This window comes from Astatotilapia calliptera, chromosome 7 (genome assembly GCF_900246225.1).
Source record: "Astatotilapia calliptera chromosome 7, fAstCal1.2, whole genome shotgun sequence".
Lineage (NCBI taxonomy): Eukaryota > Metazoa > Chordata > Actinopteri > Cichliformes > Cichlidae > Astatotilapia > Astatotilapia calliptera.
The window spans coordinates 18,813,168-18,877,411 of record NC_039308.1 but is presented as its reverse complement, the minus strand read 5'-3'; the positions used below and the strand labels follow the sequence as shown (position 1 = coordinate 18,877,411).

The 64,244-nt window shown below is 40.2% G+C and overlaps 5 protein-coding genes across 5 annotated transcripts; 2 read left to right on the top strand and 3 right to left on the bottom strand.

Moving 5' to 3' along the window:
* Positions 1 to 13,363: 13,363 nt before the first annotated feature.
* On the bottom strand, positions 13,364 to 28,912 carry LOC113025634 (dymeclin). The gene is made up of 8 exons (XM_026173590.1): positions 28,514 to 28,912; positions 27,291 to 27,497; positions 22,746 to 22,798; positions 22,422 to 22,515; positions 20,681 to 20,817; positions 19,849 to 19,915; positions 16,698 to 16,823; positions 13,364 to 13,602 (listed from the first exon to the last, which is right to left on the bottom strand). Exons 2-8 carry the CDS (start codon positions 27,428 to 27,430, stop codon positions 13,434 to 13,436), a joined length of 786 nt encoding a protein of 261 aa, XP_026029375.1. The 5' UTR covers positions 27,431 to 27,497; positions 28,514 to 28,912; the 3' UTR covers positions 13,364 to 13,433.
* A 602-nt stretch (positions 28,913 to 29,514) lies between these two features.
* Positions 29,515 to 31,166, bottom strand: c21h18orf32 (chromosome 21 C18orf32 homolog). The gene is made up of 3 exons (XM_026173592.1): positions 31,082 to 31,166; positions 30,078 to 30,278; positions 29,515 to 29,856 (listed from the first exon to the last, which is right to left on the bottom strand). The coding sequence occupies exons 2-3, from the start codon at positions 30,255 to 30,257 to the stop codon at positions 29,791 to 29,793; spliced, it is 246 nt and encodes an 81-aa protein (XP_026029377.1). The 5' UTR covers positions 30,258 to 30,278; positions 31,082 to 31,166; the 3' UTR covers positions 29,515 to 29,790.
* A 63-nt stretch (positions 31,167 to 31,229) lies between these two features.
* On the top strand, positions 31,230 to 35,356 carry rad1 (RAD1 homolog (S. pombe)). The gene is made up of 7 exons (XM_026173589.1): positions 31,230 to 31,292; positions 31,719 to 31,956; positions 32,070 to 32,178; positions 32,271 to 32,428; positions 32,646 to 32,746; positions 33,696 to 33,794; positions 35,045 to 35,356. The coding sequence occupies exons 2-7, from the start codon at positions 31,762 to 31,764 to the stop codon at positions 35,220 to 35,222; spliced, it is 840 nt and encodes a 279-aa protein (XP_026029374.1). The 5' UTR covers positions 31,230 to 31,292; positions 31,719 to 31,761; the 3' UTR covers positions 35,223 to 35,356.
* A 466-nt stretch (positions 35,357 to 35,822) lies between these two features.
* Positions 35,823 to 40,061, bottom strand: bxdc2 (brix domain containing 2). The gene is made up of 10 exons (XM_026173588.1): positions 39,857 to 40,061; positions 38,562 to 38,673; positions 38,425 to 38,468; positions 38,271 to 38,341; positions 38,131 to 38,180; positions 37,967 to 38,040; positions 36,946 to 36,996; positions 36,644 to 36,745; positions 36,413 to 36,541; positions 35,823 to 36,319 (listed from the first exon to the last, which is right to left on the bottom strand). The coding sequence occupies exons 1-10, from the start codon at positions 40,004 to 40,006 to the stop codon at positions 36,074 to 36,076; spliced, it is 1,029 nt and encodes a 342-aa protein (XP_026029373.1). The 5' UTR covers positions 40,007 to 40,061; the 3' UTR covers positions 35,823 to 36,073.
* A 7,902-nt stretch (positions 40,062 to 47,963) lies between these two features.
* On the top strand, positions 47,964 to 60,788 carry dnajc21 (DnaJ heat shock protein family (Hsp40) member C21). The gene is made up of 12 exons (XM_026173587.1): positions 47,964 to 48,364; positions 48,832 to 48,925; positions 49,056 to 49,179; positions 50,735 to 50,866; positions 51,015 to 51,319; positions 51,406 to 51,557; positions 55,359 to 55,452; positions 55,616 to 55,771; positions 56,094 to 56,142; positions 56,242 to 56,375; positions 59,283 to 59,367; positions 60,214 to 60,788. The coding sequence occupies exons 1-12, from the start codon at positions 48,268 to 48,270 to the stop codon at positions 60,373 to 60,375; spliced, it is 1,584 nt and encodes a 527-aa protein (XP_026029372.1). The 5' UTR covers positions 47,964 to 48,267; the 3' UTR covers positions 60,376 to 60,788.
* Positions 60,789 to 64,244: the final 3,456 nt, after the last annotated feature.

Here is a 64,244-nt window from a genome sequence, read left to right as displayed (position 1 = left end):
AACAGGAAGTCCGCCATTTGGAAGAGGAAGGTGACATTTTGGCTCTAATTTTGCCATTTCCATGCCTCGAACTTTTGCGAACTCCTCCTTGGGTTTCATTTCATAACCTTCAAATTTGGACAGTGTCAACTACACCCTTGTGCCATGTTAAATTGCGGAGCTTTTGAGTTTTCACAATACTATGAGGCCGTGGCGCCATGGGAATTTCGATGACTCGCCATGAAAATCTTATTGCCTCTCATTTTGTCAATCTCTCGGTGGGTTTGCGTCAATGGCCCACAGACTTTTTTGTTCGTCTTGGCATGATACACATGTGTGCCAAATTTTATACATGTAGCTCAAACGATGTGGTCGTAGGGCTGCATTTAACAAGGCATAGGTGGCGCTGTAGAGCCATTTCCCAGTGCTCATATGTAAAACCATTAAAATACAAAATTTTTCACCAGACCTGGCATGTGTGCAAAATTTCATGAGTTTTTGAGCATGTTTAGGCCCTCAAAAAGGCCCTTGTTTGGGGTGAATAATAATAATAATAATAATAATAATAATAATAATAAGAAACGGAGCAGATACAATAGGGCCTTCGCACTCTCGGTGCTCGGGCCCTAATAATAATTAAAGCTGCAAGCAGCGTTATGAGGGCCCTCGCACCCCCGGCACGTCGAGCCACTGCCAACACCTCAAACCGGCACGTCCGATGTGATGTCACATTGATGGATTTCATGCTTTTAATCACCAGCTAACATTTCATCTTATTCAACCAGGATTATAGTCATGCCACTAGGTGGCGCTCTAACCATTATTGACAAATAGCATAACAAACATTTCCAAGCTCGAGTCTCATCACACCTGCGACCTTTGGGAGAGATTGGACATTGTGTTTTTTAGTGACAGCAGATTACTGCTTTTTGCGAGTGATTGAAACTCTACGTGCCGCCATGACCACCCCGTTTCCCTGAACGGAAAAAGCTTCGCAATTTAACATCACAAAGGTCTTTAGATTCTACACACTGAAGAATGCTTCAATATGATGAAATCCCTTGGAGGAGTTCGTCAAAGTATGAGGCCTGAAAAGAGGGGAAAATGTCATCAAAATTGCACATTAATTTTAAAATGGCTGACTTCCTGTTGGATTTGGGATATTGCTCCAAGAGACTTTTTTGTACATCTTGATATCTTACACAAGCTTACCAAGTGTCAGACTCATAGATGAAACACAGAGCAGGGGCTGATGTTTTGAAATATTGTAGGGGGCGCTGTGGAGCCATTTTGCGCTATTCAAGGAAAATGGTTACATAACAACAATGCCTTCATCCATTTAGAGGTGTGTGCCAAATTTCAAGCCTCTATAAACTTTCCAAGCCCCTCAAAAGCCACTTCATCTTTCATGATGAACCGCGTTGCCACCAGGGTGCGCCGTTCAGTTTAAAGTCACAATTTTTGCACTGAAGCATCACGAGGGACTGATGGTGATATTCACCGCTTTTGAGGTGGCCACGATCAACCTGTGAAAATCAGTACAACAAAGTTAAAGCCATGACATTTCCTGTTGCCACTAGGTGGCGCTGTCCGTATTTCCGACAATGGGCACATCAATCTGTTCAGGGCGGGTCTGACATCATGCCTGTAAAGTCTGGTACTGATCAGACTGGATTTCATTGAGTTATACTAATTTGTTTCTTCATGGCGTGACATCAAAGTTCGCCATGCTGCTGGGGTCACACCCTTTCGTGAAAAGTCACAGTTTTCACTGTAACCCAAGACCAACTCCTTAAGGCTTTCCTGGAGAAATTTGAGGCTGCAGATGTCACCCATCACAATACTGTACCCCAAAGTGTAAAACATGACATTTCCTGTTCCCACTAGGTGGCGCTGTCCCTGGTGTCAAATATGGCAGTTGAAATATGTTCAGGGGTGGAGCCTTATCATATGTGTTCACTTTGGTCAAGGTCAGAAAATGTATGACAAAATGAGAGGCAATAAGATTTTCATGGCGAGTCATCGAAATTCGCCATGGCGCCACGGCCTCATAGTATTGTGAAAACTCAAAAGCTCCGCAATTTAACATGGCACAAGGGTGTAGTTGACACTGTCCAAATTTGAAGGTTATGAAATGAAACCCCAAGGAGGAGTTCGCAAAAGTTCGAGGCATGGAAATGGCAAAATTAGAGCCAAAATGTCACCTTCTCTTCCAAATGGCGGACTTCCTGTTGGGTTTGCGTCAATGGGCCCACAGACTTTTTTGTTCGTCTTGGCATGATACATATGTGTGCCAAATTTCATACATGTAGCTCAAACCATGTGGTCGTAGGGCTGCATTTAACAAGGCATAGGTGGCGCTCTAGAGCCATTTCCCAGTGCTCATATGTAAAACCATTAAAATACAAAATTTTTCACCAGACCTGGCATGTGTGCAAAATTTCATGAGTTTTTGAGCATGTTTAGGCCCTCAAAAAGGCCCTTGTTTCGCCTGAATAATAATAATAATAATAATAATAATAATAATAATAATAATTAAAGCTGCAAGCAGCGTTATGAGGGCCCTCGCACCCCCGGCACGTCGAGCCACTGCCAACACCTCAAACCGGCACGTCCGATGTGATGTCACATTGATGGATTTCATGCTTTTAATCACCAGCTAACATTTCATCTTATTCAACCAGGATTATAGTCATGCCACTAGGTGGCGCTCTAACCATTATTGACAAATAGCATAACAAACATTTCCAAGCTCGAGTCTCATCACACCTGCGACCTTTGGGAGAGATTGGACATTGTGTTTTTTAGTGACAGCAGATTACTGCTTTTTGCGAGTGATTGAAACTCTACGTGCCGCCATGACCACCCCGTTTCCCTGAACGGAAAAAGCTTCGCAATTTAACATCACAAAGGTCTTTAGATTCTACACACTGAAGAATGCTTCAATATGATGAAATCCCTTGGAGGAGTTCGTCAAAGTATGAGGCCTGAAAAGGGGGGAAAATGTCATCAAAATTACACATTAATTTTAAAATGGCTGACTTCCTGTTGGATTTGGGATATTGCTCCAAGAGACTTTTTTGTACATCTTGATATCTTACACAAGCTTACCAAGTGTCAGACTCATAGATGAAACACAGAGCAGGGGCTGATGTTTTGAAATATTGTAGGGGGCGCTGTGGAGCCATTTTGCGCTATTCAAGGAAAATGGTTACATAACAACAATGCCTTCATCCATTTGGAGGTGTGTGCCAAATTTCAAGCCTCTATAAACTTTCCAAGCCCCTCAAAAGCCACTTCATCTTTCATGATGAACCGCGTTGCCACCAGGGTGCGCCGTTCAGTTTAAAGTCACAATTTTTGCACTGAAGCATCACGAGGGACTGATGGTGATATTCACCGCTTTTGAGGTGGCCACGATGAACCTGTGAAAATCAGTACAACAAAGTTAAAGCCATGACATTTCCTGTTGCCACTAGGTGGCGCTGTCCGTATTTCCGACAATGGGCACATCAATCTGTTCAGGGCGGGTCTGACATCATGCCTGTAAAGTCTGGTACTGATCAGACTGGATTTCATTGAGTTATACTAATTTGTTTCTTCATGGCGTGACATCAAAGTTCGCCATGCTGCTGGGGTCACACCCTTTCGCGAAAAGTCACAGTTTTCACTGTAACCCAAGACCAACTCCTTAAGGCTTTCCTGGAGAAATTTGAGGCTGCAGATGTCACCCATCACTATACTGTACCCCAAAGTGTAAAACATGACATTTCCTGTTCCCACTAGGTGGCGCTGTCCTTGATGTCAAATATGGCAGTTGAAATATGTTCAGGGGTGGAGCCTTATCATATGTGTTCACTTTGGTCAAGGTCAGAAAATGTATGACAAAATGAGAGGCAATAAGATTTTCATGGCGAGTCATCGAAATTCGCCATGGCGCCACGGCCTCATAGTATTGTGAAAACTCAAAAGCTCCGCAATTTAACATGGCACAAGGGTGTAGTTGACACTGTCCAAATTTGAAGGTTATGAAATGAAACCCCAAGGAGGAGTTCGCAAAAGTTCGAGGCATGGAAATGGCAAAATTACAGCCAAAATGTCACCTTCTCTTCCAAATGGCGGACTTCCTGTTGGGTTTGCGTCAATGGGCCCACAGACTTTTTTGTTCGTCTTGGCATGATACACATGTGTGCCAAATTTCATACATGTAGCTCAAACGATGTGGTCGTAGGGCTGCATTTAACAAGGCATAGGTGGCGCTCTAGAGCCGTTTCCCAGTGCTCATATGTAAAACCATTAAAATACAAAATTTTTCACCAGACCTGGCATGTGTGCAAAATTTCATGAGTTTTTGAGCATGTTTAGGCCCTCAAAAAGGCCCTTGTTTGGGGTGAATAATAATAATAATAATAATAATAATAATAATAAGAAACGGAGCAGATACAATAGGGCCTTCGCACTCTCGGTGCTCGGGCCCTAATTAAAGCTGCAAGCAGCGTTATGAGGGCCCTCGCACCCCCGGCGCGTCGAGCCACGCCCAACACCTAAAACCAGCACGTCCGATCGATGTCACATTGATGGAATTCATGCATTTAACCACCAGCTAACATTTCAACTCATTCATTCATGATTAGCTAGTCGTTCCACTAGGTGGCACTCTAACCATTATGTACAAATGGCATAACAAACATTTCCGAACTCGAGTCTCATTATGCCTGCGACCTTTGGGTGAGATTGGACATTGTGTTTTTGAGTAACAGCAGATTACTGCGTTTTGGCGAGTGATTGAGAGTCTACGTGCCGCCATAACCACCCCGTTTCCCTGAACGTAAAAAGCTTCGCAATTTAACAACACAAAGGTCTTTGGATTCCACACACTGAAGAATAGTGCAATCTGATGAAATCCCTTGGAGGAGTTCGGCAAAGAACGATGCCTGAAAAGAGGGGAAAATGTTGCCAAAATTGCACATTAATTTTAAAATGGCTGACTTCCTGTTGGATTTGGGATATTGCTCCAAGAGACTTTTTTGTACATCTTGATATCTCCTATAAGCTTACCAGGTTTCAGACTCATACATAAAACACAGAGCAGGGGCTGTGGTTTTGAAATTTTGTAGGGGGCGCTGTGGAGCCATTTTGGGATATTCAATGAAAATGATCACATAACAACAAAGCCTTATCCACATTGGAGGTGTGCGCCAAATTTCAAGCCTCTATAAACTTTCCAAGCCCCTCAAAAGCCACTTCATCTTTCATGATGAACCGCGTTGCCACCAGGGTGCGCCGTTCAGTTTAAAGTCACAATTTTTGCACTGAAGCATCACGAGGGACTGATGTTGATATTCACCGCTTTTGAGGTGGCCACGATGAACCTGTGAAAATCAGTACAACAAAATTAAAGCCATGACATTTCCTGTTGCCACTAGGTGGCGCTGTCCGTATTCCCGACAATGGGCACATCAATCTGTTCAGGGCGGGTCTGACATCATGCCTGTAAAGTCTGGTACTGATCAGACTGGATTTCATTGAGTTATACTAATTTGTTTCTTCATGGCGTGACATCAAAGTTCGCCATGCCGCTGGGGTCACACCCTTTTGCGAAAAGTCACAGTTTTCACTGTAACCCAAGACCAACTCCTTAAGGCTTTCCTGGAGAAATTTGAGGCTGCAGATGTCACCCATCACTATACTGTACCCCAAAGTGTAAAACATGACATTTCCTGTTCCCACTAGGTGGCGCTGTCCTTGATGTCAAATATGGCAGTTGAAATATGTTCAGGGGTGGAGCCTTATCATATGTGTTCACTTTGGTCAAGGTCAGAAAATGTATGACAAAATGAGAGGCAATAAGATTTTCATGGCGAGTCATCGAAATTCGCCATGGCGCCACGGCCTCATAGTATTGTGAAAACTCAAAAGCTCCGCAATTTAACATGGCACAAGGGTGTAGTTGACACTGTCCAAATTTGAAGGTTATGAAATGAAACCCCAAGGAGGAGTTCGCAAAAGTTCGAGGCATGGAAATGGCAAAATTAGAGCCAAAATGTCACCTTCTCTTCCAAATGGCGGACTTCCTGTTGGGTTTGCGTCAATGGGCCCACAGACTTTTTTGTTCGTCTTGGCATGATACACATGTGTGCCAAATTTCATACATGTAGCTCAAACGATGTGGTCGTAGGGCTGCATTTAACAAGGCATAGGTGGCGCTGTAGAGCCATTTCCCAGTGCTCATATGTAAAACCATTAAAATACAAAATTTTTCACCAGACCTGGCATGTGTGCAAAATTTCATGAGTTTTTGAGCATGTTTAGGCCCTCAAAAAGGCCCTTGTTTCGCCTGAATAATAATAATAATAATAATTAAAGCTGCAAGCAGCGTTATGAGGGCCCTCGCACCCCCGGCACGTCGAGCCACTGCCAACACCTCAAACCGGCACGTCCGATGTGATGTCACATTGATGGATTTCATGCTTTTAATCACCAGCTAACATTTCATCTTATTCAACCAGGATTATAGTCATGCCACTAGGTGGCGCTCTAACCATTATTGACAAATAGCATAACAAACATTTCCAAGCTCGAGTCTCATCACACCTGCGACCTTTGGGAGAGATTGGACATTGTGTTTTTTAGTGACAGCAGATTACTGCTTTTTGCGAGTGATTGAAACTCTACGTGCCGCCATGACCACCCCGTTTCCCTGAACGGAAAAAGCTTCGCAATTTAACATCACAAAGGTCTTTAGATTCTACACACTGAAGAATGCTTCAATATGATGAAATCCCTTGGAGGAGTTCGTCAAAGTATGAAGCCTGAAAAGAGGGGAAAATGTCATCAAAATTACACATTAATTTTAAAATGGCTGACTTCCTGTTGGATTTGGGATATTGCTCCAAGAGACTTTTTTGTACATCTTGATATCTTACACAAGCTTACCAAGTGTCAGACTCATAGATGAAACACAGAGCAGGGGCTGATGTTTTGAAATATTGTAGGGGGCGCTGTGGAGCCATTTTGCGCTATTCAAGGAAAATGGTTACATAACAACAATGCTTTCATCCATTTGGAGGTGTGTGCCAAATTTCAAGCCTCTATAAACTTTCCAAGCCCCTCAAAAGCCACTTCATCTTTCATGTTGAACAGCGTTGCCACCAGGGTGCGCCGTTCAGTTTAAAGTCACAATTTTTGCACTGAAGCATCACGAGGGACTGATGGTGATATTCACCGCTTTTGAGGTGGCCACGATCAACCTGTGAAAATCAGTACAACAAAGTTAAAGCCATGACATTTCCTGTTGCCACTAGGTGGCGCTGTCCGTATTTCCGACAATGGGCACATCAATTTGTTCACGGCGGGTCTGACATCATGCCTGTAAAGTCTGGTACTGATCAGACTGGATTTCATTGAGTTATACTAATTTGTTTCTTCATGGCGTGACATCAAAGTTCGCCATGCTGCTGGGGTCACACCCTTTCGTGAAAAGTCACAGTTTTCACTGTAACCCAAGACCAACTCCTTAAGGCTTTCCTGGAGAAATTTGAGGCTGCAGATGTCACCCATCACAATACTGTACCCCAAAGTGTAAAACATGACATTTCCTGTTCCCACTAGGTGGCGCTGTCCCTGGTGTCAAATATGGCAGTTGAAATATGTTCAGGGGTGGAGCCTTATCATATGTGTTCACTTTGGTCAAGGTCAGAAAATGTATGACAAAATGAGAGGCAATAAGATTTTCATGGCGAGTCATCGAAATTCGCCATGGCGCCACGGCCTCACCGTATTGTGAAAACTCAAAAGCTCCGCAATTTAACATGGCACAAGGGTGTAGTTGACACTGACCAAATTTGAAGCTTATACGACCAAATCCCAAGGAGGAGTTCGTTAAAGTTCGAGGCATGGAAATGGCAAAATTAGAGCCAAAATGTCACCTTCTCTTCCAAATGGCGGACTTCCTGTTGGGTTTGCGTCAATGGGCCCACTGACTTTTTTGTTCGTCTTGGCATGATACACATGTGTGCCAAATTTCATACATGTAGCTCAAACGATGTGGTCGTAGGGCTGCATTTAACAAGGCATAGGTGGCGCTGTAGAGCCATTTCCCAGTGCTCATATGTAAAACCATTAAAATACAAAATTTTTCACCAGACCTGGCATGTGTGCAAAATTTCATGAGTTTTTGAGCATGTTTAGGCCCTCAAAAAGGCCCTTGTTTCGCCTGAATAATAATAATAATAATAATAATAATAATAATAATAAGAAACGGAGCAGATACAATAGGGCCTTCGCACTCTCAGTGCTCGGGCCCTAATAATAATAATAAGAAACGGAGCAGATACAATAGGGCCTTCGCACTCTCAGTGCTCGGGCCCTAATAATAAGAAACGGAGCAGATACAATAGGGCCTTCGCACTCTCAGTGCTCGGGCCCTAATAAACAGAGCAATTACAATAGGGCCTTCGCACTGTCAGTGCTCGGGCCCTAATAAACAGAGCAATTACAATAGGGCCTTCGCACTGTCAGTGCTCGGGCCCTAATAATAATAAGAAACGGAGCAGATACAATAGGGCCTTCGCACTCTCGGTGCTCGGGCCCTAATAATAATAATAATAATAATAATAAGAAACGGAGCAGATACAATAGGGCCTTCGCACTCTCGGTGCTCGGGCCCTAAAAATGCAGAAGACGGAATGTGGAAGTAGAAGTACACTCCATGATTCAGTAGCTTGTAGAGGCACCTTTAGCAACAATAACTTGTATGATAAAGTGTATGACTTTATCAGTCTCGTACATGAATGTGGGGGGTTTCGAGACACTCTTCTTTACAGTGCTACTTCAGTTCAGTTGAGGTCTGCGGGCATTCATTTTTGCACAGCTATCTTAAGGTCTCACCACAGCACTTCAATCAGGTTGAAGTCTGGACTTTGACTGGGCCACTGAAACATGTTTACTGTCTTCTTTTTCAGCCATTCTGCTGTAGCTTTGCTGCTGTGCTATATTGTTGCATGACCCAATTTGGGCCAAGCTTCAAAGATAGCTTCACATTTGAATCTAGAATAGTTTGGTACGCAGAGGAGTTTATGGTTGACTCAATGCCTGCAAGGTACAAAACAAGCCCAAATCATCACGCCCCCACCACCGTGCCTTACAGTTGGTGTGAGGTGTTTGTGTTGATATGCTGGATGTTTGACCAAACATGGTGCTGTGCATTATAGCCAAACATTTCCATTTTGATTTGTCTGTCCAGGGGAATTTGTTACAGAAGTCTTGTGGTTTGTTCAGATGCAACTTTGCAAACCTAAGCTCTGCTGATATGACTGTTCTTATGACAGTCCTGAAGTCTTCTTCTAGTTGGACTGTTATGAACTTGCTAAGTCCTGAAGAGTCTGAGATGTAGTTGTTTTTTTGTTTTTTTTAATATTTCTCTGCCCTTGCACAGTCTGACCTCAGGGTACATTTGCTGGGACATCCACTCTTAGGAAGTTTGGCAACTGTCTTAACAGTTTTCCACTTGTGAAAAATCCAGTTATTCTGAAACAGTTTTATAACCCTTCCCTGATTGAAGGGCAAAGACAATTGCTTCTCTTAGATCATTGCTGAATTCATTCCTCCTTGGTCCAGATGAGCAAGCGGATAGATCTCTTCCTTTTATAGAGGTGGTCACACTTGCAGCTGATCAGTTAAACAAATGCCTTTGATTATCAGCACCTGGAGGCTAATTACCAATTGAATTCCTATGGAAGCAGAGGGAGGGGAGTGAAGAGGAGGGGAGGAAAAGCTCCTGAGTTGCCAGTCTGGGTGATAATCCCCCCTGCAGACGCTTGCTCAGACTGAGACAGCAGAGTGTGTGACAGACATCCTACCCCTTAGACATTAAAATGCCAAAGAAACTCAAGAACTGCTTTGCTTTGCCAAGGTCAGTGTCTGGTTCTTGGAAAAAATCTGTCCACGATTCAAGTGTTTAGGCATGGCAAGTATAAAAAAACAAAACAGGTAGTGTCATAACGCGTTACTGTAATCTGATTACTTTTTTCAAGTAACGAGTAAAGTAAGGGATTACTATTGCAAAAACGGTAATTAGATTACCGTTACTTTCCCGTAGGAACGCTGCGTTACTGCGTTACTAAAACCGTGATTTTTTGCGAGAATGTCTCATGACAGTGACAGTGACATAAGTTAGTGACAACAGCTGTGTGCAGATCAACAATGGATCACATATCGATTGTGGGAGAGAGTATGAGTGTGCAGCGTTTAAAGCGTGGAAGTACTGACCTTACTTTGAGTTTGATTCCATAAAATGTGACAAAAACATTAGCGTCCATCGTGCATGGGAAGAAAACTTATTTTTACAGCGGAAAAAACCCCTAAACTTCCAAGCAAGCACGGAGTGCAAAATGACGTAATGGGAAACTCACAGAGAAACTCGCGGATTCTTCCACTGACCGCGGCACACCTGCACCAGGGTAAACCTCCGCCTACCGCAGTCCTGCTTTACAGGTGAAAATAGAGCAACGGGACAGCTGAGTCTTTGACTTTATTTATTTTCTGCTGTGTTTTACTTGCATCTATTTGAAAGAGTGAGTGTAAACACAAAAAATATTTTATTTTATGTGCTGGAATGTGCAGAAAATAGGTTTAAATGTTAAACTAATTTATTCAAGTCAGAGAATGTTGCATATAATTAAATTTTTGCTTGATGCATAAAGTTAAAAGATTAAAACTGATAAAACAAGTTAAAAAAAAGAGACTTTTCCATTTGATTACATTTTGTATGATGGATTATGCAGAAAAAGTAGAATTGGGCTGAAAGATCTATCGCTTTATCACCTCTTCAGGTTGTAAATCGTGTTTTTAAAAAGTAACTAACTAACTAAGTAATTAATTACTTTTGAAAATAAGTAATCAGTAAAGTAACGGATTACTTTTTTGGGGAAGTAATCAGTAATTAGTTACTGATTACTTTTTTCAAGTAACTTGACCAACACTGGTCATAACTAGTCCAGACCAAACTGTGTGTGTGTTTAGGGGTTACATCTCTAAATGAACTCCTCACACATTCTTTCCTTTCTTTAAGAAATAAAACAACTGTGAATAGCATAACCACTGTGTGGAAAAACTGCACAGAAACAGTTTGTGCGTTTGCTGATATTTGTTGAGCTATTAGAAATATTGCCTTCCACTTCAAAAATGTTTCTCCACATTTGTAGTGCTAGCTATTTGCTGAAATACCATTACCACAATTTACACACATCTGCGCCAAAAACGCCATTTTGGATCGTTCGCAGTCACTTTAACCCCCTGAGTGATCTCTTCCTTTACAATAACCCTCAGTGATGGATACATCAATAAGATTGTGTTATTGTTTCCTTTATTAGGTTCCAACTGGTTTATTGTTGGAAACGCACTCATTCACAGGAAACAATAACTCTCCTCAAATGTCTTAAACCTAAAGTAATGAGCACGTTTCAAAAATGCAAGGAGTAGAAAGTACAGATGTAACAAATAAAAGTAAAATGTGGTCAGAAAGCTAAACGCTCCAGTAAAGCGCAGATAGACGAAGATTCTACTCAAGTACAGGAACAAAGCATGTGTATCCTTCTCACCCATGAAATCTTTCTGTGACATCCTTTAGTACACGGCCACATTAATACAGATGAATAATACTGCTCTTTGCCTCAGCTGTATTTTGTCCTCTGTGCTACTTAGTTCAGTAGACTGAGATGATAAAATGAAATCGGCTCAACATAAATGCCATCATTCAACTCAGAGCACTATTTTGCATAAATATAGCTTTGCATGGCTCAACAGTTGTAGTCTAGTTTAATATCATCAGTTATTTTCGACTGATGACTTTATATAATCGTTTTCGCAAGCTGAGCAATCCCAACCACGAGGGGCAAACTGCCCTTCAGTTGTGAAACTGGTCTAATTCTCCTAACTAGCCAAACGTTTGCTAGTATAACGAAGTTCAAGAAAGTCATCTGATAGTTACTGTTTTCAGAATAACACCCACTTGTATATTCTGTCAGTGCCAAATGCCTCCATGCATACGAGACACAGAGACAGAGAAAGAAAACAAGTGTTGTTTCTGAGCTCTGAGTATAAGAGGGCTTGTGTCTTTGTTGGTCTGCGTGTGTGTGTATAAGGGAGGCGGCTGCAGACAGACAGGCTCTAGAGGATTACAGAACAGGACAGGGCACCATAACTCATCGAGCTGATCACTGGCCACAGACAGACAGGCTGGCTTGAATGGTGATGGCTCACTGATAGGAATCTGCCACCAACAACCGACAAAGACCGTTTATCCGTGGGGGAAACCCGGCCCTGTTCTCACACTGAAACAGGCACACACAGTGCACATTACCAGCTAAAAATGCACACAACAAAAATCCGCTCATTTTTTTGTCATTCATTTCAGCAGCGTTGCTCTCACTTTTATTTCTCAGATGCGTCAGGTCAGTTTATATTTTATAAAATCCCCCACACCCCAACATAACTGTAATGTATAAATCTTACGGCGTGTGGATGTGTTAATCCAACAGTTTGATTTTGATGTGTTGCTAGTGGCAACATCACTAGAACAAAAGACAAAAATGGGTGAGGAACACAAGGAGTCGTTATGGAGACAGAAAAGTAGGCACCCAGTTAAATTCACACAGGAAAACCCCAACCAGCCAGTGAATTCAATTTGGCATGTTATTGAGAAATTATTATATTTGAATTTTTTTGCAGTGTGTGTATGTGTGAGAAACAATATGAGACGGGGAAAAATATGAGTCTTTGGATGTGACTAGACACATCGGTGCTTCATTTTAGGCAACAATTTGGAAGGAAAAAACAGGTGACTGCATCTGAAAAGCTCACCACAGTCCCCTAATGCAATAATACAGTAATCTAAGGGCGTTTTCACACCTGCAGTGTGTCCGTTTAAATCAAAGTAATTAGTTTTCCCCTCTTGGTGGGGTTCATTTGTGTAGGTGTGAACACAGTAGAGCTAAAAAACCTCTCATAGCCTCGTATCCTTTGTATTCTCAGTGTGGGAAGGTACCATAGATGTGCAAAGGTCTGTGCAGGCTAGCAACTAGCCATGAACTGAACATAAATTCTCTGAGTTCTCCAGTAGTCCAGAACACAGCACTCCACCACAGATACATGCGGCCAGTGAGCAGACTGAACATTGTCACGTAGTTTTCAGTGACACATTTTGATTCATCTGAAAACAAATCAGACCACGGGGAAAAGCTACAAGTAAACAAACTAAAGGTGTGAAAATGACCAAAGTTCCAAAGTTTTACAGAAATGTACAAAGTAAACTGTTTAAATATTCACACTTTGACTACGAATTAAAAATAAAGATATTTCAATAAAAACATAAACACACAAAAAGTGGGATCTGCCTTCTTATCTGGGTAGCAATCTGATTAGTAAATACAATAATAATTAAGCTTTCCCTTTTTTTATCGTGTGTTGATGAGTGTGCTCGTACTTGCCACCCCTGACGCCAGACCATAAAGCAAGCCGCCCTCAGCTTTTGGTTCGAAAATGTGGGTTGAAGGAGGAGGACACTTCTCTTGCCTTATGAAGTTGTAGAGCAGGGTCTTCACCAGTCGACTGGTTAAACACATGCTGTGGAAAAGGGATGATAACGGTTTTAAAAAGACAAAACTGGACATTCGGACTCAATGTGAGACATAAATGCACATTTATACCTCAGCGCATATGAAAAGTCAAAGGAAATTGGGCTTGTTATTTTATTTGACTTTATCCTCCCTTTTTTCTTGCATCACAAAGAGTATGGAGTAGTAGCTGCATTCGTACTGGGTTCATCATTTGTCTCTATATTCACTGCTTAGATTAGGCCTTAAAAGTAAAGCACACATAAAGAATAAAGCCCTACAGTTGTGGTCTTAGCTTTATTTCAATTCTTTAAAATTAGATCATGTGTGAATAATTGAAGGGCTGAACAATAAAGGTTTTGAATAATATAAGGAGGCACGGAGACAATCACTCTCATCTTTAGCACTTTAGTTTTCTTTATTAGATATATAATAAGTGAAGCCTTCCGCAAAAGTTCTGAGAATAAAAGCACTGGGGTTATTTGGTCATGTTTAAAAGTGTTCCTTACCTGCTAAAGACAAGAAATGCTAATTTTAGAAACAGAATAGGAACAGATTGTGAGGATTTTCTCCAGAGAGAGAGGAAAAAAAATCAGCTCTTTTGCAAAGTCAGCCTTAGCACCTTCCTAGTCGCTGATCACGCCATATTCTTCACAGTGCAGCAGAAAGCAAAACGCACATATGTGCATGCAGGTGCGTGTCTACAGCCACGTCTAACAACCCGCTCTCCATTTACACGTGTCTATGTTGGGCATCAATCTTAGTCAGTTTTCCCTTCTTTACACGTAAGCTGTAATTTCTTGTGGATCTAATATCACTGTTTGTGCTTTACTTTCTGGAAACACTAAATCTTATTAGATGGCCTTCAAAGCTGTTTTGTCACTTGAAAACCTTTCATCACTTCAATCCACTGAGCCAAAGTGCTCGCTTTGGTTGTGTTAGTCTAAACTGCAACTATTGGACTCAAACAAAATGCATCAAAATACAGCAGTTATCTAAATTTAATAACATTCAAGAAAACCATTTCCATGTACAGGCTTGCATTAACATTTATTATAATAAACAGGCTAATGTTTCGCTCTCACACTGCTGTGGCTGTGATTGGCTAAATTAGTTTTGTTTTCTTCTTTTGGTATCAGTTAAATGGGACAAGGACAACCAACAGGTTAATTTTATGTGAGTAGATTATTTGACTGAAAAACAAAAATATTATGGGGCTGTATTTATAAAAAATACAAAAAGCCCTATTATATTTATTTACAGGTTCAGACATTTTAGCTCCCCTCCCAAAAAATGCAATCTATTGATCAGCTGATTTGGCATAAACATTAGTTATGGACTGCAACTTATAGTATGGCACAGCAGCCTGAGGGCTCTTGGCTAACACCTTGTGAATCCTGCAGAAGTCAAGCCGTTAACCACCGCATAAATATTTCAATGCAACTATTTTTCCCCTGTCACAATTACATGTATTATAACCATTTATTCCTCTGCCCAAACAGGATCTTCAAGCTTCAATGATACAATACAATAAGTTCCCCATAGCTCTGGACAGTGACAAGCATCAATGCTAGTGGAACGATATTAGCCATGCTGCATGCAAACACCCTGTTGTTCTGTGGAATTATCATCAAAAACAAAAATAAATCACTGAGTCTCGTTTTCTCAGATGTGCCTGAAGACTTGTGCAGGTCTGCAGCCAACAACAGAACATTTGGTGTTTTTGCTCATTGCTTAGACGTTTTAGAGTCAGACAAGCCACTCTAGCAAGTGAACAAAAATGGCAGACTGTGAAGCAGCAGCTCATTGTTTATTTTAAGGTTTGCCAAACTGGCTGCTTTGTAGGCGTTCTGCACATGCACTGCGCAGTCATGTAGATACACTCAGTGACTATTTTAATAGATATACCTATTCAGCTGCTTATTAATTAAAAATATTCAATTTAATTTGCATATAGCCACAAATCACAGTCACCGCAAGGGATGTTTTATAATGAGGTAACGACTCTACAATATTAGAGAGAAAAAAAAACAAAAAACAGATGCAAGCACTAGGTGACAGTGGGAAGGAAAAACTCTCTTTTCACAGGAAGAAACCCCTGGCAGAACCAAGCTCAGGGAGGGGCAGTCATCTGCTGCCACTGGCTGGAGGTGAAGGGAGGAAGACAGACATATATACTATGTCCTGAAACCAGCCAATGATGTGACAGTAACTCATTTAGGCATGTTTAAATCAACCTGCTATCTCAAGGGTTTACAGAAGATGGTATAAAAAGAGAGCAAATATGCAGTTGGCAGCAGTTCACAGGGTCAAAAGGCCTTAAGGCAGGGTGTCCAACTCCAGGCCTCAAGGGCCGGTGCCTGCAGGTTTTATCACACTGGAACAACACACCTGAATCAAATAATGAGTTCATTACCAGCCTCTGGAGAACTTCAAGACATGTTGAGGAGGTCATTTAGCCTTTTAAATCAGCTGTCTCAAACCTGCAGGCAACCGGCCCTTGGGGCTTGGAGTTGGACACCCCTACCTTAAGGGGAATGGTCAAATTGCTTTAAGAAGGCAACAGTAACTCAAATTGCAACATTTTGTGGAAGAGCATCTCTGAACATGCAACCTGCTGAACCTTGAAGCAGGTGGGGCAGCAGAAGAGCACACCGGGGGTCACTCCTGTCAGGTTATGTTGCATGGACTTCGCAAAATTGTTGGATAACAGAAGAAAAACTTTGCAGCATTCAGATGGTAGGGTCAGAATTTGGTATAAACACCATGAAAGGATGGATCCATCCTGCCTTGCATCATCAGTTCAAGGTACTGATGGTGCAATGCTGTTGGGGAGATTTTCTAGAGACACTGCGACTACCTGAGGATTGTTGCTGACCATGTCCATCCTTTTATGACCACAGGGTACCCAGATTTAATTTGTGCCACTAAGAATTCAAGCAGGTCAAGCAAGCCAAAAGGGGGACCAGTTTGATATAACTAATAAAGTGGCTTGTGAGCACATAATCACGTACAAAACACTTCCATTTCTACCTTTTCTGTTAATATGGGCACTTCAAGTTAAGTGTAGTCTTCAGTGGAGTGTGAGCGAGTGTGTTTCCTCACCATCGTCCCTTCATGATGTGCTGGTATATAATTCCATCTCTGAGGATGTCTTTGTAGAAGAGCTGATAGGAGAAGAATACCAGCAGCACGGTCACTGCCTCAAACAGGATGCTATAGGTGATGTCACTAAAGAAAACAATGTAACACAAAGAGTTCATGTAAATAAACAAACTCAATTTTATAGCTAAACATCTGCATAAAATAATATCTATAAGCATTTCATGCATGCTTTCAAACAGAATAGATTGATATGCTCTCTTGGCTGCATTGATGTCAACATCTCTTCATAAAAGGATGACAGAGCACTGCAGTTAGCTGAAGGTGGCAGCACTACATATCATGCCTTGATGGTTCTTTTCAGACCTGTTTTATGACTAAAAACATCTTTTTTGTAAACAGTTTATCCATTTATATCAAAAAATCCAGACTCTACAGTACATTTCCTACCTTGCTAAAATGCCAATTCTTAGCACACTACAGGTCACGGAGTTATAAAATGATGTTCATATGTACGCGCCCTTAGTTCAGTTTTCAGCCTTCTTCCTATTAATCAGTGACGAAAAATGATTTTTTTAGTTTGTCTGTTAGATTTCTGCCAATAAACTCCATTGTTTATTGGCTGAAAACGGACAAAACTTTTAACTTGGAAACTATGATTTTACTAGTGTGGCATATATTGTCAACATATAGAAATAGCTGTATCAAGATTATCATGTCACATTTGACCTCTGATCTCTCCTTCACTATCAATAGATTGATCTGAAGGTGATAATAATGCTACATAGAGCCATCTAAAACTATGTTTCTTATTGCCATTGTTTGTATCGATAACCTATAACTATCACATTACATTGTACCTCTGACCTTTTCATCAGGGTCGAATAAGGTCAACTTTTCATTTGAAGCTTTATCTTTAAAATTGTCTGTTTGTATTGGCAACATTTGGGAAATGATACTGGTATATGGGGATTGTAAATATCACATTACAGTTTGCATCCAAATATCACGTCACATTTGACCTCTGATCAAACGTTTACATTTCACATCTGCCTTTATTTTACGTTGACCCCAAGATTTGCTGTATCTTTAAAGAAAGTATTGGCAAAAGAAAGAAAATGAGCTGCTTAGTTAGTTAGAAACACAGGGTGGGCCATTTATATGGATACATCGTAATAACATGTGAATGGTTGGTGATATTAAAGTCCTGTTTGTGGCGCATTAGTATATGTGAGGGGGCAAACTCCTCAAGATGGGTGGTGACCATGGTGGCCATTTAGAAGTCGGCCATCTTGGATACAACTTTTGGTTTTTCAATAGGAAGAGGACCATGTGACACATCGAACTTATTGGTAATGTCACAAGAAAAACAATGGTGTGCTTGGTTTCAGCGTAACTTTATTCTTTCATGAGTTATTTACAAGTTTCTCTTTGTTCACAGCCATTGACATGTCGAAGAGGTAAACACGTGAGGAGCGGATCGAAATCGTGTTGATATCTGGTGAACGCACGTCACATGGCCCTCTTCCTATTGAAAAAACAAAAGTTGTATCCAAGATGGCCGACTTCTAAATGGCCACCATGGTCACCACCCATCTTGAGGAGTTTGCCCCCTCACATATACTAATGTGCCACAAACAGGACTTTAATATCACCAACCACTCCCATGTTATTATGGTGTATCCATATAAATGGCCCACCCTGTATACTACAGTGTATATACTGTAGTGTAATATTATACAAGAAGCTCAGGTTGTTCCTGTTCAGCCATTTAAAAATCAGAACCTACAATCCGTGACCTACTCTTACATAATATTTCTGTAATTAATTTAAGTAAACATTTGTCATACTACTAATATCCAATTCAGGGCTGAGGGGAGCTGGAGCCTATGTCACCCGGACAGATCAGCTCTCACAGTTTGCATAGAAACAGTGCATTGTGCATGATAAAGGCCCAGTCATGTCAAAACATTGTCTTTTGAATCCAGTACATACTTAGAAGCTCTGTGTGAAGTCTGCACATGCACACTGCACTCTTTAAGCCAGTTTTACGGGCTACTTAAATTTCTGTTTTGAAATTAATTCCATTACTGCGTGCTGTTTTTTAGCTTTGCAAAGTACTTTGTCACCAATCAGCTACTGTTTTAGTTGGATACCTGTGAATGGAAAAATAACCACTCTCGTACTCGTGAGACAAAGCCACAAAAAAGGCACAGGAGTCTGCTTGGGACTTGGGGGAAGCTAACTAAAAGAATGGTGGGTTTCCCATCCAAGCCAGGAGCACGTAGAGGGGAAATGGGCTAACAGCCACAAAGTGGTGAAGGGAAGAAAAACAGAGAGCGATTTTAAGCTTGGAACAATGAATAATGTTGGAATGTTGAATGCATTTACACAGGAGCCACAGTTTGATGTTTGGAGACAAGAGAAGAAAAGGAGAGCGAAAGGTGAAGAGGTGCAGAGAAAATAGAGGCAGACAGTGAGAGAAGGTATCCGGAACGACGCACAGAACAAGTGGAAGATGCTGTGACAAGAAGACGTCAATCATGATTCGACAAATTTATTTTGAAAAGCTCGAGGAGATTGCTTTTCTAAACATATTGCGTGTACTTTTTAAAAAATCATTCACTTATTGATAAGTAAACACAGAGGATGTTTGTGTTCACACCGCCCAGCGGGACTAAAGCCTGATACAATTTTTCAAACATTATGTTCCCTCCACTCCCACTCCCTGGAAATGCTCCTAAACTTTCATTCCAAGCTTTTTCTCTTCCCCCAAACAACCAACACTTTCGCTCTTTCGGATCGCCGTGTTGCCAACATCAGAGTTCCAGCATGTCAGTATGCCGTGTTCCTTAATGGATTTCATCTTCTCTTGGTTAGTGACTCAAGACAAGAATAAGCAAGCGCAGCACGCAAACAGAACAACACATACAAACTGCTTTTCATTAGCTCCTAAGTCACTAACATGCTACTCATATTAACAGGGGGAAACAAGTGATCACGGACTATTACAAGTCCAATCACTCAGGCAATGTTTTCAAACATTTAGGCTGTAAGCATCTTTCTCACCGTTTCAGAATAGCTCTGACATGCCCGACCTTTTTAGAGTGTTTAATTCACCTTTTTCCTCACGCAAAAGACGGGAGAGACTTACAGCAGCGGCACTTCAACGATCAGGTGAACAAGGTTGGACAGCAGCTCCTCAAGAAGGTCTTCACTTCCTGTTTCTCCACAAGGGATTGATAAAGTAAATATATGAAAAACACTGAATATAAGACAGTATCAGGTTAGTTGTCGCAACTCTGCTCGACTAATCTGCCACTAATCCAATCCTTAGTTCCCACAGGTCGCTCTGTGTTTTCATGTCCATTAAACAGAGGAAATAACACAGTACTATTTAATAAGGATATCACACAGAATCCATTTCATACTTTCGTCATGATTATAATTGCAAAAGATGAACAAATGATGACAAACCGGTAGAACAACAAAGTCTAAAACTGTTTAATGTTAAATCATATTTTCCAGCAGTTTAGCACGATAATTCCTAATGACATAATTAATTATATTAGTGTGTCCTGAACTCACATAAGCAGCAAGAAACTGATGGAAGGATAAACCATTTTGCAAAGACCAATTAATTCAACTTCATTCAATTTAAGAGACATTCAGAATTGGCTTAAGTATGAAAGGAAGTCTCGTACATTTGACAGTTATTATATGAGACATCTAAAACTAGGCCATAACCTCTGTTACTCACTTCCAAGAACTCACTTGGAAACCAAAAACGTAAAGAATGCTGAAGATTTCCTAACAGATAACGTGACGTTTTGCGTAAGGTGCACTCAAGTGCAAAAAACTCAAGAAATTTTCAACATTGCTACTGATTCTAAGAGAGCACCTTTTTTTTTTTTAGCAAAATCTTTTCAAGCTGACTCTTTTGTGTAGTCTGTGGCCCTGCCTGTGAAAAAGATACTGGAGCTCACCTCCGCAGGATCCTGGTGCCCTCTCCTGGTAGGAGAACTGCTGGTGCAGCTCAGCTTCACTCATCTCCCTGATGAAGACCTTGAGCAGACAGCGAATCATGAACAGTGCATTGTGGGCCTGCCAGATAAAAAGCTGGCTGTGGAAGAGAAAAACAAAACCAAGACATCTCATGGGCATGCTTCTGGGTGGTTAAAAGATGGATTTGCATTTCATTTAACAAAAAATTACTAGTGGCAGCTTTTCAGCTAAAAATCAGGGCTCTCAGATGACTGAGAGTGAGCCAATAGCAAGTCTTTGCACAGCCTATGGGTGTAACAATAAAAGTATGTATGGCTGAATATTATGCTCATCTGCTACTAGTAAAAGTGATAAATAAGCTCTAAATTGGCATAAAAACTTTGCGAACTCGTAATCTAAGCGTTTCTTGATTAACTCTAACTCCAGCAATGTCGATGAAGCTCAGTCTTTGACACAGTTTTGTCTTTTATACAGCTTTAAACACACTGAACATTTTAAAAGTGTTTCATGTGTATGAGGGCTTTTATTTTTGAAAACTAATCTTTCGCTTCCTGCTTTCCTCAGGTGCCTTGTAGAGCTTGTAGTGGCTTCTGTAAGAACAGACCTGGCACTACTTTAACATCTGTGGAGCGCAGTGACTCTTCTGGGCTGATTCTGAAACATCTGGTAAAAATCCATTGATTGTATCCAAACTTAAATGCAAAGTAGCTCTGACTGAAGTATTATCACTGTGACACGACCACAAAAAAGCTGGGGGTGAAGAATTTTTGCATTATGCTCAAAACTAGGCCATAACTTCTCTGATATGCCATTTACAGCTGACATTAAAATGACATGTTTACCTGGATAGTTATCTACACACAATGTGCAAAGGCATCTGAAGGCAGCCAGATCACACCGTTATCAAACCCTAGAAATATGTAAATGCAATCCTTACAGCATGAGCAGATCCTTAAGTGGGGAAAAAACAGTCTGCCCAACATCTGGAAAGCTCTGCTAGTAGGGGAAAACCTCTTTTTTGACAAAGGAAAATTAACTAGAGGAACTTTAGCTGCTTTGTCTCCCTTCATCTGTGATGTGGCACATTTAAGAGGGATTCTATGCCCAACCTAAGGCTCTGGGTTTTGAGAAAGAAGTGTAACTTAACAGGAAGCAACATACTTAATCCCCTTTTTAAAACCTTTTTAAAAGGAATAAACTAAACATATTTTGCATTTAATTATTCCGTTACATGTACCTAGTAACTCCCCAAAACTGCATAAGTTTGAGAAACAAACACGAAAGAAACCACCCACTGCAAGTTTCACAACCACTAAAGACCAATACTGAGGTGTATGTCAGTCTCTGCAATTAACTATTTGCACACACCAATTATGTCACACCAAGAAAATGTGGATTTGTGGGACAGACCTGCTATGAAATGTGAGAAAAAGAGAAGAGGAGCAATAACTCCAACTTCTAATGCTGCTCAGCACAGAAGGAAGAGTTCCCACCCAAAACATTTGGTGACTTGGGCAGAGTCGGTCTCTGTGGAAATGGAGCTTTGGCTGTGAGCGCTGATTATTGCCACATACGTATGTTGATAGTTATACCTCTGCAGTTTTTCTCATGGGAAAGTGCAACTACTTCAGCGTTCCTCTCTCTCTCTCTCAAACAATAAGTGGCCTGCACTGAATCCATCACTGACAGTCAGTACTTCCCCTCTGAGGTTCTCATACTCACTCTTGGCATTCTGTAGAGATTTTCAGCTCTTTGGTTCTTCCCAGGAAAATTCTCACCAGAGCGCCAAAGTTCCCCGTTCTCGGATTGTTTTCAACTTTGGGGGGGGGGGGGGGGGGGGGGGGGGGGGGGGGGAGACAAAACTTTATTATTAAAAGCTTTACATAAACTACAGAAACCTCAAAATATGATAATTTAGCATTCAGTAACTTAAATGTTATGATTAAAATTCAAACTCTTGAGAAGTCAGTTTTCTTTGGGACTACTCAGACATATTCTTCCATAAACACGTATTATGTGAAATTATTTATGTAGTAGCTAACATACTGAGGATCTTGGCCAGGGGTATGACAGCTTCTTCCAGTAACTTAGAGTCTCCACTGTGAAACAAAAAAAAAAAACAGAAGAGAACAAGTCAGGTTAAAATGGACAGAAGGAGCTGACTGCTTGAGTAACCTTCCCTCTGCTGGAAACTCAAGGTACTACACAACAATAAGATGCAAGTCAACAGGGACAAAAAGAACAAAGTTAAACAAATGTCTGAATAATACATACAACATGCAAAGATACAGAGCATGACTCAGTTATAAATCATGGTTTAGTTAAAGGCACTGGTCGCTCATCTTCTTGTTCTTTTGGATGCTCCCATTGGGGGTCACCAGAGTGGATCATCCTGCTTCCATCTGACCTAAACCAAACACCCTCCTCTGCATGTCCTTCTCCACATCCATGAACCTCCTCTGTGATCTTCCTCTTTTCCTCCTGCCTGGCAGCTCTATATTCAGCATCCTTTGCCAAAGATGTCCACTCTCTGTCCTCTGCACATGTCCAAACCTACAAAACTTAACTTCCCTCCCTGATTTTGTTTACAAAATGCTCAATCTGCGCTGTCCCTCTGTTATACTCATCTCCAACCCTGTCCATCCAGGTCACTACCAATGAAAACCTCCATGCACTGCTACAGCTTTACATTCTCACAGTAGCTCGGTGCTTGGAGAGAAATCCTCCTAGCGCGAATAAACGTACCTGTTTGGAGGCAGAACCTACAGAGAACGGGGCTCTAATGTGATTGGTCACTTTGATGGACACTTCAGGTTACTGTGTTAAACTGAGTTACGATGTAGAACCGAAAGAAACACTGTATTTGTTTACAATATGAAAAATAAGAACGCTTTCCCGATCTTACATAGCTTCTATCATTTAAAAAAAAAAAAAAATCATCATAACGAGAGGCACACATAATTTCTAAGAAGAAGATCAAATTGTTTTATAAAATGTGAACAAATATAAAATAGTTTATTGTTGCTACCAGTTGTACACATCTGGCTACAGGGCTCCACTGTAATAGTTCATCCAGATAATATTTCAGGTTCTTTGAACAGACAGTCTGTGGGGTGGATAGGAGAGTAAGATGTGACAGGCTGTTGTTGGTAGGTAGCTCATTTGTCTGAACTAGTGTCTAACAAAAACAGTTCAGGTCGTTGCTATGATGCTGTGGAAATCTAAAGGCTCTTATAACTATATTACACAGCATGCTTGTAACCGCTATGTGCAAGGTGTCTAATTTTTTTATGCATTGTGGTTATCTCTGTGCCGCTAACCACATGATTAACTTTAGTCATGTCTGTTGTATCCCAAAAGGTTGATTCTGTTCATCTGGATGTTGCGTTTTCAGTGGGAGAAACGTTCCGTCACTCATCCAAGTGACTTCTTCAGTCTCAGCTGACTGCAGGTTTCCCCAATCTTATAAACAGTACATTTGCATAATGCCTGAAACCAGCACCAATGAATGAACAATGGGCTGGGAGGTGAGTTCCTTGATCATTAGTAGGCAAATTCTCATGACCATTGATCAACAACTACTGATCAAAGCACTGATCAAATGTTTCTCCCACTAAAAACGCTACGTCCAGATGAACAGAATCAACTTTTTGGGATTTACTTACCTGGATGATTGAGCATCTGCTTTCTGTTGTCACAATGTTCTAGAAATCATTTTAAGTTTTGTTTGGTAAGTTTATATATTTGTTTGTTTAAATCCTAAAGTTCATAAAGAGACTAGCAAAAACAATATTAAAGAGCCATTTCTCCTCTGTACTTAAACACTGTAGAATTCCAGGCCATGTTTGAAGCACTCCCATCTAGTCACGTATGTGCAGTTACACCTGTTTGCTGCAGACAGAACAACCTTTTGTTGACAGGTTTAAATGTTTGTATTTTGGCCAAACTTACAATTGCCAGATTCTGATGCAAAATTCCTTTCCTGATCATTGTATGACATTTTTGTTTTTAATTTTTTAAATCATAGACGATATGTAATACTGTACAACAGATTAATGGGACAGCAGTGCAGAGGCTTCAGAACTTGCCTTAGAATTCTCTGGTTTAAAATATTTCTTTAACATTACCGGGACAGTTGTCTGTATTTTCACTGCTGCACAGCAAACAGTGACTGTTGATGATTAATTTGACAACTTTATTTGTTTACAATTTGAAAAACAAAGTTTAAAACATTGTTCCGTCACTCAGTGTAACCCAGTAAACTGAAGAGTCCATCAAAGTGACCAGTCACAGGACCCCAGGACCCCCATCCTCCTTTCGGCTCTGCCTTCAGACAGTGAAAGTATAGTAAGTAGCAGAGAGTTACTCACGAGACTGTAAAACTGTAGCAGCATGTAGCAGCACGTCCAAAGCAGACACTCTTGTGTGCACGATGGCTTTTTTGGTGTGCGCAGCTGCTGAGTTTAACGTGCAGGCGCTTCCATTTCACTCAGATAAACAGTTGTCAATACAGGTGAAGAACAGAAGAAGAGGCAGAGTTTTCTCAGATTATTAGTAATTAAATCATTAGTGGTTTATCTTCCTAATACTTTGAGAAATCTGTCTGTTCTTCTGCTGTATTGACAACCATTCCTGTGAGCAGCTTTAGAGTTGGTGGGAACCTGATTAAGTGTGGTGCCAGACTTGACCATCTTTTACATTAACAATACCCCATACTATTACTCTTAAATGTAACCATGACAACAGCAAACACTTATCCTGACCTACACCTAATTTTACTTTACACCATTTCCTGTTTCTGTGCTATTTTAGCTAGCTGCTGGCTTCAACTACTTATTTATCATGGCACAAAGACAGTGACACTGGCCATCATTCAACTTTCAGAACAAGAGGAAATTGTGCAAAAAGATGTGTGTCCACAAACAATCAGTTTGAAGGTCTCTTGTTTGATCAAGTCTCACCATGTGACTTTTTGCGTTTTAAATAATTAAAGATTTATTTCTTTTTGTTTAAAGGCCAAGTGCCTTACACAACTACAGGGTTATAAGCCTTTGAACAAATAACAGAAGTAGAGCCATTAGGGACAGCCAAACCCACTGTTGCAATACTGGAGAAGAATGACACGCATAAAACGCTGCATGAAAGTGCTACATATGTAACCAAGCCATTAGAAAAAGCAACAATGTTCCACTTTCTGAACCTGCAAGTGCTCAATGGGTTCACATGACTTTCATCATTAAAGGGTGAACATGAGGTTTCTTAAAATGTCATACAACAAAATTTGTTAAGAAATCTCTGTGTGTCCTTCTGTAGCAGACACAGCACTCCAAGAGCACTAGTTATTATAAATTACCATTCAGTAGTTTGATTCAATATAGCAGCAACCTGATATTTTAGCTATTTGTGTTTATCTTATTGAGCAGCAATTAGAGTGTAAGGGCAAATACACACAGGAAGAAACTAACACCAGAAATTTCAATGTTCAAACGGACGACTTGAAGTGATGATTACTCATGACCGACCCCCACTGTCCAAGTATACAGCAAACTGCTGTATACTTGGACAGGGCTCAACTTTTTGCCTTAATACAGACAACACTATTTCTCAGTCTTATTTTAGACAAACACTAAGTATGAATGCAAAATGTTACATGTGCCTTTTGTTTCTGTTACTTGGTAGATACTGTAGCTATATTTATTTTATGAATGGAAAACATCACAACATTAGTAGATTAATATGTAACATCAGTCAATCAGTCATGGTCCACCTGAAAGCGAGAACAAGGTGCCTTTCCTTCTCAGTGCTGTTTACAAAGGAACTAAACGTTAACGGTTAACTGGTCTGATCACAGCCAAGCAGATCAGCAGCCCTGTTAGATCATTGCTCAGGTGATCTCTGCAAACCTCCGGTTTACAGTTTAATCTTAAATCTCGGGTGTAAATCTTAAAAGGACTTTCTAACTAGAAGTCTTTGTTCCCTTGTGGTGGAGGGAACAAACCATTATTAAAAACATCAGGGTATCTAAGGGCTGCAACCCAGGAAAATTCACTTATGTCAATATGAATTTTTCCTCCACTCTGTTTGCCTTCCTGACTTACTGCTTGTTTTGTTGGTTTTGATATGTGAAGGTTTCATCTGAGTGATTTAAAGCGTCACATTGTGTATAAAAGTTATAAAGTACAGTAAAGTGGTGTTTAGATGTCATAGCCTCAATTATTTGACTTAGCTAATAAATTACTAATTAAGTAATTGAAACGAGCAGAGTGATGCCAAGTAAAAGTTATGTGGACACCTCCCCACACCCGATTGTGTTGCGAGGTGGGGCAATTGTTTATTGGGCTGGCTATGGAACATCCTAGATATGTCTGATGGGACTAATGTGCTAGTAGGGTAGGATGTCATCGGGGATTGTAGTTGCCATGGATGGGTGTAATTGGTTTGCAACAATGTTAATGTGAGTGGTCTTTTTAAAGTAACATAAATGCTTGGAGACAAAGCAGAACACTGCAATGACTGTTTGCGGTTTTAATGTGATGGCTGACAGGTGTATTGAATTTCAGGTGTGTGCCTTAACACAGTGTTCCTTTTTACCTGCTGGTGGGACTGATGAAGGTGAAGGAGATGAGCTGGTTCCAGAAAGGGTCATTCTCCGATATGGACTCTGTGCCCACCAGGGCCTTGAGGCTGGGATTATCGGACAGGTCACTGACCTGACTGGTGTTGGCTCCCATCTTTGCTGGCTGTGCTCAGCCAGACTCGCTGCTCTTCACTGCTTTTTCACCAGGCATATGCCAAAACCTGGGACAAAGAAAATGCTTTAATCTTTGGAGGCACAAACAATAAACAACTGGGCTTCAAATTAACTACAGAGTTAGCAAGTTCATTAAGGTTAATGTGAGAATGAATGAGCTTCTGCTTACATTTATACATCTCCTACACTCAGATCTAAATAGGAATAGACAGAGGCCATCCTTGTCGCTTTGGGCTTTAAGAAACAAGGGCACCAGGGGTGCCAGGGATGACTGTGGTTCAGTTGGATAGGTTCGATCCCTGGCTACTGCAGGTTGCATGGGGAAGACACTGAACCCAGAGTTGCATTCACTGGAGTGTAAATGTTTGATTAAAAGCACTTAGACATATAAAATGTGCTTGTATGAATATGTGTGAGTGTGTCTGTGTGTAAAGTTGTGATGACACGTGCTGTATAAAGTGCTCTCAGAGCTTAAGCACAAGAGTGCTATATACGAGTGAGAGCCAGCCTATATACACTCCTGGTTCTTCATGTTCGTGCATTACAAAACCTGTAAAACAGATCTCACCAACTCAAACACAAACTCATCCTTGAAAGCCAAAGTTCACAGCATCACAGCAGGACGACACACACTGAACCAGGACATGGCTTTTGTTTTTTTTCTAACGACACACCTTAGACACACAGGTGTAGTCAGCATAAGTGAAGTGGAGTACAGTATTTACAATATTTGCAGTGCTAAACCATAAAGGACAATTTTTCTTTCTCCAGCAAGAGCTAAAATTACGTTTTCATATTCATTATATTATTTCAACATTTACTTTAAATGACACTATTTAAATATTTTTTTTAAATCTACTTGCACGACGTTAGCTTGACCATACTGATTTCAAGCGCAGGAAATAGCCTGCAGCTTAGCAGTTTTCACAGTAAACAATATAAACTCAAAGTCCCACATAAGAATGAAACAGGCGCTAATAAATTTCTCATTGAGGAGTGCTTTGGTTTAGCCAGTGGTTAATAACGCATATACAGAGAGCAGCCAGCTGACCGCTCAGCTTACCTGTCATAAACGCTTCTCTCAGCTCTCCGCGGCTCTGCCGATTCCCAGGACCGTTCAGGGGCGACTACTGTCTTTTAAAGTGACCTGAAGTTTAGTCCAGTTGATTTATTAAGTACGAATGACAAAGGAAAGGGTCTGAAATTGTTTTGTAATTCAGACAGTTAAGTTTACTCTACATACTCCTTTCCTCCATGTTTTCCACGTAGCCACCCTGTGCGTAATGACGACATATGGGCGTTTACTACATCTTCTTCGTGTGTTCGTCTGGTTGGAAGCTATAGAACTGCTGCCCTCTATTTTTATAACTTCTCTATTTTACATTTTTTTAATAACTAGTGCATGCCCATGCTATCGCATTGTTTCGGCTGTTCGTAAACTAACAGCAAAATATATATTAATAACATAAGATTAAAAAAAAATAATAGTGGCAGTACATGTTGTTTATATGTTTAAAAAAAAAACAACTTTTATTTTAGGCTATTGCTAGGTGATTTTAAGCATATATATTTCGAATTATGGGGTGTCCTGAGGCATCTTGGAAAATTGGCAGCCCGGTCAGCATCATGGTGAACGTGTTTGAATAAGGGGAAGCCAAGTTACACAACAGAACATATGCAGACACAGTAACAAGTCAATAACAGCATTCACTTCACTGGCTTAAATGTGGCTGATCAGTGTAGGGTATATTCCAATACTATAAAGATATTAAATGTTATTAACTATATTTTTCCTTTTTGAGCAATGTGTGACAAAGACAAACGTTTCCCAGCTGCTTCTATGTCTGGAGTAATTCTTGCACTGTACATGCAACACTGTTACTACTGGCAGTACACATAAATGTCAGGTCTAAATTTTTAGTTTATACCTACTTTCGTGTCAAGTTGCTAACATTCTTTCATATTTATTTTAATTATTTCAAAGTTATATGAACAAAACAGCTTTCTTAACAACTCAAATATGAAGAGAACACATTATTCAAAATGAAGAAAAAGCAGCAGAAGCACTTAAGAGGTCTTGTTTATTTTATTCATTATTTATGCTTAAAGTTTAACTTACAAAATCTATGTCCTTCAATACAACAAACAGCTGTATCAATTAATGATTAACAGAAAATATATCAACAAGATGGATGACAAAAATAAAAACAAGCTCCAAATAACAATTGGAAGGTTATAAAATCCAATTAATTCTAAGGTGATTTATAAGTTAATTTATAGTTTCTCTAGAAGAATTAAATATTTACATTGTTTCTGAAGCATTGAATATATTTTGAGGCGTCAGTCTGTCTTCTTATCCGTTGCTATTGTAGATCCATTAGCAGTGGCCTCGCCGTTGCTTTCAGGCTGAAAAACATGAGTGAAATTTTTTTTTAAAACTTCAAATCAAATAACTATGAAACTTATACGTTAAAAATGACACAACACAGAGACCCTTTGAGTGGCTCCTATTAGTTTTACTATCATTTTTAGATATATTCGCTCTATATACCAGAGCTGGGAAATATTTCCATAATTATTTTTAAGTTTCTTAATGAAAACATCACAAAAATTTTCCATTTACTTACCTTGCAAGTCCCATTACTCTTTTCACTAACTTTTTGGTCATTAGCACTGGTCTCCTGCACTGCCTTTTTGCTCCAGAATATATTAATAATGGGTGAAATAAAAGGATAGAGATAAGGCTCCAGGAACCTCTTGTAGACCCACAAGAGGACAGGAATCACAATACAGGGAATGCACACCATAGCTGGTAAAAATGGAAAAACCTACAACAGAGAAAAAATATTGTGAGTTGTAAAAAAAAAAAAATACATAGTAAGTTTATGGTTGGTTGTTGAGATATTGCTACAAGGTTCCTGTAGAATGATTTACTAACATTTCATGAATTTATTAACATTTATACAATAATTAAAAAACAAACAAACAAACAAAAACGACAAAAACAAAAACAAAAACCCCACATCAAACAATCCAACATGCACTTTAAAACACGAAAATAAAGCAAAAAACATATTGGTTGAAATGACAGAAATGTGTACATAATTTGAAAAGTAACAGAATCTTGCTTTATAAATAGGTTACACAAATTTAAAAAAGAAATTTATGGCATATTTACAACAATTACTGCCTACGTGAATTTTAAACTCTTCTGGTCTATATACGTTAAAAATGACTGTACTGAGACGTTTATTATTTTGTTTGTTTTATTTATTCTGGCAGCTTGGGTCTTCCACACCGAGCGACCTGTCAGCCATACTGACGTTTTCAAAGCTAACCTGAGCTACCTTAGTTAACGGTGGAAGGAAGCTTTCTTTCACACGACTACACAAATTACTCTGTTCGTGATTTCTGTTGTTGTGTGCTGTAAATTGTTTTTCGATCATTTTTTAACTTGACACAGTTGACACACTATTGGTTTCATGCTCTCTAAGCTCAAATAAAACAGTGAGCTAAAGCTAGCGTCATATCACACCCGGTAGCTTGTTATGAAAAACTGTCACCAAAGTTCAGACAGGAAAATAAAAAGATTTGAACTGTTACACGAGGAAAAAAGAATAAAGACTCTCACCTCTCCCAATCACAAAATGATGTTGTCACGCACTACCGATGGGCAGAGTATGTTTTATGGCGAAATATCTGGAATGTTGCTGACGTAAGACGTACTGTAATCCAACTTCCGTAGAAGAAGAGCGACAGGCGGAAGTTGTTCATCACCGGGCGCCTTTCTTCAAAAACAATCACAAGAACTGCTGCGTAACAGCTTTATAAGAGACACGAAGGTAGTTACAGTTTTTCTGGGGAGAATATTTTAAAAACATTAATGTATAGAAGAATCTAGATAGTACAAATGTAAATTATATTACCGTTAATTCGTGTTTTACGTCGTTTTAAACTCCAAGCGAGCCACAGTAAAAAAAAAAAAAGCTTACAAGCTTAGTACTTCAGTAAAAGCAAAGTGACAGTTCGGTGTGTGTGTGTGTGTGTGTGTGTGTGTGTGTGTGTGTGTGTGTGTGTGTGTGTGTGTGTGTGTGTGTGTGTGTGTGTGTGTGTGTGTGTGTGTGTTGTAGAATCGACACAAATCACTTTGGCGCATTTACATTCTGTCCGATTTAGAATATAAAAGATACGCCATTCAACAAAGTTTTACCTTCATGCGCATGTGATGTATGATTGGAGCGGCTAATTCGATGTGTTTACCTTTACAGGGACCTCACAGCGGGTATCTGTGCGCCTTTTTTCAGCGCTAAAATGCCTCTCTCCACTCAGTCGCAAGGCGATGACGAACAGTACGTTTTAGTGGCGAATTTGGACAATGCTCGCAATCTCTCCAACATCCTGAAAGCAATCACCTTCAAAGATCACGCCATCTTCACAGCTACAACCAACGGCCTTAAGGTCACAGTGGAGGACTCGAAATGTCTGCAGGCCAATGCCTTCATCCAGGTCTGTTTCTCTTGTATTTTGTCAGTGAACATACTTAAATGAGCAGGTATGTTTACTTTGTGTTTAATCCTATAATACTGATACCTTAGTGAAGTTGTACTCATGTCTCCCAGGCTGAGATCTTCCAAGAGTTCACCATAAGAGAAGATCTGGTGGCTTTTCAGATCAACCTCACTGTTCTCCTTGATTGCCTCAATATATTTGGTGGAACCACAACACCAGGTAAAATTCATAAAAATAAACGAATTTAAAAAAAAAACCCCACCTGAGATGGGACTCAACATGCTTTTTATCTGTTTCTTGTGATGCTGCAGGTGTATCAACAGCCTTGCGGATGTGCTACAGGGGGTATGGGTACCCTCTGACGTTGTTCCTGGAGGAAGGTGGTGTAGTGACCGTGTGCAAGATTAACACGCAAGAACCAGAAGAACCGATTGACTTTGAGTTCTGCAGCACTAATGTCACGAACAAGGTTAATTTCACTTTTTCTGTTATTAAAACTGGAATATTAAATATACAAAAAAATCAGATGGGAAACAATAAACCAATGCAAACGAATCAGTTCAGAAATTACAGTTTCTCTGGTTTCCTTACTTTACAAATCCAACGGGCATAACACTATTTGCAGGTGTTAGAAAAACAGGAAACACAACTCAGTAACAACTGATGTATCCCTGGCTCTTTTGTAGGTGATCTTGCAGTCAGAGAGTTTGAAGGAAGCCTTCTCTGAACTGGACATGACTAGTGAAGTGCTACAGATTACCATGTCCCCCAGCCAACCATACTTCAGGTGTGCTGTCCTTACTGTACTTTTTCTACAGTGTCGTGCTGGTTTATGATTACGTTGCTGACCTTAAAAAAAAATCACTGTGTTTAAAATGACTGTAAAGTCCTTTACACACCAAGAGAATTGGGGGGGGGGGGACAGATGAAATTCAGAATTTAGTACACAACATATGTAAACACTGAAATGGTAGAAACAGAGACTCTAGGTTCAGAGCAACAGGGAGAATTTTGCGGTTTCATTCAGAAGTTGAAGCTGAATCACGACCGCTTATGTATGTACATCTTTCCAGATGTCATTAGGGTAGTTTGAATTCTTGTGGGCAGAGTTAGGATCACATCTGAGGGGGCAGAGAAGTCATTTTGTAGAACTGATTGTGTTTCTGTATTGAAATTGTGTTGTTTACTTTTGCTGCATCACCAGTTTTCAGTACCGGTGTGTGTTTTAAGCTACAAGTAGACTTTTGCTACCAAATGCAGTGGTTTGATTGGCAGATCTCTTTATTCTCGTTCTGAAAATTGAAAAATATCGGAGTCCGAAAAACATTTTCAACGCACAAAATCTTCAAATTAATTCTTTTTATAAGTCTGGTGTGTAAAGCTCTTAAAAGAAAAATCACTGACGATATCCACTGGGAAAAGTATTTGGGATTAGACATAATCCACTTCTGGGAAACTAAGTCTTCTTAACGGTAAAGTTGAGGCATGTTTTATGCTGGATTGTATCGATCTGATTGAAGCTAACACTAAATATAATGTATAGCTAAGCTAAAGGTAGGCACAGTGACTTTCTTCAAGGATTTGTTGTAACAAAATAGATCTTTTTCCTGTCATTCATTATCAGTGTGCTGAGGTAGTTTGCAGTCTAACTTTGCCCCCTCTGCATTATTTTTGAAAGTGCTGCTCTTTTTACCTTTCATTTATATTATTATTATTTGATTTGTTGATTTTCTAAGGTTGTCAACGTTTGGGAATGCTGGAAATGCTCATTATGATTACTCCAAAGACTCGGACATGATGGAGCTGTTTAAGTGCACCGAGACACAAACGAACAGGTTAGCACACGAACACATGCGCAGATTATTTAGACTGTAGAGAACACAAACTAGCCATAGGTGGACTGGGAGGACAGGAAGCACCAACACAGCGACTAAAACCAAATGTCATACACAGTAGAGAATGACATAGCAGAAAATGTGTGATCTTTATCTCGCTGTAAAGTCAGTCACGACTGTCTGTGACTGACTTTACTCTCATTTTCAGTCTTGACCCTTTTACATGCCTGTTCACGCATGGTTGCCAGGCAGGTAACTCTGATCATAATGTGAAAAAGCTGAAGATGTTGACATGAATAAATCCAAATATTAAAAAGTTATAACCAAATATACACATCTTTCCTTTGAGAGTCATAAAATTAGTATATCTGTTCAGTCACTGTGTCAAATATACCCTTGGACAACAAAGTTGATCAGATTCTCCAGCATCAGTCGGGTAATGCCAACAAACTAGACTGTAAATGATGACCTCCAGCAATGGTAGAAGTCATTTTTAATGAAACATAAGAAATGCTGGAATATATTTGTATTAAACTGTTGTTTAGCATTTTATTTTCTTTAAATCTAGTTTGTTTTATTTGATTGTAATTCTGAGCATTTTGTGGCTTATGTTTTGGGAAAATAATAATAACCAAAGGGCAGTGATAATATTTTTTATTATTAACAAACTAAGCTTTGAAAATATTGACACTCACTTGTGTGCACACACTAATAACTAGTGCCAGTGTCCTTAACCTAAGTATGAACTCGGATAGGTATACACTCACCTTGTAGGCGCTCTAGAAATTCCTGGAATTGGAAATACTTCACTCAAGTAGACTCCCATGGTTTGACCTTGTGTTGTATACTTGTGTGCAAACTGTAATTGCCAGCATGGCTCCTAACCAGAGGTCTGGCCACAGGACGTTGCAGCACCTGCATGCAGGTGTTTAGGATTATAATCATTTCCCCGGTGACTCTTCGTCCCCTTTACATCTCCTTAAAAGCAGACTTGTTATAACTTATGTAATAGAGCTTGTTAACTGGATACATTTGACTTGTAACTGAATAAAAAGCACAGAAAAATAATGACATTTACAACTGCAACTGGATATGCTGACACTAATGAGTCAGCACTCCTGGATCCAGTGTTAAGTGTTTTCTTGGTCTTTCTATCGTATCATGTTAAAAATCTCTGCAAGAGAAATAGTTTAGGCATAGTTTCAGCGTATCCCCGTGTAATGCTTTGTTTGTATTCTGTCTGCAAACAGATACAAGATGTCCCTCCTGAAGCCGTCCACCAAAGCCTTGGCTTTGTCCTGTAAAGTCTCCGTCAGGACAGACAACCGGGGCTTCCTCTCTCTGCAGTACCTGGTCAGGAACGACGACGGACAGATCTGCTTCGTAGAATATTACTGCTGTCCCGATGAGGAGGTGGAAGAGAACTGAGAACACCAGATTCAAATCTGACTTGTAATAAGCACCTTAACTACACACCGGAGTCCAGTTTGCCAGAGGAGGCAGGTATGGAGAAAATGCCGGACTTGTAATGGGCACAGTGGAGTAAACAGAAAATGAACTGATTCATCATTTGCCAGATTTGAGAGATGTTCTTATGCTCTCTATGATTACGCCACACGTCATAATCGTAGCTCGATGTGCTGCAGGAGTATACAGAGGCATGTTCGATGTGTGTTCAAGTACTCTATTGATTACTATGGTGACTCAGCTGTTTTCAGTCATAAGTCTCACAATTTGTGAATGTTACTCCTGAATTTGAGTCTACTTGTTAAATGCAGCTCTCTTTATATTTGCATATCAGAGCTCGTCTTTTGACATATGCTTCCAGATGGCTGACAGCCTGTAAAACAGGACACATTAGACCCAGCTCACTGATCTAAAACAACTAGACAGTGATCTAAAACAACACCTATTCTACCTATTTTGAATAGGTGTGATTTCTCTTAAGCTGTGGACACACTTCCTCCAAGTCTATGCTGACACTATTCCAAAAGCCTTTTATGGAGTATACATCACAGGATACAGAGATCAAGTTGGTATTTTATTTCTATGACATAGAAAAGAGTTTTTACTCCAACTCAATAAACATTACATCAAGAAAAACTTGTTTATTAGAAAAAGAAGAAAGGAGTTCATAAACTGGGGCAACAAAACATGATGCATATTTTCCCAAGGACTGTTTCTAATACTGTACTTGAGTCCTGACTGTGTGGTGACATTCCCATATTTTTACTGAATAATGGCAGCAGCATTCACTCAGCTTATTGCAGTCCATCCAGTTACCTGCGTGCCATCTGCATCCTTTGTCTTTTGAAAGCTTTTTGTTTTTTCTTCACCACTTTCGTCTCAGGCGCTTCCGTCTGAATGTCAGCGGGCTTTTCCTCAGCCGGTGTCAGGAAGACATCCGCTGTAACGTCACTTTCCAGGTCCTCCTTCGCAGACGTCTTCTTTCCTTTCTGCATCTCCTTTACCATCTGCTTCTCTCGCACTTTGGCTGCCGCTGCCAGTCGCATCTCTCTCCGGTGCTGCAGGAGCATACAGAGAGATGTTCGATGTAAGAACATTAGTATATCAGGAACATTAATTGTAACTTCAGCTATCGTGCAATGGATTTTTACCATGTTAGGAGAACGGAAGTCTGGGTTTTCATAGAGCGTAGGCCCCCCAAAGCTCCCCTGAAAGATCTTCATGAGGTTAAGAACAAAGCGAGGCCCAATCTCCACTAGAGAGCCATCTTCCTCAATGATCTGAACACAGCCAGAGGAAAATAAGAAATATTTCATTCGGAATCTGCTCAAGCCAGGGATAAAATATCAAATGAAATTTAGAAAAGTATGGCAGAAGAGTACCTGGTAGTTTCGAAACCAAATCCTGTTGTCTGCAATGGTGAAGGTGAAAACATGGTCCACAAAAGGCTGACTCTTAGGATGGTAGCGTGGGGTGGAAAAGGTCTACAACAGAAAAAATGAATGAGTTCAGTCAGAAAATACAATTTGTTCAACTCTTCAAGAAAAAAATGTTTAAAAAAAAAAAAAAAAAAAAATCACATCTGCTCCGTTCTTACAGTAAAAACATGATATGTAATCGGACTTTAGACTGAAAGTGTCAAAAACTGCAATCAGTTTACATTCACGCTGTCCTGGAAACGCACCTGGATGAAGAGCTCTTTCAGTAAAGCATAGTGAGGCTCCTTATCGAATTTCTGTTGAAGAAAATTAAAGAGTAAAAATAAAAACTTCAGCTCTTGCTCAGGCGTTTTTTCTTAAATTCAACTTAAACACAAAAAAACTTTCACTATTCAGATCACAGGCCGAGAATTTTATATCAGAGCGAAGACATTGTGCAGAGTTTTGTGACGCTATTTGTAGGGATGGGAATTGAGAACCAGTTTATGTAGAAAACCGATTCCCAGAAGTCCAATTCCTTGGAATTGTTATTCTGCCTTTCTATCGATCGCTCTTATTGGTTCCTGCACGGTTCACCTGTCCGAGGAGGAAAGTGGCGACGCAGTCTGGAGCGTGGATATGGACACTTACTTTTATTGCACAAAAGACTGAGATAAATGGTTAAGTGGAAAACTGGACAGAAAAAACTGCATTATGCTGCTAACACAACTTCGGCACTTGTGTGGTCTGCTTTGTATTCTCCAAGAGAAAGATCTTAGTGTTCTCATTAGGGACTTGTGTTAGTGTGTGGGGTTGTAGCCTCAGGTTTATATTGTTAAATAGTGTGTTTCAGCTAAGTTATAGAGTAACATGAAAGTAATGTAACGAGTACTGTAAGGAATTATTTTTCCAGGGAGTAATTAAGTAACGTGTTCTGTGTAATATGTCTAACATGTTCTGTGTAACCTGCTCAAACATTTAACCCACAGCATGCAGTTAATTTGCATGAAGGTAATTTCTATATTGCTTCTTAGCAACTGTGGTGACTTTCAAAACGGACCCAATGACAATCGATAAGTAATCGAATCGATAAATGATATTGATCTTGGAATCGCTAAATTCTTACCAATTCCCATCCCTATTTCCTTGACTACACTAAACCATAAATATCTGATGTGGTGTTGATGAGACTCATAGTGCAACAAATTCGGAATAAAGACATACTGATTATAAACTAACAGCAAGTCTAATTTATTACTCCCGGCTTTATGACCCAGTTCTACTCACAGGATCAAACGAGAGCAGCGGCCTGGATCCTTTGAGGCAGTTTCCTGTCAGTTTGAGTTCGGCCAGTGTGTGAACTGTCAAAGAGGAGGGGCAATGCAATTATTTTTCCCAACGTATAACAAATGATTGCTGCATTTGAGGGCTTTGGTGGCGAAATAACTTACTGTTCTGGACTAGGAACTTTGCAGAAGGGCCATGGGGGCTGTTTGAAATCCTACAGGACAAGAACATGATTGAACTTAGTTCAGATTGGCTCTCCTATGAGTCTGATGTACACGAGATGTAATACCAATGAAATTCTCACCACATGTAGAGGTCCTGCTTCTTCTTGGCCTCAAAATAGAGGCACTTGTTGCAGTTTTTGATCTCACAAACCTGCCAAACAAATGACTTTATTCTCCTGGATGCTTTACATATGTTATGCAAGAGTAAACTAAGATGTTAAACAGCAAACTTACCTCGTTTATGACAAACAGCTTATCCTTTCTGTCCATTTTTGTGTCTAAGCACAAGATTTGTGGGTTAGTAAGGTAAGACAGATAACACAGGTGTTTGTGTGAAGCAATGCTGTAGGTCAGTGCTACATGACACTAACCTGCCTTTGCATGAGGCATCATGGTCCTCAGGTCCTGCATCAGGTGTCTGGTTCTGAAGTTGATCCCTCTGGAGGAGAAAATCAGAACTCTTTCCTTGTTGGTCCATTTGCCCTGTTAAAAACAGTTTAGCTCAGAACATTGAACTAAAACAAATACCAGTTTGCAATTTCAGTCTTAAAATGCAACAAAAGCAAAGAAAAAGCGTTCTTCTACTACGGTTCAGAACAGATATGGGTCTGCCCGGGAGTTTTTCCCTGTCTGCGGAAGGCTGTTGGTCCATTGTTTACCTCAGCTGTCAATTCTAGGTAAGAGGGATCCACATTTATTCAATCTGGAAGAGACCGTCAAACTTTGTGGAAGTAGTACAGGTCAGTGACCTTTGACCTCCATACTGAGGTGAGTTATTGAGGATATGCTGAACCTTTCTGTTGGTAAAAGCTGCTGTTTTGATGCTTTGTGAATAAACCCTCCGATGTAAGCAAACTGCTTATTACAGCAAAACCTTTTTGGGACACTGAGTCTACTTTATAGCCAAGTGCTGTTGTTGTTTAGCCAGTGACTATGAGTAACAGCAACAACATCAGGAACAAATTAGCATGTTGTTTCCATGTACAAAAGCACTGGCTTGAGGTGAGGATAACGAGGATGACGTTTTCTTAAAATGCTGGTGAGCTTCTCTCTTTTCCTTTGCATTTTTGTTTCTTTGATGAAGGGGACCCCTTCTCCACAACCATAAAACACAAGCATAATCCTTCAAGTCTTGAGTCTGAAGACGAAGGCACGAATTTAAATTAGCCTCATAGTTCGAGTTCTACGAGTTCTCTTCCTTTGGTGTTTTACACATGTAGCCAAGCTTCAGCCTCACATGTAAAATGCGAGTAGGTGGAAATGTCCTTCCCGGCCACTGTATTTAAATAAGCTGGGGGAACATGGCCGCCGCCAAAAAAAAATCACGAGCCATTTATGTATTTTTAATGGGTTAACGATGCGTTTATTAAAACGCATCAATTTGTTGAAAGGAACGTAATAACACACTATCATATTTTTGAGCACAACATTCTTTCTTTTTACTATTAATTAGCCTTAAATACCGACTGTACGTTTAAGAAGGCAGTTTGGTTCATATCTGTGTCGATATCAGATTGGGAATGTTAGGATATAACGAATTCCTCTATCTGATGCTACACACTGAGTAGGTTATAGATAAGTAAGTAAAGTAGCGCGTAGTTGGTAAACTGAAGTTGGCTCACCAGCTAAAATAGTTCAGTGGACAATAACACGCTATAACTCTGACCTGAGAGATCGGTGCTGGCACCGTGATCTCATGTTCCTTCTCTCTTCCCACTTCCTCTAGGTCTTTGCCTTCATCTGGTACCAGTTTTCCTTTTTTCGGCTTGAAATCAACGGAATCCTGGCCGGCACGTTTTCTCTTGAACGGCGACATGTTTGCACGCACACGGAAGTCTCCTAAAACTTATCCGAAGAAAAAAATATAACATAAAACAAAAGTTAGAGTGACCTCTAGTGTCCTGGAGATGGTACCCCCAACGTCTTTTTTCCGATGGAGGCTCTAGAAGAAAGAAAGAAAGATCCCCTTTTTCAACCCTGGCATTGGAAAAAAAAATATTCATTTATTCGTTCATTTATTATGTAACTCCTGCCTGCCATAGAGACAGGAGTGGCATGATGCCAATTCCTGCCTCCACCTGCCTGCCTAACCCATTCTATGGCTGTGTCCCAATTCAGGGTCTGCACGCTTGAAGTACGCGCACTACGCATACTACGTACGGTGCGTACTATAAGTACGAGAAGTGCGGAAGTGAGAGGCTTGTGAAATGGGACGGTCGCGCTGTTCAGGTTGCCTAGCAACCATGATACTAACCGCGAGACACGTTACATACAGCATTGTTTGACAGAAATGAAGGAGAAAAATGTTTTGTTGGTCATTCATTTTTGTCATGACATCACTTTGATTAGTTGAGTATCTGAGGCTGAGACCACAGGACTGTAAAACATGATAGTTGGGCGTCATTTCTGTGCTGAACAGTCATGTAAGATTAGTTAGTAAATAACAATTAGTTAATGTTGTTCATGAGACTAAAATCATCTCACTGTGGTAATGTAAATATAATATGGCCTATATAATAGATTAGATTATTATGATACACACACACACACACACACACACACACACACACACACACACATATATATGCCAAAGCGCTCCCAGGCGGAGGATAGTCCTCCCCCAACTGCTATCAGGGCAGGAGACGTTCACACCTGTGCGTCCAAACGGCAAATGAATCGCGCATGAGCGAAGTCGCTGCTCCCGCACTGACTGTAACGCAGTCAATTCTTCTTTTACTGTTATGCTGTTTTGTGGATCACAAGGTTTAAAACTACTTATAAACATACACTCTCACACACAAAGTAACTCCACCAGAGTGCCAATTTCGGGTCACTTTTGCCGGTCCAGGCCCGGATAAAGGAGCAGGGTTGGAATTGTGACATTAAAAAACAATAATTGCTAAAAGAAATTTAATTTGTAGTTCCAAATAAATTCTAACTGCATTTAGGACGTTTTTACTCACTTTATGTCTCTTCCACGATGTTATTTCTCTCTCCAACAACGTAGGTTACAATTACATTAGCATGATCAATTATGCAAATTAGGTGATGGCGTCATTTGGCGACTTCTAGCGACTTTTAGGACAACCAATAGTGATTTTCCTTACTGAGGAGTTGGCAACACTGGCGTGCAGACCTTGAATTTGGACACAGCCTATTTGTTAAGTAGCTCCAGGATGAACCCTGGGTTCCCTGTACTAAAAAGGTCAATCAGTTACCGGGTTACATCGCCATGGTAACTCATTCTGAACCTTAAGTGATCGTCTGCCAAAAAGTTCTTTCCGGTATTCGCCAAAAAAGTGATGACTCGTATTTTAATTGCTGTAATTGACTTGTTGGCCTATAACATGTGAAGCATGTGCCAAATGTTTCCCTTATGATCGCTATTAGGTCATCTTGAGCCACAAACAACATTCTTGCTACAAGGTAGAAAATGAAATTAGTTTTTGGTAAGGTTAATTTTATATGACCATTAAAGAGTCTTGTTGACATTCAAAATGTCTTTGAGGGGGCTGTATCAGAAATGGCAACAAATTAGCGTTATAGTTCTATAAAGATATTTCAGGTGCCCAAAAAGGACTTGATTGGTTATAATGTAGGTACAATAATAAGTCATGTTTTTAAATAGACTAGAATAGAAGAGAATAATCCTTTAATTGTCCCACAAGGGGAAATTTGGATGTAACAGCAGCAAGAAAGACACATATACAAACAAACAGTGCCCAAGACACAGAACAGAAACATACACAATTTTTACATATTTACATGAGAGGCAATGGTTACCAAAAACAGAGTACTGTACCGTTATTAAATTAAATAAAATTAAATAAAGATAAGAGGCAAACCCAGGTTATAGTGTGAATCGGTTGATAAAATAGTGCAAGTTACAGCACTGATGTAAACATCTGTGTTTGTTGGGAACGTTTTGATTGTACACTCTGACAGCTGCAGGGAGGAAGGACCTGCGGAAACGCTCCTTCATGCATCTAGGATGCAGCAGTCTGTCTCTGACGGAGCTCTGCAGTTCAGCAACATTTACATGCATGGGGTGGGAGACTCTGTTCATCAGAGATGTTATTTTGGCCAGAGTCCTTCTGTCTGTTTAAGATAAGATAAGATAAGATAAGATAAGATAAGATAAGACTTTATTGATCCCACAACGGGGAAATTTTTGCATCACCTCAGCTCAGGTACAGATATCAGAAGGAAATACAAAAATACAAATAAGTACAATCAATGAAAAAAAGTAAGATAATGCACTATATACAGTGGTAGCATACACAGTATGTGATTATGGATATAATTGGAAATATGGAAGACATAAACTATATAGCTTGATATAGCTATTGTACCACTACTATTCCTATTTATAGACATGTACACACACACATGTACACACTAAATATACATATGTATACATATACAGACATATATACCTGCACATGTCCGTACACATGGAAGGTCCATTATGCATTACCAATACAAGCAAACATCTTACATGTAAAAAACACTTTCTGGCACAACGCCAGATTAGAGATGAACAGGTATGAACTCTCCACCGACTGAACTCTTGATCAATGTCACAATTCCTAAATGATAAAGTTGTGATACTGATAAATTTGTTAACTCGCACAATTGGCATTTTTCCCAGCTTTTCTTCCTGCCTTGAAGTCAGCTACACTTTACCAATATGTAGCTCTTTTCCCGTCTTACTGTCCAAAACACTGAAAGCACTCACAAATTCATACAGCAATACACTTTATTTACTGTTATATTGTTTTTATGTTCCCATTTCCTGTGTTGTAAAGCACTTTGTGATTTTTATCTGTGAAAAGCGCTATATAAATAAATTTTACTTACTTACTAGCACTTTTAACACAAAACAGTACAGTTTTTTTTCTCTCATGTCGCCGATTTAGTAGCTGTGTTATTTTGATTCTCTGTTAATGTAATAATCAGTGTGATTGCCAAATCACCCCTTGAATGTGAACGTGCTCACACCTACAGTGGGGAAATGTGATTCCCTGCTGAAATTGTAAGTTTGCTCATTGCCAAAGAAATGAAGATTCTCTCATTTTTCTCATGTTTTGCTAGTTTCATTTTTAAATGAAAGAGGGATAATATCAATTTATAATCCAGAAAAAAGCATCTCTCCACCACCATGGGCAAAACCAAAGAGCTGCCAAAGGATGTAAGGGACAGATTGGAGGCCTGCACAAGGCTTGACTGAGCTCTAAACCATCAGCAAGAAGCTTAGAGAGAAAGGGAAAATTGTTGCAAATATTTGGAAATGGAAGAAATATAAAATAATCATTGGTCACCCTCGGTCTAGTACTCCATGAAAGATCTTCCCTCATAGGATGAAGATAATCATGAGGAAAGTAGTAGATCAGTCTAAAACTATACAGGAGGCTCTGAAGGCAGTTGGGACCACCATCACTAAGAAGACCTTTGATAACACACTATGCTGCAGTGCATTGACGTCTTGCAGCACCACCAAGGTCCCCGTGCTCGATAAGGCAAATGTTAAAGCCCATCTAGTTGCCAGTGAACATCTAAATGAAGCAGAGAAGACTTGGGAGAAAGTACTGTGGTCAAAAGAAACTAAAAATCATGCATGGCATCAACCCAACCCGAACACTATTCCCACAGTCAAGCATGGAGGTGAAAACGTCATGCTTTCGGACTCCTTTTCTGCTAAGTACAAGACAGCTTCACCACACCAAAGGTCCAATTTTCCTATTGAACATCTGTGGAAGGAGCTGAAGCTTCCAGTTGCCAAGTGGCAGCCAAGAAACCACAAGGATTTAGAGAGAAGGGCCAAAATCCCTCCTGATCTGGTTGCCAACCTGGTGACCAACTATAAGAAACGTCTTACCGCTTTACTAGCCAAAAAGTGTTTCTTCCTCACCAAATACTGTAAAAGTACAGGTACATACCTTTTATGTAATGTGTGTGTGTGTGTGTTTTATATTTTCTGGTTTTATCTTTTGTGTCTCTCCATTAAAACTACCGTGAAGATTAGAGACTGTTTCTTTAGAGACATTTCTTTGTAAACGAGCAAACTAATTCTGCAAGGGATTGAATAATCATTTCCCCCAGAACTTGCTCAGTTGACCAAGTGAGTTGGTAACCAGCTATGTGTGACCGCTTATCCTGATCACCAATGTTAGGGTACAGGATGCTGATAACGGCTGGTTATTTTTGAAATACAGTATGACAAGACGCTTATGTTGCTGCCACGGTTTCCAGGCTGCCTGCACCACACAAAGTCCTCATCTTCATCTCTGCTGTCACACAACATATATCCTAACCCTTGCAGCCATGCACCCATAGGTCTTTTTTCTTTCCTTTTATTATTCCCTTATTAATGTCATCATGAGCCCTGATGTCTTTTCTTTTCTGGGCACTGATGATGACAATACCCAGTGGGATGTTTTCCTATATGAAGAAGAATAGCATTCAAGTCATTGTTACCACTTCCTAATCTGCTTATAATTACCTGCTCCTTCCTGTTGGTGGAAACAATACTGCAGACACGCAAAGGGTTGCGTGTGGAGAAACATACACAAAAGGCATTAATCAGAACAAAGTAGATTAGGAAAAAAAATAAAAATAAAAAGACCTCTGCAATTATTACTGCATTGTCCCAAACAGAGATTTATGTAACCATGGACTAAATCCAAAACCCGCTGACACAAGCCGCCAGAGGTGTGGACTCGAGTCACATGACTTGGACTCGAGTCAGACTCGAGTCATTAATTTTATGACTTTAGACTTGACTTGAAAAAATGTTCTAAGACTTGTGACTTGACTTGGACTTTTACACCAATGACTTGGGACTTGAATTGGACTTGAACCGGTTTACTTGAAAAGACTTGATATTTTACCCCAAATATAAAATTTAACATGCATATTATATAGAGATTGAAAATGTGACGTCATTCACGGGTAGAACCGCAAAGGATTCTGGGAACTCGTGGCAATCGGTACTAGCGCACGCAGGCTTTCAATTAAAATCAGTTATACAGCGATAAAAAGAAACACAAAAATGTCAAGAAGCCGTTGTATTATTAACTGCAATAGCCGGTCGCATGACAGCCACGGGAAGCCGACGGGTAAAGAGATCGGTTGTTATCGGATTACGTCGTTGAAGAGAAATTGTTCGAGCCGTGTTTCCGAAGTAACAAAGAGGCGACGGGTGGCCTGGATTGCAGCCATTCAAAGATCAAATATAACGTCCTAGAACCCTCCAGCTCACAGGTTAGTCTGCTCCAAGCATTTACACGAAGGTCAGTCTGCTGTTGTAGTTAATGCGTCATTTTCATAACATAATTGGTGATATAGGTTACAAGCAAGTCTGGCGCTGAACAGAAATTGTCGCGCTATGCTCCTTTATTTATTGTGCATAAATAGTGAATTGTCCTGACACAATATTGCGTTTCGCTTCTGTTATTATGGTACACTGACAAAAACATATACTTTTATTCACAGGATAAAACAGTTGTTTTGTATCACTAATTGCCCAGTACGATTACAGCATACAGTATTATTGTCACTGCTACATTTCTGTGATGCTACCAGAAATTATTTCCACTACTAATTAATTACCGTTGAGCTCAAAGGTCCTATTAATAAACGGTTAACGAATGTGTATTTATGACGACAATTTGTGAGACTGGTAAACTTATGATATGTACGATGGTCTTTCGTTCTACACGGTGCATTTCAAGGTCCTGCACCCATCCGTCGGTAAACTGTACCTGGGCTTGTTGCAGTGACCTGAAGTTACTAAACTTCATGAGTGTATGCACTCACTCCAAGAACCGTATGATTATAAATATGCATATAAATATGCTACGATGAGATAGCTGACTTCATCTAACTAGCAAATGTTTTCCAGGCTATGTTGGTGATACAGTTTTTTTTAATGTGTATGATATTTTTGTCATGCGATTTTAAAGCTGGTCCTACAACCGCATCCAAGAATAACATGCAGCTTATCTCAGAACTGTCGGTGAAAATTATTCTTGGAGCTAGGTTTAATTGAGCTGCATTTTAAAGAGGTGCAATTTCACAATTTGTGTATATTTTCTAAGTTCACTATTTTGTCATGTGTTGAGAAAAACACAGATTTTAAAATTACATGGTCTAATATTTACATTTAGCATAACTGCAACATTATTTTTTCGTTTGTTTTTTTTTAAAGACTCGAAAGGACTTGAAATTCAAAGTTTCAGACTTGTGACTTGACTCGGACTTTTACACCAGTGACTTGAGACTCGACTCTGACTTGCCTGACATTACTTGAGACTTGACTTGAGACTTGAGGATAAAGACTTGAGACTTACTTGAGACTTGCAAAACAATGACTTGGTCCCACCTCTGCAAGCCGCTGTTTTACTTGTTTTTGAACATTATATATAGGTTTTATTTTTCATCTTTGACCTCCATAAACACGAGATGAAGGCAGATTTAAAATACGTAAGGTCCTCTTTAATTTTTTATTGTAACATGACTCAAGTTTAGTTCTAAGTAGGTTTTCATGTGCTCACAATGACTAAGGTGGAGCACGGTGGGTGAGTGAATGATTGATTATAAAAGAATAAAACACAGAGGTGTGGCAGTTTGGGTGTCTTGTAAATTACCTTTGTTTTCAGCGAGGTACATACTAAATTTAGGTCTTTAGTAGTTATTTCAACAAGCATCAAGCTTTCTTGTTAGCACTAGAGGGCGCCATGAGCTCGTGAAGACAGGGATGTGGAGGAACGAGTAGTGAAAGATTGACTGTGACAGTAAAACACATGTATTTCTCTCGTATTAGCTTCCCTTTATTGCCTCTTTGTAAAATCCAGGAGATAATTTAACCCTGGAGAACCCATGGGGTCAAATTTGACCCCATCGTTTCCCTAGTAAACCAATGGGGTCGGATCTGACCCCATTGGTTCCTCAGGGTTAAGAAGTACAAGTGTTAAAAGTACAAAGGTGGGTAGACATCGCCTCTCTTTTCTTTTACTCTCCAGGCATTTGTGTGTCACTGGTACACGCCATTAACACTGCTTTTTGTCTTCCAGATGGCTTCTTTCTACTGAAGGGAAGTTTAAATGTCTTGAACCTGCAATGCAAAGCACTGTGAGATAGCATTTGTTATGATTTGACACTAATAATTGAACTAGAATGTAAATGTAAAGTTAAAGAGTCAAACTTTGAAAATGGAACTTGAAACTACCACAGATTTTAAGTTTGGGGTTTTGTTAAAAGACAGAAAATCAGGGCTCATGCACAGGATATTAAGGAAATTGAAACCAAATGTAAGGATGCACACACAAAAAAGACACTTTGTTTCAAATGAAGTTTTTGATACAGACTGATTAAAAGGAAATTAGTTAACTGATGGATAAATGCATGAGAGGAAGTGTAGTGATACCTTCTGATCTGTAACCACGGAAAGTTAAAGTGATGTGCTTCCAGTTTGTGAAGAGAGAGCAGCAAAACTGGCAACCCCCAAGGGAAAATGGGGGGGGGGGGATTAAAACATATGCTGAAAGGCTAATCTAACCTGCAGCATTTGCTAATGTGATGAACGGAAAGGACTTGATTTGAATGCTTCACGTATTTTTCACCAGAAGTCGGATTTTAATTTTAATTTTATTTATTGTATTTATTTTTAACATTAATTAACAACTTCTGAGTCTGGAAAAAAAAATCACAGATCAAGTTTGAACTATAGAGGGCAACAAAGATCAGCCACACCTTTGAATTTACTGGTATTTGAAAGAAGCAAAGAAGAAATCTCGCGAGATTTAGCGGCTTCAGCTCAGACAGTCCCCCACACAGTGGTGTGTATTACGGTGTCAAGACGCGTTTAAAAGTAACTTCAGATATAGAAGGTGTTTGTAAGTGACAGAAACAGTAAACATGTAAGGGCTAACATCACACTACTGTCGCTACCGCTAAATAAGTCTGGCTTTTTCAGAGATACAGCGGGTGTGCTAGCCGGTCGCTAGTCGAATGCTACCGTTAACCTCACCTGGGACAACGTGATCATTGATTCTGTTTATTTGATTGCTCTTAAAAATGAAGTGTCACTATGAAGTGTTGGGTGTGAAACGTGACGCGGGAGACGATGATTTGAAGAAAGCTTATCGTAAATTGGCCTTGAAGTGGCATCCTGGTGAGTGGTAGTAACCTGTCAGTATAATAATGGTACTGAGACGTTAGCATCTTCTAAGATATACGTGTATAACATTTAGCATTGTGGGAGTGGATTTAATGTTGAGTTATCGTAGAATCTAATTTTTGAATACTTAAAGGGTTTGCCCTTTTCAGTTTATTTGTAGTCCTGTTTAGTTAGGCTGTTGGGTCAGGGACAGCATTTAAATAGTTATCACAACATTTACAACAGGAAAAGATGTCAGTTCAGAACTGTGACATCGCTGTGAGTGTTTTTCTGACATCACTGCAGGAATTCACTGCTATAGACTGTGTTGTGTTTGTCGGATTTCTCATCTCTTTATTTGTTTCTTGCACCAACATGTCACCATCATGATTTGCTGCTTCATGGGGTTATCAATAAGTCTTTTAGGCAAGGGAGTCCCTCTAATACAAAGTGTTTGTTTTTTTTCCTTCTGAAACTTTCAGATAAAAACTTGGACAATGCAGAGGAAGCAGCAGAGCAGTTCAAGTTGATTCAGGCAGCTTATGACGTCCTGAGTGACCCACAGGAGAGAGCTTGGTTCGTACAAACACGGCAGTCCGAATAATGCGACCCTCAGATTCCAGAGCCTTGCTCATAGTCTGAGCTGTACTGGTTTGTGCAGACTTGATAAATTGTATTGGTGCTTCTGGCTGTTCCTGTGTTACAGGTATGACAATCACAGGGAGGCTTTGCTGAAAGGAGGGCTCAGTGGGGATTATGAAGACGACAGCATTGACCTGCTGCAGTACTTCACGGTCACATGTTACTCAGGCTACGGAGATGACGAGAAGGTATATGTGGGTTTGATCGCGTGTGCAAAGGGTGGTGTTGCCTCAAGCCATCAGATTATTTAACACAATTTAGTTTTTTTGACCAGAAATATAAAAATGCGTATTGAAAAAAGTAGGAAATTCAATAAGGCAAAAAACACTACCGGCCAACATGATGTAATTTTTTTTCTCTGTGCTGCATCTGTTGGTGGGCGTGAAAAGAAATTGTTTTAAAGCTGTCATTATACTCTACTGCAGACATGGTGTCTACTGGAGTCCATGTGGACCCTAGTGTTTACCGCTCAACAAACATCACGTCACTCTTACCCAAGCAGACCGTTGCAGACTCGTGGATATTGAAAGTATATTCAAGGCTTAAGTTTGTGAGGCTTACCAGGAGCGTAAACCATGTGAGATAAACTCGATAGGATGTGCGATAACCATGGCTGTAATAAAAATGCCCTGGAACTCAAAACAAATCCCACATAAGTTGTTTGGGGCCATTTGGAAGAGAAACTCAACTCTGGAGCTGTGGCACCACTCACACCTGAGATAACAGCTTTTCTTCAAATTCTTTAATTGTCTTCGTTTTTGCAACTTTGTACTTTTGTGTTACTCACAGCAACAACTCCACCTCATTGTTAGTCCATTGAAAAAACGCGGGGCTTTTCCTCAGCATTTTGCTGCGACGTTTCAAAGAGCCGGCAAGTAAATAAACGGTAGACAGGAATGAGGTAGGTTGAATCGTCTTGCGTTTCACGTATATGCAGTACTGGAACGTAAGCGTTTTCGGCCGTTTCAATGTGGACGCACAACTCTGTGAAAACGACCGAAAACGATGTGTGGTCGCGCAGCGTTTTCAGACAAAAACACAGTTTTCAAATTCATCCAGGCTAGCGTGGACGTAGCCAAAGTGTGGAGAGAGTAGTAAAGTGAATTAATAAAAGAAACCAAGGTAAAGCAAGCATTAAAATTTCTACCAAGGCTTTTTATTTATATATTTTTTGTCTCAATTTCCAAAATATATATTTGACAAAGAACCACTGGAGCTGAATGCAGCTGTATGTGCAGTCTTGGAGGTTACGCTGTTGTCTAAAATGAAACTGATGTGTGCTCGGTCCAAATCAAGTTGGGGTTCACTATCAAAGTAGATCCTACTTGAAGACTACAAATTCGTTTTTTGGTCGATCGTGGTATCAGCTGATTGTCGTTTGTTAGAATCAAAGATCACAGCTGTAAATTTTAATGATGGAGATTTATCTGAGATCCTTTATCTTCCCATCTTCAATGTGCTTCAGTGGACCGCTCATTAATGGCTGTTGAAGGTGTCTGATGAGCGAGACTGACCCCTAGTGGAATATTTGTGCTATGACAATGAACTAGAGGGTCAGGGTAGACTCTGAAGTATATTGCTGTACCATCTCAGCCTACACAGCATGCCCCTGCCTTGACCCTGAACCCAGCTACTGCATCAGCATTCGCTGATCGTTCTGGCAGCGCTGCCCTGAGGGACTGTGGGAAAGAAAATTCTTTGTGTCTCTCAGATTTTTTCTTTTACTGTTTCCTTTCTCCCTAGGGCTTTTACACCGTTTACAGGAATCTTTTTGAGTCCATTGTTAAGGAGGAGATGGAACACAGCAAGGTGGAAGATGAGGAAGAGGAAGAGGAGTTTCCTCCCTTCGGGGACTCGCAGAGTGATTACGATACCGTAAGGCTTTAAAACACACGTCAGCAGCTGTTTCAAACAGAAAGCAGTTTTTTTTTGTTTTCCTTTAGCTTCTACTTCCCGTGCGTAAAACAAACAAAGATCTGTGTTCTGCTCTTCAAGTCTTGCTTTCTCTGTGTTTGCATCGCAGGTAGTGCATGTGTTTTATGGCTACTGGCAAAGCTTCTGCACTCGCAAAAACTTTGCTTGGAAGGAGGAGTACGATACGAGGCAGGCCTCCAACCGCTGGGAGAAGAGGGCCATGGAGAAGGAGAACAAAAAGACTCGAGAAAAAGCTCGAAAGGAGCGCAACGATCTGGTGCGACAGCTGGTGGCCTTTGTGCGTAAGCGCGACCGCCGCGTGCAGGCCCACAGGAAACTGGTGGAGGAGCAGAATGCCGAGAAGATTAAGAAAGTGGAGGAGCTGAGACGGCAGCAGAAGCTCAAACAGGCCAAGTGAGTAAAAGATGAGTAGCTGGGGACAGATTTGAGTTTTTGTTTTTAAAATTTCTTCCTGACACTGCTCTGTATGTCCATCCAAGACTGGCAGAGGAGTATAAGGAGCAGAGCTGGGCGGCCATGTCTGAACTCGAGAAGGAGCTGCAGCAGATAGAAGCTCAGTACGGAAAAGAGTTTGGAGATGCATCTGAAAGTGAGGAAGAGGAGCTGGAGAAGAACAGCGAAGAAGGCGGAGGTAAGGGTTACCTTCTCTCATGTCACACTTGTGTCCCCATTATATGTCATACGCCGTCGGTAACGTCACCACACAGCAACAAGTATTAATGCTCATCGCTGCAGTATTCTGCTGAACGATAGGTGTCGTTACTCAGACAACACCTTCGTGTCAGCTCTGGTGTGGGAGCAGTTAAGTCTGATCTTTTAGAACTATAGCAACTTCTGTATAATGTGTCAGTCTCTGACCTTCTGCGCTGATAAATCATTACAAACCGACACAATCACGCACTCATGCCTGCAACTCAGCGGCAAGGGCGCAACACGCTAGGTTTCAAAAATCGAGAGGTTCACGACCGGCAGAAACTGCGGCTTGCGACAGCAGACATGACGTCAATTTGACATCAACTTTGTCGTGCCGAACGGCAGCTACAAAGGGGCCCTCAGAAGGTCAGCTCCATAGCTACACAACATGCGGTCCCTCAAATATGTAAACAGTGATGACACATTTACTGGTAAACAGTAGACCAATTAAAACCTGGATTTATCCCATCTGTTTATAGGCTTTCTAACTTTCCAACCTTCAACAGCACATCAGAGACGGACACATCCATATACAGATGAACTGGACATGCTACTCCCATAACTGCACTTGACTAGGAGTTCTAAGTGATGTAACACAGCTACCTTAACTATGAAGGTTGAGGCGCAGTCTGCAGGGAAAAAGCTGTGTTGGTCGTGTGGGCGTAAAGTTTTCAGTAAATGCAGTGTTGGATGAACTGATGCTGGATGCAGATACTGAAAAAAAAGAAGTTTTTTATTATTGTTCTTGTTGGGTTTTTTTTACATCTGAGACACGAGCATATATCGAGTCCATGTCTGAGAAAACAGTCACGGATTTTGCAACATACTGGAAGCATTTCCTTGTTTGCTTTATGTTTTTTATATTTTAAATGATATATGGCAAGTAGTACAATAATGAATGGTCTTCTCAAAGCTGCTTGTATCAAAAAGTAAATAATTGTAGGAATGTAAACAGTTACTGTAGCCAATGTCATTAAAGTTAGTGCAGTTCAGTGACATGCAATACATCTTTTTTTTTTTTTTTTTTTATGAGTTAGAGAAATCCAAGGCTGGGCTGTAGATCAGCGCATGGCCTCGAAAGGTCATAGAGCGAATTTTTTATGAGGACCTTTGCATTATCTGACGACATTGTATCGCTTGGAATAATGTTTGTATTACGGCCGACCCTGAAGAAAGGCTAATCGTGCATTGAAACAGCGGCGCAGCTGGTGGTGAATTCAGCGGGAGTCGGTGCACCTTCCGCTGCGGCTGCATAAAACGGAAGTAGAGAGTTCACCGAATGCCGGCGAGGCTGATCATCTGTGATCATGAGTGCCGACTCGGGGTGACTCAGTCGCAGCGGCCGTAGCCTTAAACTGTGTCTTGTTTGTTTCTGATTTATGATTAATGGCTGTGATGTGTTCATTTTTATTGGTGTGACACTGTCTGCATGCAGCTGTTGCATGTTCAGTTGAGCCCAACCAATTTATTGGCAGGCCGATATTATCAGCTGATATTAGATATTAACCATGTTATGATTGTGTTGATATTGCACAGTTTGTCCACTAGAGGCCACTCTGAAACTTCCCTGTTTTTAGGCACGCAATTGGAATGCCACAAACACAAGAATCAGTTGACCCGAGCCCAGTAGAGCATAAAAGAGTAAATAAATAATTACAGATGTTTGGTGTGGCTGACAGGGAAAAAAATCGACTGTTATATCAGAATATCAGATTTTTAAATTGCCAATTGTGAGTTTTTCGGTTGTGCTCATTGCTGGCTTTGATCGTTTACTGTCGAGTCCTGAACAGATATTCCAATAGTTGAGCATATGACAAGCATCTGAATATTAGCAGCCTTCAAGATGCCTCCTGCATGGAGAAACTAGTCGCATGCATTGACTTTGGCCCATTCTTCCACACAAACATCTTTAAAATCCTGAAGGCTCCGTGAGCCCCGTCTACAAATTCTGAGCTTTAGCTCTTTCCATAGATTTTTAAATTGGATTCAGGTCAGGTGGTTGGCTGGGCCATTCTAGCCGCTTTATTTTCTTTCTCTGAAACCAGTTGAGTCTCCTTGGCTGTGTGTTTGGGATTATTGTCTCGCTGAAACATCCACCCTCGTTTCATCTTCATCATCCTGCTAGATGGCAGCAGATTATTATCAAGAATGTCCCGGTACATTTTTTCATTCATCCGTTCTTCAATTAGATGAAGCGTTCCAGTGCCACATGCTGAAAAACAGCCCCACACTGTGATGTTCCCACCTCCAAACTACACTGTTGGTATGGTGTTTTTGGGGTGATATGCAGGGCCTTTTGACTTCCAAACATGGTGTGTTATGGCATCCAAAGGGTTCAATGTTGGTCTCATCTGACCAGACTGTACTCTCCCAGTATTTGTGGCGCTTGGCTCTTGGACAACTCTTCTAAGCCTGGTCCATCTTGCGGGGAACATCTGTCCATGGTCGGTTCATGATGAAATTGTGTTCTTTCCACCTCTGGATTATAACCCCAACAGTGCCCACTGGAACCTTCAAAACATACTGCTATCAGTATGTTTTGTGAGAGCTCACTGGTTTTACGCATCATGAGATGTTTCTTGTTTCATTACCTTGGTAATGAGACATCTTTTTTATAAGCCATCAGTTGGGACTGAACAGCTGATAATAATTTGCACTAAGTGGCAAGATTGCTTTGTAATTGCTGATAGATTTCAGCTTCTGTTATGACTTTCCACACCTTATTGCTCCTTCCTTTCTTCCCTGTGTCTTTTCTCATTATTACAAAAAACTTGAATCAAACCTCCAATTATTTGCATGTGTGAATTGGATGGGTTGTTACTAACATATGGTGAAAATTTCATGTCAATAGCACCTTTAGAAATGTATTTACTTAGAAAACTGTTGATGCATTGAATACTTTTTGCCACCACAGGCAGCTGATTCAGTGGCCGATTGGCTGTCTGTGAGCAAAGTGGGACAACCACCATCCCATGTAGGATCAAGTTCAGGAGCCTTTGTGTGCTAGATCTCCTCCTTTTATAAAATCTCTGATAATAAGCATATCCAGTCACAACTTTCCTCAGTTTTCTGGCATGAACAGCAGGAACTGAACACTGTCTGAGTCCTGTCCTGTTCTTTGGAATAAGCTGCCTGCAAACCTGAGGTCAATCAAATCTGTGCATACACTCAGAAACAGACGGAACCACTTTTATTATCACAGGCTTGCTGTTAATAACTTACACACATTATGTGTGTGTGTTTTTTGTATTTTACTTTTTGTGTTTTCATCTTAAACTCTTGCAGGTTTGTATGTTTTTAGATTTTTGTCTTAAGCATATTGAGTTTAAATAAATGTGCTAATAAATACAATTGGTGCTGATATTATGTCAACATTAATGCTGTGGTTCATATTAAATGGGAAGTCCGAAATCCCAAGTTCCCACTCAAAAATCCCTGACTTTTATAATCCAAGATGAAGAAAGCTGCTGTCAGTGATGACTGAGAGGGTCTACTTTGATAGGAGAATGGTTTAAAAAAAAAAAAAAAAAAAAAAAAATCAAACAGAAAAAACTCTGCCTGTTTTTCTGGCTATGACTAGGGCTATAACTGGAACATGGTCAGCTCTGGTTCCTCGACTTTCAGGGTAAAAGGAATGCAGCATTAATCCAACTTTAAGGATTTAAAGCTTGTGTACAGTAAAGCCTCCTGTTTGCTGGCTGTCTCTCTACACTAAATGCATGTAAATGTTCAATCGCAGAGGCCGAGCAGCCGGATGGAGACGAGCTGACGATTGACGATTACGATGATCTGTACTGCCCAGCGTGCGACAAATCCTTCAAGTCAGATAAAGCGTGAGTGTGAAACGTTACCTTTTCAGCACTGCACTCAAAAAGGTTGCAACTTTTCTTTGTTTTATATATATCTCAGGTGAGTTTGAACAGCGTCATCACTGTTATCTGTGTGCATCACGCTTTTTATATTTTTTCTCCCCCTTTCTTCACCACCTCTTCACAGCATGAAAAACCACGAGAAGTCTAAAAAGCATCGGGAGATGGTGGCTTTGCTAAGGCAACAGCTGGAGGAGGAAGACGATGCACTTGGTTTGCATCTGGAGGGAAGTGAGAATGAAAATGAGGGGGAAGAGGAGGAAGAGGAAAAGCCAAGGCAAAAGTATATATTTAATTTTGTATTTTTTTATGTCTTTTTTCCTTCTCAAAACTTGATTTTTACTGTTCTGCTACCCTGATTGGCAAGCATAATGTAATCAGAAATCAGAAATCCATTAGGAAATGTAAAAATCAGGCAGTGTGGAGAAAATACAAAGGAGAGGTAATACAAATATGAATGCACAAATAAGTGAAAACAATCCATTTAGTGGCGCTTGGCTCCCATTTAGTCCATTTAATAGCATACTAATTGTTTAACTTCTTGGTGATGCATCGTATTAAAAAGGTTGAGTTGTTTTTATTGAGCTCTCTTTCTACTCCTGTAGGCTGTCCAAAAAACAGAAGCGGAAAAGAAAACAGCAGAAAGCGGCCCCAGTGCGTACCATCATCACCATCATCGCTTGTGTTGTTCTTGCCTGGTTTTGTGAATTGAATCTTTCTGAAGACTTCTGCCCTCTCTTTCCAATGCCATAGCAAAGTGCTCCAGGGGAGGAAGACGAGGAAGAACCAGCACTGACCACCTGTGAGGAAGATGCCTCCAAGAAGTCAGCAGACGACCCCACGGAGCCTGAGAAGCAGGATGATCTACCTCCCACAGAGGTCAAGAGGTCAGTTCGGTTTCTTATCTGTCTCTAGGTCTGTCTTCTGGTCAAGTGTTGCTTTTGTTTTGTTGTTTTCTCTCTCTCTCTCTCTGTCTCTCTCTCTGTCTCTCTCTTTTTTCTGTCTTGCTGAAGTTGAAGCATGCTGAGAACCTGAGCTAAGATGGTATACACTGCATGGCTGTTCATTTTTGTTGTTTGTGTATTTTTTTCACCAAAAGCTTGTATTAACGGGAAATTCGGATTGCTGCGTAAAGTCGGTTCTAGCACATCCCAAAGATTCTCTGTGAGATCTGGACATGTTTCATGTGCCAGATTAATCCTGGCGTTCCCATCTTGTAGTATAGCTGTGCCATCAGGGAAAGGAAAAATGTAATGGTGGGAAAAAATGTGGTCATTCAGTTTATTAAGGTAGTCAGCTGACCTCACTGCTGAAGCTAGACCCGACCAACTGAAGCAAGACGCTAGGCATGATGGGTGCATCACTTCATCCGCCTCTGGGGGTTTATGCTCCAGTGGGAAATCTGCACCCTTAACCTGACGTAGTTAGATGATGTGACCTTGGAACTACACGTTGAGTCAACACAGCCAACAACTACTCATTCCTCCTGTGCATGTCCGGCTACTTGTTTTGTTTTTGTCCCAGAAAAACAACTGACGACAACAAAGAGTGGAAAAAAATTCTCAGAATTTTATTTTTTTTGATCTGCTGGCAAAACCACACGCTAATTAACACATAATGCATAAGAACAAATATAAGCGTGAATGTCAGCAACAGCGTCAGCCCCCTTATGTCAGTTACTTATGTAGCCCCCTTACTCTAATGCACCAATCAATCTGACAAAGGGTAAATCTAGACTTGGACCACATGACTTTTTTCCATTGAGTCCAGTGTTAATCCTCCCTGGCAAACTGAAGCCTTTTGTGTCCTTTAGCCTCACTGATAAATGGTTTTCTTAAGGTTACACAGCTGTTCAGTCCCTGTCCCTTGAGTAAACTTCATATTGTAGGAGTGAAAATGCTCTCACTTTTAGCACTACCCTTCCAGGTTTTGATATCGCACAGGCAGCTCTTAATTCAATTTGAGTTGTTTCAACAATCTTCTGAGTTGTTTTTACTTCTTGGCCGCTCCCTTATTTCCCCAAGCCATCGCCACAGCAACGGCCAGATCATAAAACATGGGGATCTTGAACAACTTGGTCCAGCAAGAATTAAGAAGCTGCTAAAGCTGTTAAATGACCTGCTACCAGCCGAAACATTAATCACTGCAGTAATCACCCAGAGTAAGGCTCTCACTTTTTTGGCCTGGCAGGGTGTAAAATTAATACCCGTTTAACACATATATATATCTACATGGCTGAATATATGAGCTCTCAGTCTTACATGCACAATCTCTTGTTAATGTTTATGTCAAATTTTTGATTAGCTGCAGATTGTTTCTAAATGGCTCGTTAAATCTGCGGTGTTGTTCCTGTTCCCGAGGTTCTTGAGTCAGATTCCTATAGTGCTTTTATACTTACAAGACTGTCCTTAAACTTTATCCTGAGCACTTTATTTGATATGTGTGTGTTTGAGTGAGTGAGATAGGTGGTGTAATAGTTAACGAAGCAAGGAACTCTGAGTTAGTTTGAAAGCTGCCACGAGTACCTGTTAAGTCTATTAAAAGTGAGGGGACAGCATGACCCAAAATATTTATCACGATATACATTTGAAAATTTGCGATAATGATATAACTGACGGTATAATTGACACTAGACAAAATACTTTACAACTCCTCAACTTTATTAGTGCAAAAAAACAAAAACATCAATGTATTTTCACTTAAACACGCAGCTGTTTTTTATGTGCATTAAAGTTATATAACAAATGTAACAGTGCAAATGCAAATTCCTTGCTGACAGTTTAACCAAAAAGGCATTTCCAGTGGAAATTGGCCGACATATTCTCAGCATAACCATGTATAATATCCACAAAACTTAAAAAGGGGTTATACACACACAATACGGTAATATTATGTTGAAGCACAGTACGTATCACTCCGCGAGGTGCCTGCCGTAATGCTACGACAATCCATCAAGCAGTGCGGCTTCGTAGCTTAGCAAAGTCGTACTGAAACATTTGACAGATTTTCGAGCGCCGTGTACATAAAATCGTTTCGAGGTCAGTAAACACAACCAGAATTCATACATAAGACACACGGGATTATAAGAGGCACTGTCGATTGTCAGAAAATCAAAGGATTGATTTTAAGTGTGCCGTATTTTCCAAAAAACACGGTAATAACGACGGCCCGCTAGCATGCTCTACCAAAAATAGTGCTTTGTTGTGTATCTGACGGACGAAAGCTAAACCAGTTCCACACTGAAGTTGCAGCATTTTTACAAACCACTTCTGGTTCATCAGTTTCATTCAACGATCCACTTTCGCTGTTCTCATTCTGCGTCGCCGCCGTCATACTTTTTCCGCCATGCGCGTATGTAAACAAAGGCACGATAGGTTTCATTTTCCTATCATTGCCCAACATTACCGGTATTACCGTGAACGGTATGATATAGCCCAGCCCTGACAGCATGTCACCATGGCCCAAAATCTTTCCAAATGATGGACAAAATGAACAGAACAATGAATTGAGTTGTGTTCCTTCAAGAGTACTTTCCTTTACAATAATGTGCATGTTGTAGCAATGTGACAGTTAGTGTTTGTTCTTTCATTCTGGGTTAAAGAAATGGGCGAAAAGAAATGGAGAGAAAAAAATAATATAATAATAATCTCTGTCATTTGTATTGAGGATGTGTGGGGCTCAGCTTGGTGCGATAGAGGAGGGAACCAACCAATTCCTAGGTGAAATTGTGCAGCGTAATAACATTTTTTATTATTTTTTTAAATGTATCCTTGATGTGAATGTTACCTCTGCAGCACTGGGAAGACGAAGGGAAAGAAGGGAGGAGGAAAAGACAAACCAAAGAACGTCAAGCAGCACACAGGAGAACAGTTTCCTGAGGTTTGTAAAATCCAGAATTCAGATGATTATTTAAAAATATTTCTTGTACTGTGTAAAAGTCTTGAGCCGCCCCACATTTCTTTATACTTTGCTTTCAAGGAGACAGATTTTCTGAAGGTCTTTCAGAGTTTTTCTTTAGACATTTTTTCACTCATTTTCAGTCCAGTCCTTGAACCTGAACCTTCAGACATTTTTTTTGTTTGTTAATGTTCTAGAAAAATATGAACCATTCCAACAAAAAAAGAAAGTATGCACCTAACTCACGCAATAAAGCAGTGTTGGATTGACACTGCAGAGATAAATTGGCAAAGAATCTATTTTAAACGGCGTCCTTAGGCACTTTTGCAACAGTGTCTAAAGATGTTGCAATCTACAAAAAACAGATGACAGCTTGACAGGCAAAAAGACCCCTGGATTTTTGGAAACAAAGTGATTCCCCAAAGAGCTGGAAATATCTCATATCTCAGCATGGATTGGACTGTGTTCTTAAAAGCTTTTTAGGAAACAGGGCTAGTGGAAGATCAAAGTAGTAGCACCGTATCGCCTATCTTAAAAATTCAGCAAAGAGATGATCTGATGCATCTGAACCTTGAGTTGATTCAGCTACTCTTCACTGAAGACTTTTTTTACTTATATGCTTTATTTCCTTGTATGTTTGCATTATTTCCTAATTTAAAGAAATAAAATGTGGCTCAAGACTTTTGTACAATATTGTTAATTAAATCCTAATTATTATGTGAGAACTGTGGCGAGACATGCTTCACCCTGTCTCATTAGTTCAAATGCAGCACTTGTTGTTAGAAAACAATCGTCACTTTCATCACTTATCTCCATTTCCACCTCCAGAAGGAAGTGAACCTCCGTTGTGTCACTTGCAATAACGAGTTCTCCACAAGAAACAAGCTGTTTGACCATCTGAAGTCCAGCGGCCACGCTACAGCCCTCTCCGGAAATACTCCTCAGAGCTCCATGAGCAAGAGCAAGAAAGACAAGAAGAAGAACAGATAACACATCCTGACCTGGACTTTTGAACTTGAAAGAGCTTCACTCAGCAGGGACACTTAAAGGCTTAAAAAACAAAACAAACAAACCTCTAAAGGGGTCTAAAGTGGACAGCACTGGCTGACTCGTAGCTTTGTTTTTTGTTTTTTTAATTACACTATAATGTTCAGTAATACAGTTGTGTCAAAAAGTGAATCGTCCAGAATGGAATGAATAAAACTTTCCGAGCAGCCTTTCATAACTTATGACAGTCTTCATACTGAAACCAGTTGAGAGAAAGAGTTTTTGATGTGTATGTGATACTTCTATCTCCCATATTAAATCTGTACATCTCCAGGAAACCTCTGTCCTTGTTTGTCTATAGTGGTATTACTAATAAAGATGATGCTTCAGATTGGTATACCACCCTGAAATCATTACCTCGACCAAGGTGGTTATGTTTTTGTTAGTGTGTCTGTTAAAATTGGTCTTACATCCACCAAGGTCTTCAAGGCTAACTTTTGACAAAAAGCCTTCTAACTCAAAAATAATGAGTCTTATAAATGTTAAACACAGAAAATACCATATACACCATTTAAAATATCATGGTGCATTTGACCTCTAAATGACCTCCTTCAAGGGCAAAATGATGATGATGATGATGCTAATGCACATACCTGGGCCCTATTTCAGGAAGCCGGTTTAGAAAACTCAGAGTGAAAAACGATACTCAGGGTTGAGTAACCCCGAACTGTCCAACTCGGAATATTCTGTTTCAGAAAGGCTGATAACAATTAGTTCAGTCAACGCGGAGTTGCTTTAACCCCAAGTTAAGCGCGCGCACGAGGATACATAAAGCCCTGATTAGTGGAGCACAGATCAAGCGAGTCACCATGGAGACGGAGGGAAAGAAGGCGCGGTCAATGTATTTTACAGCGCTTGAGGCCGAAATTCTGATGGCAGTATATGCCGATAACAGAGGTGTGGACTCGAGTCACATGACTTGGACTCGAGTCAGACTCGAGTCATTAATTTTATGACTTTAGACTTGACTTGAAAAAATGTTCTAAGACTTGTGACTTGACTTGGACTTTTACACCAATGACTTGGGACTTGAATTGGACTTGAACCGGTTTACTTGAAAAGACTTGATATTTTACCCCAAATATAAAATTTAACATGCATATTATATAGAGATTGAAAATGTGACGTCATTCACGGGTAGAACCGCAAAGGATTCTGGGAACTCGTGGCAAGCGGTACTAGCGCACGCAGGCTTTCAATTAAAATCAGTTATACAGCGATAAAAAGAAACACAAAAATGTCAAGAAGCTGTTGTATTATTAACTGCAATAGCCGGTCACATGACAGCCATGGGAAGCCGACGGGTAAAGAGATCGGTTGTTATCGGATTACGTGGTTGAAGAGAAATTGTTCGAGCCATGTTTCCGAAGTAACAAAGACGCGACGGATGGCCTGGATTGCAGCCATTCAAAGATAAAATATAACGTCCCAGAACACTCCAGCTCACAGGTTAGTCTGCTCCAAGCATTTACACGAAGGTCAGTGTTTTTTAGTAGTTAACACGTCATTTTTCTTAACATAATTGGTGATATAGGTTACAAGCAAGTCTGGCGCTGAACAGAAATTGTCGCGCTATGCTCCTTTGTTTATTGTGCATAAATAGTGAATTGTCCTGACACAATATTGCGTTTCGCTTCTGTTATTATGGTACATTGACAAAAACATATACTTTTATTCACAGGATAAAACAGGTTTTTTGTATCACTAATTGTCCAGTGCGATTACAGCATACAGTATTATTGTCACTGCTACATTTCTGTAACGAACCAGAAATTATTTCCACTACTAATTAATTACCGTTGAGCTCAAAGGTCCTATTAATAAACTGTTAAGGAATGTATATTTATGACGACAATTTGTGAGACTGGTAAACTTATGATACGTACGATGGTCTTTCGTTCTACACGGTGCATTTCAAGGTCCTGCACCCATCCGGCGGTAAACTGTACCTGGGCTTGTTGCAGTGACCGGAAGTTACTAAACTTCATGAGTGTGTGCACTCACTCCAAGAACCGTGTAATTATAAATATGCATATAAATATGCTAAGATGAGATAGCTGACTTCATCTAACTAGCAAATGTTGTCCAGGCTACGTTGGTGATGCAGTTCTTTTTAATGTGTATGATATTTTTGTCATGCGATTTTAAAGCTGGTCCTACAACCGCATCCAAGAATAACATGCAGCTTATCTCAGAACTGTCGGTGAAAATTATTCTTGGAGCTAGGTTTAATTGAGCTGCATTTTAAAGAGGTGCAATTTCACAATTTGTGTATATTTTCTAAGTTCACTATTTTGTCATGTGTTGAGAAAAACACAGATTTTAAAATTACATGGTCTAATATTTACATTTAGCATAACTGCAACATTATTTTTTCGTTTGTTTTTTTTTAAAGACTCGAAAGGACTTGAAATTCAAAGTTTCAGACTTGTGACTTGACTCGGACTTTTACACCAGTGACTTGAGACTCGACTCTGACTTGCCTGACATTACTTGAGACTTGACTTGAGACTTGAGGATAAAGACTTGAGACTTACTTGAGACTTGCAAAAAGATGACTTGGTCCCACCTCTGGCCGATAACATGCAAATTCCGCGGAAAAAAAGTAACACAGCCTCAGCTGCAAAAGAAAGAGAGCATGCATGGCAAAACAAAGCCGACAGAGTCAATGCGTGAGTGTTAATTTAAACACTGATCTAGGGATTTCCACCCATTTATCACGTTATTTTATTATATTTGATTTTATTTTTTATGTTATACATTTGATTTTGTGATGTGATGTGAGCGCAGGTGCAACCCAACAGGCCCCAAACGTTCCTGGCAGCAAGTAAAAATGAAATATAAAAATATAGTCCAAACAGGTAAGGTGTAATTGTATTATGAGCCATAGTGCTTGGTCTGTTTGTCCGATGTAAATCAATTGCAGTTAGAGGCTACATTAATTTCCTTTCTGTAAGCACTTATTGAAATTATCTGAGCACATTACAAGTACATATTTGCTTACTCTGTATGATCAAATGTGACCCGTTATAGCCAACAGAAAAAAAGCGGAGGCCCGAAAAACAGGTGGGGGTCCTCCACCACCACCACTCACAGAGGCTGAGCAGTTGGCTTCCACATTTGTGATAATGTTGGCAGCATCACATATGATCTTCACAGTGCAGAGAACACAAATTAGCATCCATTACTATAATGAAATAATTTGTTAGTTTGAAATGCTACAGGGAACTATGTACCTGTACATTAATGCTGTGGAAAGACTTCCTGTTCACATAGTCTCCTTCATTTACTGAAGGAGCAATGATTGGAATGTGAGTGCCATCTATACAGCCAATCACGCCTGGGAACCGTGAAAATAAATGTAAAATTTAAGTAGTAGTTCAAATATCACCACATCATGAATTAAGTTTTGTTCATCCTGCTACCTGCAATTTTGTGGCATCCCTCTTTGATAAATCTTGTGGGTCTATGACCGGGGAACACCACAGACGAGTGCAGGAGACGTTTCAGTGCAACTGTAGCATTCCTGACTGCCCGACAGACGGTAGCCTTGGAAATGTGCTCAGCGTCACCAATATTATACAGAAAGCTCCCGTTTGCAAAAAACCGAAGTGCAATACAAATAATATGTACAGAACTGAGGGGATGTCCGCGATGTGTCACATGAGCAATATTAGGCCTGAGGATGTTATTCAAATGAATTATAGATTGTGCTGAAAAACGGTAACGTTCACACAGGAAATCATCAGGAAATGATAAAATGTCCAAACGCGCTCTAATCACTCTCTCCCGGCGGAGAGCTCTGCGGAGAA

What these genes read in the sequence shown, in the direction of transcription:
- LOC113025634 (XM_026173590.1), bottom strand. Translation starts at nt 27,430, where the DNA reads ATGGGAGCCAACACCAGTCAGGTCAGTGACCTGTCCGATAATCCCAGC. An exon ending in ATCTCTACAGAATGCCAAGA is followed by an intron (nt 20,818 to 22,421) that starts GTGAGTATGAGA and finishes TCTCTTCCACAG; the next exon opens with CCAGCTTTTTATCTGGCAGG. An exon ending in ATCGTTGAAGTGCCGCTGCT is followed by an intron (nt 16,824 to 19,848) that starts GTAAGTCTCTCC and finishes TGTTTTCTTTAG; the next exon opens with TGACATCACCTATAGCATCC.
- c21h18orf32 (XM_026173592.1), bottom strand. Translation starts at nt 30,257, where the DNA reads ATGGTGTGCATTCCCTGTATTGTGATTCCTGTCCTCTTGTGGGTCTAC. An exon ending in AGAGTAATGGGACTTGCAAG is followed by an intron (nt 29,857 to 30,077) that starts GTAAGTAAATGG and finishes CATGTTTTTCAG; the next exon opens with CCTGAAAGCAACGGCGAGGC.
- rad1 (XM_026173589.1), top strand. Translation starts at nt 31,762, where the DNA reads ATGCCTCTCTCCACTCAGTCGCAAGGCGATGACGAACAGTACGTTTTA. An exon ending in AGGCCAATGCCTTCATCCAG is followed by an intron (nt 31,957 to 32,069) that starts GTCTGTTTCTCT and finishes CATGTCTCCCAG; the next exon opens with GCTGAGATCTTCCAAGAGTT. An exon ending in CCCAGCCAACCATACTTCAG is followed by an intron (nt 32,747 to 33,695) that starts GTGTGCTGTCCT and finishes TGATTTTCTAAG; the next exon opens with GTTGTCAACGTTTGGGAATG.
- bxdc2 (XM_026173588.1), bottom strand. Translation starts at nt 40,006, where the DNA reads ATGTCGCCGTTCAAGAGAAAACGTGCCGGCCAGGATTCCGTTGATTTC. An exon ending in GATGCCTCATGCAAAGGCAG is followed by an intron (nt 38,469 to 38,561) that starts GTTAGTGTCATG and finishes TCTTGTGCTTAG; the next exon opens with ACACAAAAATGGACAGAAAG. An exon ending in ACTTCCGTTCTCCTAACATG is followed by an intron (nt 36,320 to 36,412) that starts GTAAAAATCCAT and finishes ATGCTCCTGCAG; the next exon opens with CACCGGAGAGAGATGCGACT.
- dnajc21 (XM_026173587.1), top strand. Translation starts at nt 48,268, where the DNA reads ATGAAGTGTCACTATGAAGTGTTGGGTGTGAAACGTGACGCGGGAGAC. An exon ending in GACCCACAGGAGAGAGCTTG is followed by an intron (nt 48,926 to 49,055) that starts GTTCGTACAAAC and finishes CCTGTGTTACAG; the next exon opens with GTATGACAATCACAGGGAGG. An exon ending in TCCTTCAAGTCAGATAAAGC is followed by an intron (nt 55,453 to 55,615) that starts GTGAGTGTGAAA and finishes ACCTCTTCACAG; the next exon opens with CATGAAAAACCACGAGAAGT.